Source organism: Lathyrus oleraceus, chromosome 7 (assembly GCF_024323335.1).
Source record: "Lathyrus oleraceus cultivar Zhongwan6 chromosome 7, CAAS_Psat_ZW6_1.0, whole genome shotgun sequence".
In the NCBI taxonomy this organism is placed as follows: domain Eukaryota; kingdom Viridiplantae; phylum Streptophyta; class Magnoliopsida; order Fabales; family Fabaceae; genus Lathyrus; species Lathyrus oleraceus.
Window position 1 is genome coordinate 34,731,178 of NC_066585.1, and position 72,089 is coordinate 34,803,266.

At 36.2% G+C, this 72,089-nt stretch overlaps 2 protein-coding genes and 1 pseudogene across 2 annotated transcripts in view; 2 read left to right on the forward strand and 1 right to left on the reverse strand.

The window, feature by feature from the left end:
* Window positions 1-529: 529 nt before the first annotated feature.
* On the forward strand, window positions 530-21,391 carry LOC127101875 (uncharacterized; annotated as a pseudogene).
* Window positions 21,392-25,239: 3,848 nt separating this feature from the next.
* Window positions 25,240-27,233, reverse strand: LOC127108440 (uncharacterized). The gene has a single exon (XM_051045911.1). The coding sequence runs from the start codon at window positions 26,953-26,955 to the stop codon at window positions 25,465-25,467; it is 1,491 nt and encodes a 496-aa protein (XP_050901868.1). The 5' UTR covers window positions 26,956-27,233; the 3' UTR covers window positions 25,240-25,464.
* A 39,241-nt stretch (window positions 27,234-66,474) lies between these two features.
* LOC127108441 (galacturonokinase) overlaps window positions 66,475-72,089 on the forward strand; it is an 8,939-nt gene continuing 3,324 nt past the window's right edge. The window contains exons 1-8 of the mRNA XM_051045912.1: window positions 66,475-66,787; window positions 67,402-67,515; window positions 67,696-67,767; window positions 67,995-68,038; window positions 68,510-68,663; window positions 70,196-70,261; window positions 70,670-70,749; window positions 71,464-71,563. Coding sequence (XP_050901869.1) covers window positions 66,755-66,787; window positions 67,402-67,515; window positions 67,696-67,767; window positions 67,995-68,038; window positions 68,510-68,663; window positions 70,196-70,261; window positions 70,670-70,749; window positions 71,464-71,563 — 663 coding nt within the window. The 5' untranslated portion in view covers window positions 66,475-66,754. The remainder of the gene's footprint in view (window positions 66,788-67,401; window positions 67,516-67,695; window positions 67,768-67,994; window positions 68,039-68,509; window positions 68,664-70,195; window positions 70,262-70,669; window positions 70,750-71,463; window positions 71,564-72,089) is intronic.

Sequence of the window (72,089 nt, forward strand, 5' to 3'; positions counted from 1 at the left end):
TATATTAATACATAGGCTGATGAAAAACTTTTCATTTCCCTATATTACACATATCCACATGTTACGTAATTGCCAATTATTTTGGAGGGAACAGACGAATTTTCGTACCAAATATATATATATATATATATATATATATATATATATATATATATATATATATATATATATATATATATATATATATATATATAATGGAAATGATCCATTCTTAACATGTACCTTATATATTATATATTAGCATTTCAAGTATTGTTCCAAATTCAAGAAATGAACTTATCATGTTGAATGAGCAAAAGCTGTAAGAAAACTTTATTCAAATAAAGCCATGGCAATGTAAGTTATGTTTTTTATCAGGTGAACATTTGATATTTTTATTCACTATAAAATTATATATCTTTTGTTTTATTTATAATGATGAAGATATATAATATCTGTTATATATGTGTAATTTTTTCAGATGTATGATCAAGTATGATCATTTTGAATTATAGAGCCTGAGTGAGTACTATAATAGAAAATATTCAAAATGGTAGATGAAGAATTACATTTTAAAACTATTTTGAGGAGGAAGAATGCTGCAAAAGCCAGAATTTATAGAAAGAGTGTTATTGATGACAAGAAATCTAAGAGGTTGAAAACTGCTCTAAAAGAAAACGGTACATTTGATAAAAACAAATGTCGTCATGCGTCCAATCCTAAATTTTCCATGTGTTGTGGATCAGGAAAAGTTCAGTTACCTTTGTTAAAACCCGCTCCTAAAGTTCTACAACATCTGTTGTTTGACAACGAATCATGTGAATCAAAAAATTTCCAACAACAAATTCGAATGTACAACGTTATGTTTGCATTTACATCTCCCGGTGCGAAAGTGGACAATCGATTTAACAACGGTAGATGCCCTCCCAATTTTCGTATCCAAGGTCAATCATGTCACCGAATAGGAAGCATGTTACCGATGCCAGGTCAAAATCCACGATTTGCACAACTATATGTTTATGACACTGAGAATGAAATTGAAAACAGAATGCATGGATTCAGGTTAGATATCTATTATTTTCCAAACTTTAAATTTATTTATTTAAGAAACTTGAAATAAACTGTTTCAACTCTTTTCATTATAGGTCAAAAAGTGGAGTTGATGTTAATATTGTGAAAAAACTATCTGAAATGTTATATGAACATAATGTTCATGCACAATCATTTCGCATGGCAAGGGACAAACTTTGTGAAGAAGGTGTTTCTGATTTAAAAATTCGTTTAATATCTGAACGAAGAAATGATGGAAGGATATATAATCAACCAACTGTATCCGAAGTAGCTGCTTTAATTGTTGGAGATGTCGACACTGCAGAAAAAAGAGACATTATAGTGCAAAAACAATGTGGCGAACTTCAAAGGATAGATGAGTATCATACTAGTTATTTAGGATATCAGTACCCATTATTATTTCCATATGGTGAGGATGAATATAGACCTAATGTGAGGCACCGTGATAAAGGGACAAATATTCTCCACTTCACAGACATAACACAGTCAGAACAGAACAATAAAGATATTCCTTGGGAAGAAGCAACAAAGCGAAATCGACTTACAATAAGAGAGTGGTTGGCCTTTAGAATTCAATCAAGATCTAATGAAGCACAAACATTGTTGCGATCAAGGAGACTTTATCAACAATTTTTGGTAGATGGTTTTACAATGATGGAATCAGAAAGACTTAGGTGGCTTCGAAAGAATCAGTCAAAACTGAGGGTTGGCAAGTATCACAATTTGAATGAATATAATTCAAATAGAGAAACGCACGGGTCAAACACAGGTAAGAGGGTTGTGCTACCTTCTTCATACGTTGGTAGTCGTAGATATATGGATCAACTATACTTTGACGGAATGGCAATATGCAGCTATGTCGGATTTCCAGATCTTTTCATTACATTCACATGTAACCCCAACTGGCCTGAAATTCAGCGTTTGCTTGGTTCTGTTCATCTAAAAGCATCAGATCGTCCTGACATCCTTTCAAGAGTCTTTAAAATGAAATTTGATGAGCTTTTGTATGATCTCACAAAGAAAAGTCTATTGGGGAAAGTTCTTGCATGTGAGTAACTTATTCCATATTCAATTAATCGTATTGTTATTTTCAAATTTATCATTCGTGTGCTGACTATTGTATATATTTTATATATTTATTTTTATAGATATGTATACAATTGAGTTTCAAAAGAGAGGATTACCACATGCTCACATCTTAATTTTCCTCCATCCATCTAACAAATATCCAACTCCAAGTGATATTGATCGCATTATTTCAGCTGAAATACCTGACCAAGATACCACTGAAGAGTTGTATAATTTGGTTAAAACTCACATGATTCATGGCCCGTGTGGATTTGCAAATCGATCTTCACCGTGCATGAAAGATGGAAAATGTTCTAAATATTTTCCAAAACAGTTTCAGCCTGAAACAATTGTTGATCAAGATGGGTTTCCGGTATATAGAAGAAGGGACAATGGACATACAGTTCTTAAGAATGGAATTCAAGTCGATAACCGGAATGTTGTTCCATACAATGCAAAGTTGTTGACAAAGTACCAAGCTCACATAAACATGGAATGGTGCAATCAAAGTACATCGATTAAGTACTTATTGAAGTACATCAACAAAGGTTACGACAGAATCATCGCTGCCATTGTACCGAATGATGATGGAACTTCCAACCAGCCGCAGAATATTGATGAGATCAAACAGTATATTGATTGTAGGTACGTTTCTAATATATCACTTGAAATATGATGTCATGCAATTTATCTATTTCAACTAAAAGTGTGCAATTTTTCTTTACATGCATGGTGTAGAAAATTTTATATGTACACTGTTTTGACTATATGTGTTATAATAAAATTTATATATTCTGTCTACAATAATCATTCTATTAATTTTAAATCCATTGCCTTTCATTATATTATTTGTAGGTACGTTTCTCCGAGTGAAGCATCTTGGAGGATATTCTCCTTTCCAATCCATGGTAGAAAACCAGCTGTTGAGAGACTGTACTTTCATTGTGAAGGTCAAAATTCGGTATATTACACTGATTTTGATCGTATCAATACAGTTCTGGAAAAACCAAGTGTAACTGAATCGATGTTTACATCATGATTCGAAGCAAATTGCAAGTATCCTGAAGCACAAAATTTAACTTACAGCAAATTTGTTTCAAAATTTGTTTATGTTAAGAAAAAAAGAGAATGGAAACCCCGTCAAAAAGGTTACACAATTGGTAGGCTTATATGGGTTCCTCCAACAACTGGCGAATTGTACTATCTTAGATTGATGCTCACACATGTCAAAGGCCCCCGCAGTTATAATGATATAAAAACAGTGAATAACGTAAAATATGATACTTTCCGGGATGCCTGTTTTGCTATGGGTTTTATCGGCGATGATAGAGAATTCATTGCAGCTATTAAAGAGGCAAATCATTGGGGTTCAGGTCAATATTTGAGATTACTATTTGTTCACATGTTATTATCAGGCAGCATTAACAGGCCAAGACATGTATGGAGTAAAACATGTCATCTCTTAGCTGATGGAATACTATATGCTCAACAGCGAATTGCAAACAATAGAGGTATTATTTTTCCTATATTGTGAATTTTTATTATATTTATTTGTTTGATTCCTAAAAGTAAATTTGTTTTATAGTTTACACTTATAATTACTATTGTATAAAGGTTTGAGGTTGTCGGATGAAAAGATAATGAATTTAACATTAATTGAGATTGAACGAAATCTTCAAAGGAAGAGCCGAAGTCTAAAGGAATTTGCTGGAATGCCTTATCTAAGTGGATATGTGGTTGAGCAGTTGGGAAATAAGCTCATATACGAAGAGTGGAGTTACAATCCAGCCGAACAATTGCAAGAATACAATAATTTGTTCTTAAATCTTACAGGTAAATATGTTAAATGTTTGTAAGTTTTGTCATAATTTTATAAAGTTAACTTTTAAAGTATGATTTTATCTTACAATTTTTTTTTAATGTATAATTAATTTATTCACTGCATGTTTGCTATGTATTTTTTTTAAATTAGATGAGCAAAGAGGTGTATTCAAGCGAATAATGGAAGCAGTAAACAATCAACAAGGAGGCGTATTTTTTTGTATGGATACGGTGGCACAGGGAAAACCTACATGTGGAGAACTCTAGCTTCCTACATAAGATCAAAGAAACAAATTTGTTTAACTGTTGCTTCATCGGGTGTAGCGGTGTATTCGTCGCTATATGATTTATTGATTAAACCATAAACAAAGCATACAATGAATCGAGTCGCCACCGCACTTTTATTTATCCAAAGGATTGGCTAAAAAGCGAACAAAAGCCTAAGAAGTTTTACACATAGAAAACTAATGAAAAGATCAGAGAATCTGGGTAAGGGGTAAATTACGCAATGGGAAGGTGTTAGGCACCCATCACGTCCTAGGTACTCCAAGGGAGCCCTTTTCACACTTGTTGTATAAAAATGTTTATTTGTTTATGACATATTGTGCAAACATGAATGGGATGATGAGAAAAGAATGTACATTTTATTATTTTTTGGTGCTTGCAGAAGTAGTTGCCTGTATCTTTCCACTTCGAATGCCGCTTTCAACCCGTTCACCTGTCAAGATAAGTTCAGTGAAACCTGACGAGGAACTTCCCAGTAGATGGCTGTAGAATGGGCCAGTCAGTGTACCCATGAACATGTCCACTAACTCTCGATCAGTCATAGGGGGTTTGACTCTGCCAGCCAAATCTCTCCACTTTTGAGCATATTCTTTGAAACTTTCTTTAGAGCCCATAGTCATATTTTGTAGCTGTAGCCGAGTAGGCGCTAACTCAGAATTATACTGGTAGTGCTTGTAGAAAGCTGTTGCTAAATCAGTCCATGTGCGGATGTTAGAGCTCTCAAGCTGATAATACCACTCTAACTGTGTGCCAGACAGACTCTCTTGGAAGAAATGGATCCACAGTTTCTTATCAGTAGTGTGCGGCTGAATCTTTCTCACATAAGCCCTTAGATGCATCTGAGGACAAGAGGCACCATCATACTTAGTGAAAATGGGAACCTTGAATTTGCGGGGAATGACCACATCAGAGACCAGACCCAAGTTTTCGAAATCCAGACCGGGCACTTTCTGCCCCTCCATAGCTAGCATACGTTCTTCCAGCAACTTGTACTTATCATCCTTCGGAGAGTACTGTTCATGTTCATAATCTTCATCGTCGTCCTCGGAATTGACGAGATTAGGATTCTCATCTTCCGAATCATTCTCGGTCTCTTCTTCTGAATCCTTCGGAATTCTAATCTTGACTCCTGTAACCTGTCCCTTAAGCCTTCTCCCCGGGTTGATGTAACCCACAGGCTTCTGGTCCTTCTTCTTCTCCATCAAAAGAGCTTTCAGTTCTTCCTGCCCCTTAGATAAGCTCAGCATCATTTCCTGGAATTGAGCATTCTGGGCCTGGAGATCTTTGACAGTTTGTTCGAGAGCCATTGTTCAATCTGTTTGAATCTGCTGGAATCTGTTTGATAGGAAAATCGTGAGAACACTGATCCTTTAGAATACCTGTTATGCGATGCAATGCAATGTATGAAATGTTTTCAAGGACTTTCGGGATTTAACTTTGCATAAACTAACAAAAAGAGCTTTTTTTTTTCTTTTCTCTTTTGTTTTTGCTTTTGTTTTTGTTTTTTCTGTTTTTTTTTTAGCAGAGTTAAATCCCTAAATCCTTGAAATGGTTAGTACAATGCCATGATGTTATGATGTTATGTTGTTATGATGTCATGTTGTTAGATAAATAACAAGCACAAGCAAGTCACACAACAATCATTCCTAGGTTTTAAGGCTTGCGTGAGTTCCATAGGTAAATACCCTCCCCACTGAAGTTTGGTTGGTTCAACCTGTCTTAGAATAGTAACCGGGTTCTAGAAGGATCTCAAATCATTGACCTTTCCTTAAGTCCACTTCAGTGCAACACCAAGTGGTTGACCGAAGCTTCCCTAAAGTCCAATCTCAAAGAGTGTAGTATCGAGTCTCAACCAACTCCAGTCGGAACCGAAGCCAGTTATCTCACTACTTTCTAATGGCCAGGATGAGTCAATTAGGGTTCTAAAGGTCTGGTTAATGCTTTTATGACACCACGTGAATGCCAAATATTTCCTCAACTAACATGAGGAACATCAGGACATCCAAAGTGCCACATTAACCGTAGCCATCATTTTGACCATTCCAGTATACGCCGGACAGTCGCGATGATCTCTTGCTACTTACCTAAGGTACACTAGATCCGGGTGTAGGATCTTTCACTCAAGCATAACATACCCAAGCAATCCCTTAAAAATAAATCAGACAAATTGAATAAGTGATCTTGTTTTTAAGGTAACCTCTCTTTTTAAGTATCCCCAGCAGAGTCGCCAGTTCTGTCATACGGTGAACTGGACTTTTTGTGTTTTTTATCGCAATGTCGCGGTTAGCAAGAGTCGCCACCGACTTTTCTTTTATCCAATAAGGAAAGGTGGAAAAGAACAGGAAAGACCTTAATTTAGATTTTGGGTTCGGGAGGTACATTATACAAAGGGAAGGTGTTAGCACCCTTTGTATCCATGGTTATCCATGGGCTCTTAATTGCTCGATCACTTATATTATTTTTGTCTAAAAAAGTGTTTGTGAATTGTTTGGAAAATTGTTTTGAAAAGAGAATTTAACTTTGTAATGATTCTTGTATGAATGTATACAAAGTGGTTATCCCGTTTTAGTTTTGAAAATTGTTTAGAAAAATATAACTCGGTAATGATTCTAGTATGAATGTATACCAAATGGTGATTTTCTAAAGGCATTTTGAAAGGTGTGAGGTGCAAAAAAATGTTTTAAGTTGTGAGCAAGCAATTAAGAGTTATACCGACCCAAGGTCTTTACGGGCATTTCCTATCCTTATGAGGGTAAAACTGTCCTTATTATTGAGAAATAAGTAGTTTTATCCTTTGGATGTAAAAGGGTCATCGTAGGGTCATCGATTGGTCATTGAAGGCAACAGTTATGAGGATACCTTAGCATTCGAAGGGACTATCATCATTGAACCATAGGCAACATCGGAGGGTCATCGAGGGACAAAGTTGTATATTCGAAGGCAACATCCGAGGGACTATAATTTATTTTATGATGATTTAACCGAAGGGTCTTTGCTAAGGGTATCCCCACGTTCGCGGGACATGACCGTAATATCGTAATCGTAAGGCAACAAAGAGAGGTCCAAGATCACTTATTCAAAGGCAAAGTTTTACAATTAATTATATAATTAGGATGAAACTCCACATTAAAATTATTAAAAATAATATATTAAAAAATTAATACATTAGAAATTAATACATTAAAAAATTAATTTAGGGTGAAACTCCACAAGGGTATCCCACAAATAAAGTGGAATACCTAGCCAATAACCTTTTCCTGGGATATGTGAACCTTTACGAAACTCAAAAAAAAGAAACATGTCAGAACACCAAATCAGGGTGCGATCGAAGATTACACCGGAGAAATATCACAACAATAAATAGGATAGGATGAATAATGCATGGCTATGATAAAACATAAAAAAAAAAAAAAACAGAATAGGCCACGGATTTTGAATTTGAAAATAGCCCCACGTTAGGAACTTTGAATTTTATGGCATTTTATCACAGGAATAACATGATCAAACATTCAGGGTATTCAGGCATATTTAAATTCCCATACGAAAGCAAATTATATATCAACATTTAATCATGATGCATTATATATGTAGATATGGCCAATTGAAAGTATAAACAATAGAGATACGCAAACCTGTTTGCCAATTCAAGGTTGAAGGGATTGACCACTTGTAGTATCGGAATAAGTTAGGCAGCGGGAATTGGACGGCGATGGCTTCGGTGCAGATGGGCTGCCTTCAGGGTTTCTTTACTCTGAATTCTCCGGGTAGGCAGGGTTCCTATGCCAAAGTTTCTATCCGTCCTTCTCTATTCTCTCTCTTTCTTTTTCCTCAAGGTTTTGTTCCAAGGAAACCTCAGAGTGTTTTGCTTCTCTTCCTTCTTTCTCCAGTGAATCTCCCGGTGTAAACTCCAAGTCTAACTCCCCCTACTGAAACTTCAGTATTTATAGACTAATTTCGTGGGTAATGGGCTTGGAATGAGGGAGACCCAAGTCCAAAATAATTTGTTATATTTTATTTATTTATTTATTTTAATTAATTAATTAATTAATTAATTAATTAATTTTTTTTTTTTTTTTTTTTAAAAAAAATTTTTTTTTTTTTTTTTTAGGAAAAATGATGGGTAATTTTTGGGGTATGACAGCTGCCCCTGTTCAATATTCTTGGACCGAGAGAGTTAGAATGGTGTATACGCCATTCGTGGTCTGGAGGTGGAAGATTATTGAACACTAGAATGCCCCAAAAATTTGCACTTGAGAATCGACAGTTGGTCTTGATGGAGATGGGCTTAAAGATGCCATCCGGGAGGTTTGATGACGAAAGCTTCAGATCGCGCCGTATATTAGGCCAATTTGAAGACATGGGTGCCACACTGGGTCGTACGTTAGACCGTATAATGAGTCATCCATTAGGCTGCCGACTTCGCTGGGGAGTCGGAGTGTGTCATATGCTGTTGGGGATAAAGGATCAGAATGGACCATACGCTAGATCGTATCTGAGTTGCAGAATGAGCCGTACGTTAGGCTGAATCTGATGACGAAAGGGGTAGTCGTACGTTAGACTACACTTCAGAAATATACCGTATGTTAGGTAGCATCTGAGGGGATGGACATCCGAACGGGTCGTACGTTAGACCGTCGCAGAATGAGTCGTCTGTTAGGCCGCATCTGATGATGAAAGCGGTAGTCGTACGCCAGACTACACTTCAGAAATGTACCGTACGTTAGGTAGCATCTGAGGGTTGTAAGGTCCAAACGGGCCGTACGTTAGACCGCGTTGGGGTTGTTGAAGTTCAGAATGGATCGTACGTTAGATCGTATCCGAGTTGTAGAATGAGCCGTCCGTTAGGCTGCATCTGAAAAAGAAAGTAGTCGTACGCTAGACTACACCCCTGAATGTACCGTACGCTAGGCAGCATCTGAGGATTTGAAGGTCCAAATGGGTCGTACGTTAGACCGCATTGGAGTTGCTGAAGAAGTCATATGTTGGGCTGAATCAGAATGAACCGTACGTTAGGCTGTATCTGATAACCTGTATATGTTGTACTTGCAATAAATGTCTGGGATGGGCTTAGAGATGCCATCGTTAGGAGGATATCGAAGTGTTGTCAGAATGAATGTTCCCATGAACTGTATTTGAAATATGTATCTGAATCTTGAATGTGATTGATAAAGGTGTCTGTCTGAATGAACCTTCTACTTTGACTATATCAGGAGGATAATTAACCTGCAAAGAAAAAGTTAGCTTCATGCTATGTCATGATGCATGAGATGTTTCGTGTTATGCTAAAATAAATGTGAATGTTGTATGCATGCGTATGCTGTGAAAGGATGTAATGAATGAGTTATGCGTATGAGAAGTTCTGCTTGGGGACTCTACTGGGGAAAATAAATCCCCATCTACTGATTTGAGACATTTGTGTCGATGACCCTTTCTCGGCTGGGGATGCTTGATTTCTGTCTGATGGTGGAAATATTCAACAGAGCCTGGCTGGGGATGGATGAGATGATCAATCTGTCTGGTGACGCCGACCTCTGTTGGGGAGTAACTGGCTGTGCCTGGGGATACTGCCATTTTCTGAGGAAAAAAAAAAACAGGCTTGCTGGGGAAGAGAATTGGTAGCGGATTCATTGGAAGCATGATTAGACCTTCTCCTCGATCCTGAAGTCGGGTAGTAATTGCTATTGCTATTCTACGCATATATTTTGGTAAACATTTATCATATTCAAATGCACATATTAATTCAAATTAAATCAATGGACATTTACGCAACCAAATAGAAAAGTAAAAACAAAAGCATCTTTTTTTGAAAGAGGGTTGTATTGATTTTGAAATGAGGCCTATAAACAGGCAATTTGTGTACAAGGAGACAGAAATCCTAGTAAGAGGAAATTGTCGAAAACAAAGAGAAGCTATGTGGAAGAAGTCCTATTGATTTTAAGCCTACTACTGTCATTATGTCTTCGAGCATCTCATCCCTTGCTGTCGGATAGAAGTGATTGGCTTGGTCAGTCCCTCGAACTTGGATGAAAGTTGACTGAGAACGGGACATAGTCATACGCTTTAATCCCTAATTTTTGCCTGGACCGCCTTTTCAGGTTTTCAGTCCACCAGGATACCCTTTTTTGCCCAAGCCGCCTTTTCAGGTTTTCGACTTGCCGGGTGTACATTTTTTTTTATATATCCCTAATTTTTGCCCGAACCCTTTTGGTTCGCCGGGATGCCCTTACTTTTGCCTAGATACGTCGATCTAGCGGGTCTCTTTTATGCGTAGTATTTTTTAACTATGTCCGCGTTCACGGGATGTGGGAAGTCTTCACCATCCATTGTAGCGAGTATCATGGCTCCACCTGAGAATACCTTCTTAACTACAAATGGCCCTTCGTATGTGGGAGTCCATTTGCCTCTGGGTCAGTTTGTGGTAGGATGATGCGTTTGATTACCAAGTCGCCAATTTGATACACTTGTCTCTTGACCTTTTGTTGAATGCCCTGGTCATGCGCTTCTGATATATCTGCCCGTGACATACAGCCGCAAGTCTCTTCTCATCCATCAAATTTATCTGATCGAGTCGAGTCTGAATCCATTCGTCCTCGTCTAAGCCCGCCTCTTTCATGATCCTTAGAGAGGGAATCTGAACTTCCACTGGTAAAACGGCTTCCATTCCGTAGACTAAAGAGAAAGGAGTTGCCCCTGTCGAAGTTCGCACGGAAGTACGATAACCATGAAGAGCAAATGGTAACATCTCATGCCAGTCTTTGTATGTTACCGTCATCTTTTGTATAATCTTCTTAATATTCTTATTAGCCGCTTCTACAGCGCCGTTCATCTTTGGCCGGTACGGAGAAAAGTTATGGTGTTTTATTTTGAACTGCGTGCAGAGTTCAGTAATCATCTTGTTGTTCAAATTAGTACCATTGTCAGTGATAACTCTTTCAGGAGACAGCAGGTTTCTCAAATAGGTATTTGATAGAATCCATCTTAGAAGTCAATAAGGTGGTATGATTCAACATATACTGTCTTAGTCGGCGAGCAGCCCAGGCCAAAGCACAGCAAGCTTTCTCGGGCTGTGAGTATCTTGTTTCACAGTCGGTACCTTTTGCTAAGGCAGTATATGGCATGCTCTTTTCGACCAGACTCGTCATGTTGCCCCAACACACCTCATTGAATTTTCTAACACGGTCAAATACGTAATTAAAGGTCTTCCTTCAACTGGTGGCATCGGAACTGGAGGTTCTTGGCGATATTTCCTGATTTTGTCATAAGCTTCTTGGCATTCATCATTCCATACCATCTCTTGATTTTGTCTCAGTAATTTGAAGATGGGTTTGCAGGTAGCAGTCAAGTGTGGAATGAATCGGGCAATGTAATTCGAGTGCCCCAAGAAACCTCTGACTTCTTTCTTGTTTATTTCAGTACCCAGATTTACAATTTCAATTGATTCCTCATGCGGCTGTATAGTCTTTTCTTCTTGCAGTAGTCGGGCAAGTTCTCCAGGGACTTCACAATCTTCCTCGCTTCCATCCTCGGCTTGGTAGATCGGATTTTCAAAGTCATAATGAACAGTAGCAGAGTCATTACCAACAGGATCCAGAGTGGATATGGATCGGCAAATTGTTACGTGAGTGTGTGCAAGAAACATAGCTTGTTTGAAAAATGACAGGAAAGATAAAGAGCGCAATATTTGAATGCAAAAAGTCCATTGATCTATTGAATATGAATATGCTTATGAAAATGACAAACCCCTAACAAATTAGCCATTGTGCCTCGGGCATAGACACAATGCTTTAAGAAGTTTGATTGTAAAAGAAAATTAAAATTTGCAATTCTAGAATAAACAATAACAATTACTCCTGACTAAAGGAAATCGGGATAATGTCTTCAGTCTTCCAATTGTTGAGTCCGTCACCAATTGTTGGGAAAATCCAGCTATCCAAGTCGCAATCACTATCAGCATCTTCCATAGCATTAATCTGATTTTTGACTATCTTTCCAGAGTTAAACCCCAGGCCAGCTTTATCAGACTTGTACGGTACATTGATCAGTTGACCCCAACCAGCACGATCACCATTTTCAATTGCGGCTTGAGCATCTTTCAGAGAGATCATGACAGGGGGAGCACGAACAACCTTGGGCACAAGGGGAGTTGGCTTAAGGACAGGACTGGGTGGAGGAACCACTTCAAATGACTGAGAAGGAGTCTCAAAGAATTCACCATCCATCTCGACGTATTTGAAGGCTTGCACACTACTGACAATATACTCTTCTTCTCCACATACAGTGACAACCATGCCTGCTATTGGATACTTCAGCTTTTGATGAAGCGACGAAGCTACCGCACCTGCCCCATGGATCCAAGGGCGCCCCAACAAGCAGGAGTAGGCGGGACGAATGTCCATCACGTAAAAGGTAGTGCTGAAGACTTGAGGTCCTATCTTGATAGGGAGAACCACTTCACCATAGACAACACTCTTCGCACCATCGTAAGCACGCACCACAACATCACTAGGTTTCAGTTCAATGCCTTTGTAGTCAAATTTATCGAGTACAGCTTTCGGGAGCACATTCAAGAAAGAGCCGTTGTCGATCAACACGTGAGCCAGGGTGATCCCCTCACACTCGATGGAGATATGCAGAGCTTTATTGTGATTCTTTCCTGCTGGCGTCAGGTCAGCATCGGAAAAGCCTAGGCCATTGTCAACAGTCAAATTAGCAACATAATGTTCGAATTGATCGACGGATGTTTCTTGAGGCACATGAGCGGTCTTCAAGAATTTCATCAACGCATTGGCATGGGATTCAGAAGATAACAATAAAGACAACATTGAGATTTTAGACGGAGTATGCCCCAATTGTTCCACTACATCAAAATCGCTCTTACGGATGATTTTCAACATCTCTTCCATTTCCTGTTTGGCAACATCTTCAGAAGTAACTTCGACCGATGTCTCTGACTGAGGAGGATTGACTGGTCTTTTTCCTCGAATTTCGGGAGCGGGAGGTGAGATTTCTGGGGAGTAGATCCTTCCACTTCGAGTAACTTTACTAGTCCCCACAATATCATTAGGATTAGCAGAACTACCAACTTGCTTTATGCCATGGATGTAAACGTCGCCTCCATAGTTCCACGGAATAGCTTTGCTGGAGGAATATGGCACGGGGCCAGGTGCGGTAATAATCAGGGGAGCCACTTTGGGCTCATCGGTAATCTTCACAGGCACTCTAGTAGCGGTAATCTTCACTGGAGCTTTGGACCTAGCAATCACAGATACCTCTTCAATAGAGTTGTCCACCTTAGGAACCCTTTCAAATAGAATTGTACGATCATCCATCAGCCGTTGAATGCCGTTCTTCAACTTCAAACAATCATTGGGTCGGAGTACACAGAGATCGCAATCTTCAGCACAACCTGGAAATAAACCAGCTTGCAATAAATTCTTCTTAACGATCAGGAGAGGAGATGCTAAATCAGCAACGTTAGTAACGTGAGAATTGTCGTCCACAACATTAACATTCTGGTCATGATTAGGCATAGGTGCTGTGATGACATTGGGGGTCGCCGGAGGATCAAATTCAATTTCTCCAGCGTCGATCATATCCTGAATCTTGTTCTTCAATAACCAGCAATCATTCGTATCATGCCCGGGGCTATCGGAGTGATAGGCACACCTGGCGTTGGGATTATAACGAGGAGAAGTAGTGTTGGGATTTGCAGGAGGGCCTCTGAGGGTAATCAAATTGGCCTTTAACATACTCTGCAGTGCTTGGGTTAAAGTCATATTGATCTTGGTAAACTGTCTTCTCGACCTGTCTTGTCTGTGTTGGAAGTTCTGAGATGGCGGTGCGGCAATTGTAACTGCCCCAACAGTATGGTCACGATTCTTCTTGTTATGCTTCCTCTCACTGTACACAGCATTTGATTCATTCTTTCCCTGATAGGACTTTTTGGTGCTTGCAGAAGTAGCTGCCTGTATCTTTCCACTTCGAATGCCGCTTTCAACCCGTTCACCTGTCAAGATAAGTTCAGTGAAACCTGACGAGGAACTTCCCAGTAGATGGCTGTAGAATGGGCCAGTCAGTGTACCCATGAACATGTCCACTAACTCTCGATCAGTCATAGGGGTTTGACTCTGCCAGCCAAATCTCTCCACTTTTGAGCATATTCTTTGAAACTTTCTTTAGAGCCCATAGTCATATTTTGTAGCTGTAGCCGAGTAGGCGCTAACTCAGAATTATACTGGTAGTGCTTGTAGAAAGCTGTTGCTAAATCAGTCCATGTGCGGATGTTAGAGCTCTCAAGCTGATAATACCACTCTAACTGTGTGCCAGACAGACTCTCTTGGAAGAAATGGATCCACAGTTTCTTATCAGTAGTGTGCGGCTGAATCTTTCTCACATAAGCCCTTAGATGCATCTGAGGACAAGAGGCACCATCATACTTAGTGAAAATGGGAACCTTGAATTTGCGGGGAATGACCACATCAGAGACCAGACCCAAGTTTTCGAAATCCAGACCGGGCACTTTCTGCCCCTCCATAGCTAGCATACGTTCTTCCAGCAACTTGTACTTATCATCCTTCGGAGAGTACTGTTCATGTTCATAATCTTCATCGTCGTCCTCAGAATTGACGAGATTAGGATTCTCATCTTCCGAATCATTCTCGGTCTCTTCTTCTGAATCCTTCGGAATTCTAATCTTGACTCCTGTAACCTGTCCCTTAAGCCTTCTCCCCGGGTTGATGTAACCCACAGGCTTCTGGTCCTTCTTCTTCTCCATCAAAAGAGCTTTCAGTTCTTCCTGCCCCTTAGATAAGCTCAGCATCATTTCCTGGAATTGAGCATTCTGGGCCTGGAGATCTTTGACAGTTTGTTCGAGAGCCATTGTTCAATCTGTTTGAATCTGTTGGAATCTGTTTGATAGGAAAATCGTGAGAACACTGATCCTTTAGAATACCTGTTATGCGATGCAATGCAATGTATGAAATGTTTTCAAGGACTTTCGGGATTTAACTTTGCATAAACTAACAAAAAGAGCTTTTTTTTTTCTTTTCTCTTTTGTTTTTGCTTTTGTTTTTGTTTTTTCTGTTTTTTTTAGCAGAGTTAAATCCCTAAATCCTTGAAATGGTTAGTACAATGCCATGATGTTATGATGTTATGTTGTTATGATGTCATGTTGTTAGATAAATAACAAGCACAAGCAAGTCACACAACAATCATTCCTAGGTTTTAAGGCTTGCGTGAGTTCCATAGGTAAATACCCTCCCCACTGAAGTTTGGTTGGTTCAACCTGTCTTAGAATAGTAACCGGGTTCTAGAAGGATCTCAAATCATTGACCTTTCCTTAAGTCCACTTCAGTGCAACACCAAGTGGTTGACCGAAGCTTCCCTAAAGTCCAATCTCAAAGAGTGTAGTATCGAGTCTCAACCAACTCCAGTCGGAACCGAAGCCAGTTATCTCACTACTTTCTAATGGCCAGGATGAGTCAATTAGGGTTCTAAAGGTCTGGTTAATGCTTTTATGACACCACGTGAATGCCAAATATTTCCTCAACTAACATGAGGAACATCAGGACATCCAAAGTGCCACATTAACCGTAGCCATCATTTTGACCATTCCAGTATACGCCGGACAGTCGCGATGATCTCTTGCTACTTACCTAAGGTACACTAGATCCGGGTGTAGGATCTTTCACTCAAGCATAACATACCCAAGCAATCCCTTAAAAATAAATCAGACAAATTGAATAAGTGATCTTGTTTTTAAGGTAACCTCTCTTTTTAAGTATCCCCAGCAGAGTCGCCAGTTCTGTCATACGGTGAACTGGACTTTTTGTGTTTTTTATCGCAATGTCGCGGTTAGCAAGAGTCGCCACCGACTTTTCTTTTATCCAATAAGGAAAGGTGGAAAAGAACAGGAAAGACCTTAATTTAGATTTTGGGTTCGGGAGGTACATTATACAAAGGGAAGGTGTTAGCACCCTTTGTATCCATGGTTATCCATGGGCTCTTAATTGCTCGATCACTTATATTATTTTTGTCTAAAAAAGTGTTTGTGAATTGTTTGGAAAATTGTTTTGAAAAGAGAATTTAACTTTGTAATGATTCTTGTATGAATGTATACAAAGTGGTTATCCCGTTTTAGTTTTGAAAATTGTTTAGAAAAATATAACTCGGTAATGATTCTAGTATGAATGTATACCAAATGGTGATTTTCTAAAGGCATTTTGAAAGGTGTGAGGTGCAAAAAAATGTTTTAAGTTGTGAGCAAGCAATTAAGAGTTATACCGACCCAAGGTCTTTACGGGCATTTCCTATCCTTATGAGGGTAAAACTGTCCTTATTATTGAGAAATAAGTAGTTTTATCCTTTGGATGTAAAAGGGTCATCGTAGGGTCATCGATTGGTCATTGAAGGCAACAGTTATGAGGATACCTTAGCATTCGAAGGGACTATCATCATTGAACCATAGGCAACATCGGAGGGTCATCGAGGGACAAAGTTGTATATTCGAAGGCAACATCCGAGGGACTATAATTTATTTTATGATGATTTAACCGAAGGGTCTTTGCTAAGGGTATCCCCACGTTCGCGGGACATGACCGTAATATCGTAATCGTAAGGCAACAAAGAGAGGTCCAAGATCACTTATTCAAAGGCAAAGTTTTACAATTAATTATATAATTAGGATGAAACTCCACATTAAAATTATTAAAAATAATATATAAAAAATTAATACATTAGAAATTAATACATTAAAAATTAATTTAGGGTGAAACTCCACAAGGGTATCCCACAAATAAAGTGGAATACCTAGCCAATAACCTTTTCCTGGGATATGTGAACCTTTACGAAACTCAAAAAAAAGAAACATGTCAGAACACCAAATCAGGGTGCGATCGAAGATTACACCGGAGAAATATCACAACAATAAATAGGATAGGATGAATAATGCATGGCTATGATAAAACATAAAAAAAAAAACAGAATAGGCCACGGATTTTGAATTTGAAAACAGCCCCACGTTAGGAACTTTGAATTTTATGGCATTTTATCACAGGAATAACATGATCAAACATTCAGGGTATTCAGGCATATTTAAATTCCCATACGAAAGCAAATTATATATCAACATTTAATCATGATGCATTATATATGTAGATATGGCCAATTGAAAGTATAAACAATAGAGATACGCAAACCTGTTTGTCAATTCAAGGTTGAAGGGATTGACCACTTGTAGTATCGGAATAAGTTAGGCAGCGGGAATTGGACGGCGATGGCTTCGGTGCAGATGGGCTGCCTTCAGGGTTTCTTTACTCTGAATTCTCCGGGTAGGCAGGGTTCCTATGCCAAAGTTTCTATCCGTCCTTCTCTATTCTCTCTCTTTCTTTTTCCTCAAGGTTTTGTTCCAAGGAAACCTCAGAGTGTTTTGCTTCTCTTCCTTCTTTCTCCAGTGAATCTCCCGGTGTAAACTCCAAGTCTAACTCCCCCTACTGAAACTTCAGTATTTATAGACTAATTTCGTGGGTAATGGGCTTGGAATGAGGGAGACCCAAGTCCAAAATAATTTGTTATATTTTATTTATTTATTTATTTTAATTATTTAATTAATTAATTAATTAATTAATTAATTAATTAAAAAAAAATCGTTTTTTTTTTTTTTTTTTTTTTTTTTTTTTTTTTTTTTAGGAAAAATGATGGGTAATTTTTGGGGTATGACAAAAGAAAAATAAAAAAAAAACATGGAAAGGCATGTGATACATGATATGCATAAGTGGAAGAAAAAACACAAGGCAATTGGCTGGATGCTGAAGCGGGGAATCGAACCCCTGAGTATTTCAAAATGAGTGCCACTTAAGTGAAACGCTGCGTTTCACTTAAGTGCATGGCGCGCTCTGATTGGCTCATGGCGAAATAAACACCAAATCCATGCAAACTGAAGGCAAGGCAGATCAAATCATGTTCTGGAAATGATATTCAAACATTCATCACGTGTTCTTGCTGTTCATCATCAACATGAACAAAATCTCACAGAAATTAATGAAACCTATATGGATCGAATCCTCTCATCATGTACAGCACTAATCCAACATTCATTTCAATTAATTTCACTCATAGCAAAAGGATCGAGCAAAACAAGTTTCACAATCCAAAATTCAAATCAGCATAACTAAATCAAAACTTAATGAAAATTCACGATTCAACTTGCAGCATGCTCTATGTACTAAGATCTACCAAAGCCATATGATAATTGCAAGAATTGAAGAATTCGAATTCCTACCTCTTGAAGATGCAGATCTTGATTCTGCTTGTTTCAAGGCTTGGAAGATGAAAACAGATCTCCTATGATGATACAGAAGATGAATGAAGTCAAGAAAGTAGCTCAACAATGCTCAATTCTCTTGAAAAATCCAACTGCCATGTGCATCTTCAATGTTCAGCAGTCAAGATCCAGCATGAATTTGGCCACGAATTGCTTCAACAGATCCTCAATAATATCTACAAATGATGATTAGAACAAGAACAAGCAGAAAGAATGAAGAATTTCGATGGAAAAAGTGAAAAAAAGCTTGAGCAAATTTGAGAGAATTTTGGAGATTTTTGGTTTGGATCTGAGATTGTGATTGGTGATTTCGATTTTCTGTTATGATTAAGGTCTTATAGTACCTGTTAATCCAACTGTTAAACATGATTAGCAACAAATGAAATGGATTAGTGAATTGCACATGTTATGCAAAAATGCCAAAATGCCCTTTTTCAAATGGAACCAATGGAACAGTGAAATTCCTCTTGCAGCAAGTCCAAATTTCTGTTTTGAAGTGATTGGCATTGGTTTGGAGTGAAAATTGTGCTTACTTTTTAAAATCACTTTTTTCCCACCAAAATTTAAATTGGTTCACTTGAAAAATGGACTTTTGATGTGATGATTTTTGATGAAATGTAATGATGGATTATGATAAAGCATGTCAAATGGAGTTTGCTCAAAAAAGAATCACAAGAATTGGCCAAATGGTTCAAAAGTTATGCCTCCTTGAAGTTCAACTTTTCTTGAAAATGATTTGATCATAACTTGTCCACCATAAATGAGAAATGGATGTTCTTGGACATTTTGGAAAGGTGAGAGCAAGATCTTCAACTTTCATGTTGGACAAAATTTGATTTGAAGCTTGCTTGATGATGTAAAGTTGAGGAGAAGACCTTTCCATTTTTGGCAGTTTGAAATTACAGGTCACTTACTATTTTTGGAAACTTTTTGCCTGACCTCCAATTCCTCAATGATGTTTGACATGTCAAATGAGACTTGTATGGACATGAATGAGGCCTTTCCAACCATCTCACACCTTCAAATCCCTGATTAAATGCACAGTTGACCACAGTTGACTTTGCTAGGGTTTTGGTTGACTGAGCCATGTTCTGATGAATTTCAAGCCTCTTTCTCTTGAGATCTTGATTCCAAATGATATCACAACTCATATGAACTCTTGATGAATGATCATGGTGCCCAAATTCTTCAGAATGGCCACCATCCATTGCTCAATGAATGATCTGACTGTTTTGACCTAGTTTGCTTCATCTGCAAGTAACAAGGTTAGATGACAATATTTTTGTACTTTTGGTTAGTAAACAAATGAAAAGCAATGATATACAAATGCTAAACATGCTTGGTGATCAAGAACCACTCTCAAAAGATGACCCACCCACTAGGAGGAAAGCAAAGGTGCACAATGATCCTTGAGGCAATGATATGATATGTTATGATGCCATGAGGGATCTTAGGGACAAAATTGGGGTCTTACATCGGGCATAGCTTCACTACTACTTCCAGGAGGTCGAACGGCTCATTCAATGTTCAAGATTCCAATACCTACAATGGAGTCTTCTACATGTAATATCGACAAAGGTAGTGATCGTGCAGAGCTACTAAAAATGGCAAAGTTGATAATTTGGGATGAAGCTCCAATGGCACACAGATTTTGTTTTGAAGCGTTTGATAAAACCCTTAAAGACATAATGGGGCGTTCCAATTGTTCTGACAAATTATTCGAAGGGAAAGTAATTGTATTTGGTGGAGATTTTCGGCAAATATTACCGGTTGTACCAAGGGGCAGCCGTTCAGATATAATACATTCTACAATAAATTCATCATACATCTGGGATCATTGTGTTGTGCTGAAGCTTACAAAGAACATGCGACTCTAACAAGCCGGCAATACTTCAAGTACATCTGAATTAGAATTGTTTTCTAATTGGATATTAAAAGTTGGCGATGGGAAATTGGAAGAACCTAACGATGGTTACACAGATATTCCTATTCCAAATGATTTATTAATTTCTAACTATGATGATCCACTAGAAGCCATTGTTAGTGAAACATATCCGAATTTTCTTAACAATTACAAGAATCCAGAATTTTTGCAATCAAGAGCTATATTGGCAGGAACAATTGAAACGGTTGACATCATAAATCAATACGTTTTGGGATTCATACCAGGTATGCGTTATCCATTGTAAACATATTTATAGATACATTCATATATTTATATGTACTAACATAGATTTATAATAATAAAATTTCAAAAATTTTCCCAAAGGTGAAGAAAAGGAATATTTAAGTTCAGATTCTGTAGACACTTTTGACGGTGAAGGAAATGAAGCTTTTGATGTTTTGACCCCGGAATTTTTGAATACACTTACAACTTCCGATCTACCTAACCACAAGATTAAATTGAAGATTGGGACCCCTATTATGTTGCTTCGAAACATTGATCAACCTGAAGGTCTCTGCAATGGAACAAGGCTTATAGTTACAAGATTGGCAAACCACGTTATCGAGGCAAAGATTATATCTGGAAAGAATATTGGAGGGGTTATCTATATTCCAAGAATGGATATGACTCCAACACAATCTCCGTGGCCATTCAAAATGACTAGAAGGCAATTTCCCATAACTATATGTTATGCTATGACAATTAACAAATCTCAAGGTCAGTCATTGGATTATGTTGGATTGTATTTGCCTAGAAGTGTATTTAGTCATGGTCAACTATATGTTGCAATATCAAGGGTCAAAAGCAAAAAAGGGCTTAAGATATTAATCCATGACAAGGATAACCATCCATTGAATTCTACAACAAACGTCGTGTTCAAAGATGTTTTTGAAAACTTATAGAACGTAAGTTTTTCATTAGTTATATTATATCAACAAATATCGTTGTTTATTATTAGAATTTTATTGAATGAGTTGTATAAAATATACATTATGTTTTAACATTTGTTTATATGGATGTAATTGTTTTTTACAGGGTAATGAATCATCACTTCCTAAAAAGTTGCGGGCAGGTTTTGTATAAACCCAGTTTTTTAAGGACCAAAGAATTGTACGAAGTTAAATCATTTTTGTTGCTGGACTTATTTCTCACAATTTTAACTAAAATTGTGAACCTTTTGTTTCAATATCTTTTGTTGCATTAAACCTTACTGTATCAATTGCAATTAATTTCAACATTTGGTAGTATTCATTACTATATTTTAAAACAAATGAGGTTCTGGTATTTCTTTTACATGGTTTATGTATTTTGGTTAAATAATCATTTATTATGAAGGTTAATATTTGCGCTTTTATACCTCAAATTAGTAACAGATTGGAAAATTTCATCCATTACTAAATAAATATATTTTTATTTCTTATGTCCAAAATCTCAATGATAAATGGAATGTTTATTCATAACATTAACAATGGAATGTTTATTATATATCAATATACCAATAAATTGTAAAAATATTTTTGTATTATATTTTTTGATTATTTCCTTAATATAGTATACAAAAAAATTAAGCAAATTATATTACTATAAATTAATAATGTTTTACTTTATTATGTCCCAAATTGGAAAAAGTTATTTGTGGAAATTTTTTGAACCCATTTATTGATCATTTAACATCCATTACATTAAAAAAAACTCTTATGCAATAACTTTGTGTACGTTGATCCAACCATATATATATATATATATATATATATATATATATATATATATATATATATATATATATATATATATATATAAACAAAAAAATATATTATATTTTAATTTTTTTAAAATAAATTATTGCACTTGCGCGACCCGTGCGAACGCACGGGTCCTTTACTAGTTAAAATGAAATTAAAAAAGATAAATTACATTCTAAAGATATAGATTCTTTTTAAATAAAATGGTGCCGGAATAATAATGCTAAAGTTTTATTTCCATTACGAAAAGTAATGGAGACAGACTCAATTTATTTAATGTTGTAAAAATATTTATATATCATCTGAATCACAAGAGTATAATATCCGTAATAACTATTTGTAATAAGGGTTGTTTGTCTTGAAAATGAATCACAAGAGTATAATATCCGTAATAACTATTTGTAATAAGGGTTGTTTGTCTTGAAAATTCTAGAAACTAAATGAGGAACTTTGTTAAATTTATAAGGATTGCTCTCATTGTTACTAATGGTCGAAAAATGGCTTCGTCCTATTAGATATGTCTGTTTTACTTCCACTTTAGTGAGGGATGGGCCAAGAGTTTAGTCTTTCGTTATCTAATATGCTCGTCTTTTTTTTAGAGTTTTTGTGAAAGCGGATATTAAAATAAATTTTTATATTTTTAAACTTAAAAGGAGAGTTGCTCGTAAACATGTCTCACTTCGTCCTCACTTTTTTCATGGTAAATCAAAGTTTTAGACTCATACTTTCAAATATGTTCGCTTCATTTTTTTAGATTTTTATGGAACAAACATATTCGTTTGTCACTCCTAATTATTGAACGAGTTTTGTTTGAAAGACTTCTAAAAGGTTTATAATATATTGATAGTCTTCTTTTAATATGGGATTTGAGCCATGTTTAAATATATTTCTTGTGTTCAAGATGGTTTTCATTGTACGGATGACTCTCGATCTTGTACACCGGTAGATATTTATGTTTGAAGGAGCAATTTTCCATTGAGTGGTTAGTCTTTGTTGTAGTGGCTGTATAAAATTAAGTTCTTTGATTTTCATTTTTCTTTACCATTCCCTTTATTTTTGCTATTTTTAGTGTTCTAAGTAGAGAGGATGGTGTGGTGAAGGGTCTTGCTCGACAACTAAATAGTAAGTTTTGTTGAGGGATGGTAGGGGTCCAAAAGAACAATTTGGGTTCTTATGTTGCTATAGTTATCGATCAAACCCTTTTGGAAGTAAGATATATATACAAGGTGTATATATTTATTAGAATCCAAATAGGTATGAAAATGTCCGTTTATTCATTTTTTATTACAGTAACACATATATATCTTAGTAGTTATAAATAGGAGAACTAAAAAAAAGAGCAACAAATTCAAGAAGGCGGAGAAATTCAAGATCATCCCATACGATTTTGAGATCAATGAAATAAATAGTGTTTGATCTCCTTGTTTAATACAATACATATCTTTAAGTAAATCGGAGAAGCAAAAGTCGTTATCTTTGGTATAACATTTTTGAAAAGTCAAGGTAAAGCATATTGTACTTTGAGTGATTTAGGGATTTACGGTGTGTGTCATCTGCAATAAGACTATATTGTTGTAACAAGCCACAATTCGAAGTTTTCATCGGTGGGTGGTGGTTGGAACAAAGATCCATTGATGAAATGAAGTTTGTTTTTAAATGATAGAATGCACTTCTTTGATTTGCTTCATTGTGACTATTTGGATTGTTCAACCGTGGTGTGAGAAGTGTCGATCCTGAATTTTCTTCGGGTTGAAGGTAAAGTGGGGCTACGAGGGTTTAAGAGAAATCTTGAGTTTTCTCTAGAGCGGATGATTTCAAATCAATTTCGGAAGAACAAAAATGAATAGACACTCAACAAACACAAAAAAAAAAAAGTTAAATATTTGATTTTGATGCAACATATATAAACACTTGAATAAGCCTAAAAAATCACATTTCGGAATATAAATAATGAGAAGGCATTGTGAGAATTTTATGTCATTCCTCAATTTGACAAAGATTATCTCTATATTATAAAAATGATGATTACATTGCCTATGGCAGCAACATGAACAGAAAAATTAGTTCCCGATCATAATCATAGGTATCTTCAATTTCTTTCAAATAAAATGGAACAAACTTTTATTTTCTAAAAGCTGAAAGAAGATTGTGATAATAAAAGTAACAAATTGCTTCTAAATCAAAACAAGACTCAACAAATAAGCGTCAGTTTGTTTTATTTTTTCTTTTAATAAATGAATTTTTGTAGTATTATATATATCTTTTTAAAGAAATTTACGGAATTTTTAAAAAAAAAATAATTTAAATAGTTATATTTAAAATATTTTATTATAATCTTTTTAAGTATGAAATTTAAAAAAAAATCATTTAAATTTATATTATTTCAAATAACTTTTTCACAAAATAATTTTAAAATAATTTATAGTTTTTATAAAAAAATTGATTTTAATTATGTTTTAATCTTTAAATAATGTATAGATGTGTTACAGAATGTTAAAATTAATTTTTTTATTTATAAAAATAAATTTAAAAAAAACTTTTAATATTTTAAGAATTAATTTTAAAAATATAAAAAATAAATTTAAAGATAAAACAAATAAAACTAAGAATATGTTTGATTTCATGGGTGAAATACTTAGAATTGATTCGGCATGTTTTAGAATTGATTTTGATTTATTTCATTTGCTCTTGATTAATTGGCCGCTGCTTTATAGAATTGATTCTATTTGAAAATAGAATTTATAACTTTTGAGTCTAAATAAATTTTTTACTTTAAAGTATACTATTCAACTTCCTTTTGCAAAAACTTAATTCAGATATTAATCACTTTTCCTTCGACTCACTTTTAGCTAACTCATCTTTAATCTGAGTCAATTTTACAAAATCAATTCATTTAAAATCAACTCTTTTCATCGCAGAAAATCAAATGCTCAAACGCACCCTAAAGGGTTGTTAGTAGTGTCTGCCCGGACCCTATTGCTTGAAGGAGAAAGGCCAAGCCACACATGTTTCACAAAGATTTTCCATAGATTCTATTGTTTGAAGAGTTCATATTACAGAAATAACATAAATCTACCCTCAATTTCTGGTTTTCAAATTATACAAGTGGCATGAACTACAAATGGTTTATTCAAGTATAATGAGCATCTCTTCCGCATAGATCAAACTATGACTCATCTCATCACAATCAAATAATTCTACCTACAAAAATTGACATAGTCCTATCTATCTATCTATTCAGAAGATAAAAGAACAGATTCTGCAAATGAGGTAGATCCATTATTAGGAGCACCCTTTATCTTAAGAATAGAAGTAACCAAATTATAAATCTCAACATTCTCAAACGAAGGTACCTTCCTCCCTCTTGCAAATTGAGGACCATGTCCAATGAAAATACTCCTCATCGAGAAAAACGAATTGTCATAACCATGCGATCCGCCGCACTCTTGATGCTTCGTTTTCTTCTTCTCAACCTTAAAGCCTTCTCCAATCAAACCGATTATCGGTGGAATCCGATCACTCGACGAATAATGAAGCCTACTAGGCAAATCCTCCTTAAGATACATCCTCAAATTCTCTCCATTCACAACTTTCCCCGAACTTAACCCTTCGTTCATCTTAGCAACAACATCGGATGAATTAAAACCAGAAGATGGACGAATCGCGAGTACCGGCGTATGCGAAATGACCCAACTTTCAGGTATATCAATCCAAGAAACTAAATCATCAAGAAAAATCAACTTTTTATCACAAGTACTAACCATTCCATGATCACCTACCATAATAATACTAACATCCTCAAAAACTCCTCTTTGTTCTAAACCAGTAATCAACCTACCTATCATGTTATCAATCCTGGAAACAGCTTTAGTAATCTCAGGATCATCAGATCCAACTTTATGACCTTGATGATCAGGATCCTCAAAATAAAGTGTCATAAAATCAGGAATTTCGTCACTCGGAAAATCGAAAAACTTCAAAATAGAATCAACCCGTTTTTCAAAAGAAACAGAACCATTATAATGCAAACAATATTTCGAAGGACAGTTCCATGTACCTTTGATTACCTCAGAACCAGGCCAGAAATATGTAGAAGCTTTCAACCCATTGTTCACCACAGTTTCCCATATGGGTTCACCAAGCCACCATTTGGGATCATGGCTACCCATGTAGAATTGGTCACCGGAAATTGGATCTATAAAATGGTTGTTGATGATGCCATGATAAGCAGGGTAGAGACCAGTAGCGATAGAGTAATGATTTGGGAAAGTTAAGGATGGAAAAACAGGGATTAACCCTGTTTCAGCTTCTGTTCCGTTTGAAATCAAACGAGTTATGCTAGGTGTAGGGGTTTTGAATTGATAACCGAATCGAAAACCGTCTGAGGAGATTAGAAGTACGACGGGGCGTTTGAGTTTGGTGAGAGGACGAGAAAGAGAAGCGTTGTTGTGAGTGGTTGAACTTGTTTGTAGCGGAGAAGAAGAAGATGGTGATGAAGAGAGGAAGAGAAATGCGAAAGCTGATGCTGCTGAGAGTGAGATGGAGGTGATGATGATGAGAGAGATGAAGAGGGTTTTGTTGTGGGAGGAAGATGAAGATGAAGGGTTTTGTTCGGTGTTGAAAGAGAGAAGAGCTAGTGATGGTGAAGATTGTGAGTCGTGTTCTTCTTGATCTTGTGTTGGAATTGGTGATGGTTTAGTTTCAGAGAAAGGATGAGAACCCATGTTAAGGAAAGAACAGTTGTTTTTTTTTTGTGTTGCGGGTGTTTAATTAATGTTGTTGTTGTTGTTGTTACGAGGTTGTGGTTATGGATGAATCATGGGTTCTGTTGGAGAAAAGGAAAGGTTGAGTGAGATGAAAGGATTCGAGAATGGTTGGTGACAGAATGAATCTTGAATGCTTAAGGGATGGTAGGTGCTCTCGAAGTCGAAGACGACGGGAAAACTAACAAAGGAAGAACTACCTTTGACTTTGACAATAAGTAAAAGTGTTTTGATCGTGCCCCCTCAAAATCAAACTTAGCACCCCACATTTTTCCATAATATTTATATTATTCATATCAAAATTTTATCAAAAAGTTTGGATAAAAAATTTGATAGTACAAGTGAAATTTTCTGTACAAAACAAAGTAGTTTATTAAAAAAAATAAAATCCGGCATACCATTTTTAAAAAAAAAAATTGGTGTCTGACAAAACTTAATGGTTTTTTAAAAACACGTTGTTTTTATTTAATTGTTTGCAAAACGTTAAAAAATCGGATAGTTAAAAAATATCAGTTTTTTAAAATCCTCGTATACACACTAGATTTTTTTGTGGAGCTAGAAAAAATCTTGTAGTGTTAATTTAATGGTTGAGATTTTGCTTACAGTTTTGTATGACTGTGATTGCACCAACTGTTTTGTGTGATCCATAATGAATCCAAATTTGTATAAATAGAAATCATTTGTAGTAAAAAAACATCTTACAATATCTTACTATTTGCTTACGGTAAAAGTGTGCTTTTACGGGGTGAAACCTCCTATTGAGTTTGGGGACACCACATGTCTCACTCTTCTAATATACAGATTGAATTGTATGTTGTCCGACACTAAGAACAGTAAGGTGGAGATCGTGTTTTTTGCACTAAGGATTGATACTGATGGAAGGATGAAATATGATCGTATTGAGTTGAAGAGTGATGAAGATTTGAAGATTATGTGGAGAACATATCATTGTAGGCTAACTAAGGGACCGATCGAGTTTGATGCGACAATTTCTAGATTCATCGATGACATAATCAAGATGTTGAGACGTCCAAAATCATCTCATAGTGTTTAGGTTTTTATATTTATTATTGTTTTGTTAAATTATGTAATTGTATGTCTAGATTTGTGGTAATCGTCATGTGTTATGCTATTTGTCAAATGTTAAGTTATCTTGCAATAATGAAAGTGACAAAATATTATCTAATAAATTGTTCGGTGTAAAAGTACAAGTAATAATACACATAATATACAAATAGTAAAAAAAATGATAATAATGTCTAAATATGTCTCACATGGGCTAAGTGTGTTATTTGCGATGTCAATGTATAAATCTCACAATTTGGATTTACCAAACCCATAAGATTATCCATAATGACTGTTATCATGTGCAGGCGTTGAGCGTCATCCGCATCATGTGAAGGCAATGAAGGCGGAGGCACGTCATCAGAAGGTCCCCCCAGCATGAGAAGTTCCAGCATCATCTCCATGTTGCACTTTACTGGTGTTTTGGCATAAAAAAATCACGAGTTTGAAAGTCTATGAGATTAACTCGAAAAATCTCCAAAGCAATTTGTGCAAATAATTTATATGAACGCACGTGCGTGTGAATTGAATGCAGAATAGAAAAAGACTTTAAATGAAGTCAAGTTGTGATAAATGATAAGGTAAAATGCGATAAAGATCATCATTTGTTTCCCTTTCTTCTTCATCTTCAACAACTTTCTGACTTCTTATTGTGACAACATTAACATTCTCATGATTTCTTGGATTTGGTATTGTTGCACTCAGAAGGGAGCCTTGAGCTTGCATGGAGAGTTGTTGGGCTATCTGACCTACTTGAACTTCTAGGTTGTTCCTTGTCTCTTCTTGAAATTAGGAATTCTGAGAAACCATCTTTTCAATAGATATTTCCCAATCCGCCTTTTTTGGAGCTTGTTGTTGATATTGCTGTGGAAATTGATTTTGGATGTTTTGTCGAGTTGGTATTATTGTTGATTATGATATTGCATTGGACCTTGCTTTTGAGCATTCCCTTGTTGATCTTTTCAGAAGAAGTTTGGCTGAGTTTTCCACCATATATCGTAGGTGTTAGAATAAGGGTTATTCTGCTGGAGATAATTAATTTCATCTACATGTTGAAGCTGTGCAACATAATACATGGAAAAATGAGGACCTCCGCAAAATCCACAACTAACTACAGTAGCTTGTTGGACTTGAGCTATCTGCTAAGTGCCTACATTTAATGCCTTAAGTCTGTTTTTAACTTCAGTCGCAACCTGATCTTCTAACTTAACAACATATGTATCCAGTTTCAAATCAATCACCCCTTCTGGTTTACTTGTGCATCTATCATATAATTCAAGATGTCTATTTGCAGCTATGACTTTAATGATCTTCTTTATATCAGTGGCTGTTGTAAAAGTGGACGAGCCACCGACAGTTGTATCAATCAACTACTTCTCTTCAACCTGAGCCCATTTACAAACATCTGCATATGTTCAATTTGATCTAGATTATGTGTAGGACATAAAACCAGAAGTCTCTTTAATCTTTTATACGCATCACCTAATGATTCACCTTCCCTCTACTTGAAGTTTAGAATTTCATATATTTTTCTGAGGAAAACTGAAGCAGAAAAATATTCATTCAGAAAGGTCATTTCCATCTCTTCCCAAGTGGTGATGCTATCAACTGGAAGTGAATAAAACCATTATATTGCATCCTCTGCTAGTGTAAAAGGATACATTCTTAGTTGCTTACTTTCTTCAGTATACCCTTCTATCTTCAGAGTAGTACTCATTGTCAGAAACCTTTGCAGATGTTTATTGACATCTTCATTGATTTTTCTATGAAAGGTCTCTTTTCAAGTTGGCAGATGGTAGTAGGGTGCAACTGAAAATTGAGAATATTCACTGGTTGGTTTACTATTGTCAATCGAACCCCTGATGCATTTGTTCTTCCATAATCACCCAATAACCTTTCAGGTTGTGGATCAACCATTATTATCTCTTCTTTTTCTGAGTACGTATATGAATGGTTAAGGTTATTTTCTTCATGTTCTACCAGTTTTTACAAATGAGCTTTCCTGAGCTAAGTGTGTAAGGTTCTCTCAATTTCTGTGTCAAAAGAAAATTTAGTTGAGGGTTCTCCTCGCATACAAATGTTAGAAGCAGATTAGTAGTAACAGAATAATAATAAAAATAAAATAAAAACTGAAATAAATTTTTAGTTGCAAAACAACAAAGTTTTAAGTAAAATAAAACTATGAACTCTATAATCTTTGGCAGTTCCCGACAACAACACCAAAAACTTGATCGGTAAATTAGCAAGTATACTAATCTTCCAATATGGTATAATAAGGGAAATTTCCCCAAGTATCGATCTCAAGGATTGCTTGACGATACAAAATTCTTGTTCTATCTTAGTTAAACAAAAGTCTTAGGGGTTTTGGATCGTTTATTTGAACAATTAAAAATAAAATGCAATATAAGGTAAAGACAAATATTGAATAGATTAAAAGATATGATGAGTGAATATGCTAGGGAAGGTGTATGATTGGATTCATCAACAATAGTAAATTGACCTTGCAACAACTTGATTCAATAATGCTGACTAACGGTCCTTAAGGATGTTTAATCTTAAGCCTTTAGTGAAAAAACCTTTAATCATTCAAATTAGTCCATATGTTCATAGTGAATTATGAAAGAAATTAAGCATTATTTTAATCAAGAATATTCCGGTTTCCATAGGGTATTCATAGGCCTAGGTGATATCTACTATGAATTACTCACAATTAAGCACTAAAAATGGCGGTCCAGCCTAAATATTAACCACAGATCAAACTCAATTTGCCCAAAAGAGAAAGCATAAAGCACAAATTGCAATTAAATAAAATATAATCAAATCAAATATAATCAAATCAAAGTCATTACAAGGTTACAATTTAGAATTGTATCATAAATTCGAATCAGGGACACCCCTAGCATTAGGGGGGGTCGCTACTCATAACAGTAAAGAAAAATATGGTAAAATTCGTAAACATTACAGATCTAGAGATGAAATAAGTCTTTAATCACTTAAAGCTCGTGAAAATATTGATCCACCTTGAAGTTATGAGTTTTCCAGCCTTCTACACTTATTTTTGCCGTCAAAGTTCATACTCAAATTAGTATAAACCTCAAAAAATAACTTTTTGACTTTAAATACTCGAAACTGGGTTTTTTTACAATTCTAGGCACACATACATGTATGGGAGCGTATGGGGTAGCTAAAATGTGCATTTGAGGTCTTTCATACGCGTATAGGGCGTATGGGGGGCAGGCCATACGCGTATGGGCAGAGAAACACATTTTCATATCTAATACGCGTATGAGCAAGTTGATACGCGTATGGGAACATAATTCTGAATTAGCCTTTTGTGTCTTTATGAAAGTTGCAACCCCTGATGTTAGCTTTCATTTTCCACTGGTCCCACATCATTCCGAGTTAAGACTCTATAGATATGATCAAAATATCACTCGCATATCATGATGTGAAACGTGCTGAAAAATAATCTTTCTGAAAATTTATTGTTACTTTTTCGGCCATTTCTTTGACTTCCTTCAACCTATAAAACATGTTAACCTTCCCAAAAGGATAAAAAAATATCATAATTAAAACATTAACAAATACGAAATCAAAGAAACGGACATATAAACCACTCAAACTATGTGGAAAATGTGAATAACTCACATACTTTCACCTGTTAAAATGATAATAACTATAGCATAAATGGTGACTAATCATAAACCCATATGACACTGATGTATTTCTTGTTCTTTGGAAGTTAAGTCAACTATCAAGTATTATTTCTTTCTATCGCCTCAAGTTCTTCTTTCATGGCCTTCAATCACATTGTCTCCTTTAGAGCTTCTTCAGTACTTACTGGTTCATAGTCTACCAACATGACACACTGAATGACTTCTCATTTAGAGTTTATCTAAGTATCTTGCAACATGTTAAACTCTACAAATCTTCTTGATATTTATCTAATTCTTTATGGTCTCTGAACTTGTTCTGAATCTTCTACAGATGTTGGAACAATATCAGATGTTGGACTACCTTCAGAGTCTGATTAACCTTCAGAGGCATGATTACCACTAGAGTTTAGATCATCATCAAAGTTAGGATCAGAATCAGATTCTGCTTCAGAGTTGGATTCGCCTTCAGACTCTTCTTCAGCCTCAGAATCACCTTCAGACTCTAACTCATATTCTAACTCAAAATCTCCTTTAGAGTCTTAAATATCTTCAGAAGTTAACTCATGTGTTAACATTGCACCACCGTTGGATTGAGACTTGTTCCAATCTCACTTTTTCGATTTTTTCACAATAACATCTCTGTTGAATTCAACTTTGTTAGTGATATGACAATAGATCTTATAAGCATGTGTATTAGGGTACCATACAAGCAACGTGACTATGCTTTTGTCATCCAACTTCCTTCTTTTAGCATCTGGGACATGTTTATAACAAAAACAACCAAACACCTTCATATGGCTCACACTTTGCTTATCTCAAGTCCACTTCTCAAAAGGAACAATTTCCTTCAACTTCTTATTTGAACACCTGTTGAGCAGATATGTTGTAGTGGAAACAACTTCTTCCCATAAGGTCTGGGGTAACTTATTCTCCTTCAGCATGCTCCTTGTCATATCAAGAAAAGTTTTGTTTTTTTCTTTCAGAAAGACCATTGTGTTGAGCAGTGTATGAAACAGTAACCTCATGTTCAATTCCATTCTCCCCACAGAACCTTTTGAACTCTGTAGAGTTGTACTCACCTCCACCATCAATTATGAGAATTTTTAACTTCTGACCACTATTTTTCATCGTTCACCTTAAACTTCTGAAACTCAGCAAACATCTAATGCTTAAACTTGATGAGTGTTATCCATGTCATTCTTGTGAACTCATTCACAAATGACACAAAATACTTATTTCCTTCAAGTGAAGGCACTTTAAGTCATCCACATACATCAGAATGCACTACTCCCAAAGCATGTTTTGCTCTTTGAGCTACTTCTGATGTAAATGGCAGTCAAGGTTGCTTACCTTTCATTCATATCTCGCATGACTTCTTAGGCTTCACAATCTTAGGAATGCCATGTACCAGCATCTTAGAACTCAGATGCCCTAAGTTTATGAAGTTCATATGCCTCAATCTCTTGTGCCACAACTCATTGTCACCTTCAGCACCTTCTGCACTAAGGCGCTTAGTTTCAGTTGTTTCAACATTCACCTTTAATATTCTGTTGCTTCCTTATTCAGACTGCATAATCAGTTTCTGATTAGAATCATACAACTTCAAGATATTGTCTTTCATAGTAACTGAGAAACCTTTCTCAATTAGCTAACCTACACTCATCAGATTGCTCTTCATACCAAGAGCATACCAAACATCCTTGATCATAACAGTTTTTCCATTATTCATTATGACTTTGACATTTCCCATTCCTTCAACATTCAAATACTTATCATCAGCACATCATATCTTTGTCCTCTTTCTAGAGTCAAAATTAACCAGTCATTGTTTGTTTCTAGTTAGATGATTTGAGCAGCCAGTGTCCATATACCACCAATCTACCAAATATCCACCATCAGATTCAGAAGCCATCAGTAGCACAAGTTTATCATCAGACTCTCATCTGGCTATGTTTGCTTCTTCTAATTTCCTTTTCTTGTTTGACTAACAGTCAGCAGCAAAGTCACCAAACTTCTTACAACAGTAACATTGAACCTTTTTCTGGTCAAACTTCTCCTTTCCTTTCTAATGCTTCTTCTCATCAGAATTGGAGACTTCTAACTTCTAATAACCACCACCATGTCTCTTCTTGGACTCAGACCAATACTTCTTCGGATTCTTCTTACTAGAAGACGCCTTTAGAGCCTGCTCTACCTCTCTTTTAGAGATTCTCTCAGTCAACCGCAACTCTTGTACCTCTAGACTGCTTTGCAACTTTTCAATTCTCATGGTGCTCAGATCCTCAGAATGCTCAATTGCTATAACAATGTAATTAAACTGATGAGTAGGTGATTTCAGTACCTTTTAAATGATTACTTGTTCAGAAAAAGTCTCTCCACAAGATTTCATCTTATTTTATGATCAAAATCACTCAGAGATGCAATATGGTATCTTCTCATCGTTCTTCATGTTGGTATTCTCATACTGCTTATGTAGAGACTGAAGTTTCACCTTCTTCACTGATGCATCCCCTTCATAGTAACGTACCAATATGTCTCACGCAATCTTCATTGTCATCGAATCAACGATCTTCTCAAACACATTTACATTCACACACTGATGGATGTAGAGCAGAGATTTCTGATCTTTTATCCTCAACTCTCTATATGTGTTCCTTTGTACCTCAGTTGCATCCGATGCAACCGCTGCATAATCGTCATTGACGAGATCAAGAACATCTTGAGCGCCAAACAACACATGCATTTGAATCATCCACCGATTCTAGTTTTTTCCATCAAATACTGGAATCTCCGTATTCAAGCTACTATTTCCACCATTCATCGTCGTCATTGTGCATGAATTCACTTAGATCTCACTAAACACTCGTATTTCCCAATCCCGTAGAATCAGAAAATATGATTCTGTTACGATTTCAATCATAAATTCAACGTGAATTCAAGAAATGAAATAAATCACACACGCCTCACATTCACTTGTGTTTCTCTTGGTGTTTCCAGTGGATAACCGGAGCTCTAGATACCAATTGTTGGTGCATAAGAGGAAGAAGAGGAAGAAGATGAAGATGATGAAGATGATGAAGAGAGAAGAGAGAAAATTTTCTAACAAACTCTAACAGAAAGTTGAAAATCTGTTATGATCAAGATTACACTTTTCAAGCTAAAACCACACTTGGTTTATGTACTGCTTAAAATAAAATACAAATTCAAATGCAAGCTAAATTAAACTCAAATACAACTCAAAATGAATTACAATCTAACAAAAATGAGGGAGAGAAAAAATTGTTTCAAAATGAATGTTATTCTTATTTTTTAATGTAGAAATGATTGTTATTTTTCTAATTGTGTCATACATTATTTTAACACATTAATAAAATTAATTTAATAAAAATACAATATCTAATGACAATGTTATTGTATTTCTTAATGGAAAAAAAATTCTTAAACCGGAGGAAGTAAAATTTAGCATGAAATGAGTTTTATTGTTGACTAAACAAATCTTACATCCCCGCAACTTTGATCAAGCTCTCTCTTTAATATAAAATAGAGTTGTAATTATTAACAGAAATGACATCTTTACACTTGATTGTACACTTACACCGTTTCCAATACAATTTTAGTTTTTTATTATTAATTTCTCTCTCATGAATATATATATATATATACCTTAATAAGTTTATTTGAAATATTATAGTATTAAATAATTAAAAAAAATTTTATTGTTTTTATTATTATTTTTTAAATTAAAGGGGTATCAATATAAAAATGTCGGATTAACCAATTTTATAATTTTATTAACTAATATTTTATATTCCATTAGCCAACTTTATTTTATTACTAAAAATTATTTATAATATCTAAAAGTTTATTAATCGACTTCATGACTTCATTAATCAACTTTTTACTTTTCATTAACCGATTTTGTTTTACTATTAAAAACTATTTTTAATATTTAGGTGTTTATTAACCAACTTTATCGCTTTATTAACCAATTTTTTATATTTGGTAAACAACTTTATTTTCCTATAAAAAGACAATGTTCATGCATTGTCTACGAACACTATTTACATGACATTGTTCACGCATGAGTATTATTCACCTGACACTGTTCATATATTGTTCATGTACTTTTCACTGTTCAGGGTATTGTTCACAATATTTGTGAACAATACTTACGATGTAGTGTATGATTATATATATATATATATATATATATATATATATATATATATATATATATATATATATATATATATATATATACCTTAATAAGTTTATTTAAAATATTATAGTATTAAATAATTTTAAAAAATAAGAATAAAATTTATTGTTATTATTATTATTTTTTAAATTAAAGGGGTATCGATATAAAAATGTGTGATTAACCAATTTTATAATTTTATTAACTAATATTTTATATTCCATTAATCAACTTTATTTTATTACTAAAAATTATTTATAATATCTAAAAGTTTATTAATCAACTTCATGACTTCATTAATCAACTTTTTACTTTTCATTAACCAATTTTGTTTTACTATTAAAAATTATTTTTAATATTTAGGTGTTTATTAACCAATTTCATCGCTTTATTAACCAATTTTTTATATTTCAGTAAGCAACTTTATTTTCCTATAAAAAGACAATGTTCATGCATTGTCTACGAACATTATTTACAGGACATTGTTCACGCATGAGTATTATTCACCTGACACTGTTCATATATTGTTCATGTACTTTTCACTGTTCAGGGTATTGTTCACAATATTTGTTCACCTGACACTGTTCATATATTGTTCATGTACTTTTCACTGTTCAGGGTATTGTTCACAATATTTGTGAATAATACTTACGGTGTAGTGTATGATATTAGTGTAAACATAGTGTTCCTCAATTATTAAACATAATTAAAAAAACATATAAATCTATTGTGTGGGTGTCAGTGTGAGAATAGCATTTCTAATAAATAAAACCAAGCAGAGTAACATAATAAGTGTATTGACCAGTGAAGAAAAATTACAGAAAACTTGCAATGAAAAAGCAGTAGCGGAGAATCAACAGTAAACAAGGTGAGTATCATCATTTACTTTCCAACCTCACACATGTTTTTGACATTGCATGTTCAATTAAAGCCATCTGGGTGGCTTTCAGTATTTATTCTTTGCTTTGAAGTTTCAATTAAGTCATCTGAGTGATTTGTTTAAGAAGAAGTTATGCATGCATGATCGGTCATATTATTTTGATATTTGATAGTGTTTTGAAAATGCAGAAAAATAGTTCTTGTATAACTGTTATTTATAATAGAGATGATGAAGTTTGTTGGTTCTTCAACTCATAAGAAGTATAAGCCAAAAGATGATATAATTAGCAACCTACCAGAATCACTTTTAACTCACATTCTCTCATTTCTTCCCATAAAAGACGTAGTTCGCACAAGTGTGTTATCTAAAATTCAAGGTTTGCAATAGTGTAACCAGTTACAGATCCGAGTTTTGCAATTTTTTTGTTATGTAGTTTTGTTTGTTTGAAAATCCCAATCAGTTTGCCACACTTGTATAGATGTCTCGTGTAAGACCCCAATTTTGGCCCTAAGATCCCTCATGGCCCATATCATATCATATCATGGCCTCAAGGATCACTGCATACCCTAGCTGCCCTCCTAATGGGTGGGATACCTTGTGAGTGTGGTTCTTGATCACCAAGCATGTATTGCATTTGTATATCATTGCTCTTCATATGTTCACTAACCAAAAGTACAAAAATATTGTCATCTAACCATGTTTCTTGCAGATGAAGTTAACTAGGTCAAAACAGTCAAATCAGACCTTGAGCAATAGATGGTGGCCATTCTTGAAGAAGACGCCATGATCATTCATAAAGAGTTCATATAACCTGTGATATCATTTGGAATCAAGATCTCAAGTAAAAGAGGTTTGGAATTCATCAGAACATGGCCCAGTCAAGAAAAGTCAACAAAAGTCAAATGTGGTCAACTGTGCATTTAATCAGGATTTGGAAGGTGTGAGATGGTTAGAAAGACCTCATTCATGTCCATACAAGTCCTATTTGACATTTCAAAGGTCAAGGTTGAAGGAATTGAAGTCAGACAGACAGTTTCCCAAAATGGCAAGTGGACCTGTAATTTCAGCTGCCCAAAATGGAAAGTTTTTCCCCTCAAGATAATTTCATGATACAAGCTTCAAATCAAAATTTGTCCAACAGGAAAGTTGAAGATCTTGTTCTCACAATTCCAAAAAGTCCAAGAACTTGAAAATCCCATTTATGGTTTGCAAGATATGGCTCAGTGAATTTCAAAAAAGACCCGTAATCAGGAGGGCATAACTACCACATGGATTGTCCAAATTGCAAGTTCTTTATATGAACAAACTCCATTTGATATGTACTTTCATGGTGCATAATTGGATTTTTCCAAAAGTGCTCAATGCAAAAGGTCAAATTTCAACTGGACTGTTAAATGAACCAGGGGCAAAATCGTCCAACTTGTGAAATAATTGGAATTTTTGAGTGGGGATTTTTGCAACACCTCATGAATGGCATTTGAAAATTGTTGGAATAATCATAATATGCCTAGGCCCCATGGTTTGATATCTAGCTTTTGAAATGGACTTGAAATTGCATGACATTACCATGACATGGTGAATTTGCAAAGTACATGGTCAATGGAGAAGGGACTTGTTTCTACACATCATATATGATATTTTGGACTTGCTTGAATCAAAAAATTGGACTGATATGGACTGGTTTAGAGGGAGGGCATAAGGGCCAAATTCACACATAAGCCAATTTTCACTAATTACCATTTTTTCACTAATCATGTTTATAGTTGGATTAGGAGCTTGGTATATATAGATAATCTCTAACAGAAACTGCAACACTAATCACAATTCACAAATCCAGAAGAAAATTTCACCAATTCTCTCATTTTTCCATTTTTCACCAAGAACTTTTTTGTATCAATTCACCAATTTCTACTAATCTTTGTGCGATTTCATGGTTAATTTATCATCTACAGGTCTTGTATAACTACTGTTTACAGAGATTGAGAAGAAATTCGAGCAGGAACTCCAACTGTCCAAGCCTTGATCTCACATGGCAGCTGCAAGATTTTGCTTCCTCAAGCATCGTTGAGCCAAGCAAATCGCTCCACACATCTCCTATATCCATATCCTCCATCTGTTTTCGCAATTCAAGGCAAAATAAGTACAGATTTCACGGCGGCTCATCAAGAAGGTTGGAAATCAAACTCGTTAATTCTTGTAATTTCTATATGGATCTTGTAGATCTTGGCATGTAGGTCGCGTTAAGCATCGAATCGTGCGAATCCGTTAGGTATTAAGAGAGATATGTTGAGTTGATTATTTATATGTGAATCTTGTTTCGATCGGTTCATCGTGCATGGTTAGATTTAGGAGAATTGCTTGCTAGATTCACGATCCTGAGTTCATGCCGATTCCAACGATGTATAGATTGTAGATTTTCGTTAACGTTTGCTCATAACCGAATTCGCCGGCGATGAACGTACCGGCTGTGCGAAGAAGAAGATAGCTTCCGGAAATTTTTCCAGTTCAATCCATTTCCTGGCCTTTCCGATTTCAAAACGTGTTTTCCCGCCGGTTTCGTCCGCTTGCGCGCTGACACGGCATTAAACGACACGCTGCCGTTTTGGCACTGGCTACAGATTGCACGCTACTGTCTTGGCTTGGCATGGATTACATTGCTGTTAATTGATCTACTGTACTATTATTTAATTAATCCTAATTCCAATTAAGTAAATACTCAATAAATATTTAAAACTTTAAAAAATCATAAAATCACTATTAATCATCCAAATAAATTGAGACTTTTTTTTGATAATCTTCTTTTTTTCTCTACTTTTTTATAGAATAAAAAAATAAAATGTTGCTTGGTAGAAAAAATTAATTGTTATAGAGGTTTTTACAATGTGTATAAAATTTCACATGTCTCACCATTTTAATTATATAATCACCATGCATAATCCAAATTAAATGAAATTTTAGATATTAATTCTTAACACTTCCCTGGAATTTTTGACATAGGTTTCATAATTTTTGGACTTCTGGTTTTTTAGATATGATTTATTGAAATTGAATGTGGAAATATGTGACACCTTGTGATATGCTGAATTCCCCAAATTTTTTACCATGCTTCCCCTTGGCCTATGGCCTTAATTTTTTGCATGTAGCATATTTGACATGTTAACATTCAATATGAATTTTTGTGGATTTTTACAATCCATTTCCTAATTGATTAGGATTTTATCTTCTGCCTATCATTTTTGGGACCTTGTTGGTGACACCTTTGTATATATGTTTCCATATCCACATACTTAACCCCATGATCATGAAACTTGGTAGGGTAGTTCCTAACACATTAAGCTATCATTTGGCTTTGGTCCTACTAATTTCCCATTTACCATCACTGTTTACCATTTAATTGAAGTTGGTGCATAATTGTGGACCTCATTTGATTGTGTTTTTGCATGCTTTGACATGTTGAATTAATTCCCATAGTTCCACTAATCCAAATGGCTTAAAAATTGACATGTAGCTTGTTGAATGTCCTCTGTTTAGGATATAATTTTTGTGGAATTTACTGTGTTGTTTTGATATTTTTTTGGATGTAATCATTCTGGTTGTCCATATGTGGTTTACCTTTGCTTCCTTTGCCTTACATGTTGCATAAATTGAAATAGGTGTATAGTTTGGATATGGGACCAATTGGGATCCCTTTGTAATTGAAATAGCTTGACTTTGATTATGAATTGGTTGCTGTTTTAGGATTTTCCCTATTTTTGACCCTAGGCTAGTCCTAGTGGTCTTGTCACTTACATTTGAACTTGTTTTTGGCTTTTCAGGTTAAGAAGTTAATGATTAAAGGAATTGTTTCACATTTGGGATTATTTTACTTGACTTGTAAACTAATGTGGCTGTTTTGTAGGATGTTGGTTCACATTGAGCTTTGTGCTATGCGCATTATTGTTTGATTATGATTGTACATTGTTGATTCTTGTATTGTTGTTTGATTTTGAATGGGATGCTGATTCTGTGTGATTGTTTCCAGGTACCCTTTAGTTGCTCAGTTCTCTTAAGAACTTGCTTTGCTTTGCTTATAAGCAATTGGCATTGAGGTATAGAACCTTCTTCTTCATGTAGTCTGGAGACCTGGCCCGTTATTTGGCCGGGCAAATTGTCTGAAGTCCTCCTTAAGAGGCAATGCTTGTGTATGTTTATATTGGTCCCAAGCAGGAAAAGTCCTTTCAATAAGGCAATTGGTGGAAGGTAGGGATAAGCAATCTATCCCCCACTATTCTGTGAGTCTTCTCCTTGCTCCCATTACATGGTTGTAGCATTGAGATCCAAGCCCAAGATCTATCGAGTCTTCAATTGGGGAAAGAGTTCCATCTTTCTGAACTCCCCCACATTCTTATATTCACATGCTCTCTCGGACATGAGATAGAAGCAATGAGGCACACCCCTCATATCCTTTCATCTGCTTCACCTGAGCCCCTCAATGGCCAGGTTAAGAGCGATATTTACCTATTACAGTGGACTTTCATAGTCAAACCCTTTGACTGAGCCTCCTTGTTTGGTTATAGAGTGTGCTATCTGATTATCTGTGATTTATTTTGCATTTGTACATGATTGCTTGCTTGCCTTAGTGCATTTACTATCATTCATTGCTCCTTGTAGCATGTCCATTATTTCATACCTATGTGATTTGTTTGATTACCCATTGAGGAACCGGTTATAAGTCCCTGTGAGTTGGCATCTGTTCCCATGACATGGAGGGGGTAGAGTGTAAGACCTCATTGGTCACTCATACCCATTGCCTAGTGCATTTATTTGTTGTATGTGAGGATCCATTGTAAGTCCCTGTGATGTGGCATTGGTTTTCCTAGGATCATACCGTAGAGGTTAACATAAGTCCAGATAAATTGGCAGTTGACTTCTCTGTTTTTTTTTTTGTTTTATTCTGATGGAGATTAGTGTAAGTCCATAGAGTGGCTTCTGATATCCTTACTTGTTTTAGGAGACAGGTATAAGACCATTGAGTGGCATCCAGTATCCGTTTTACTTACTTTCATCTGTTACCATGTTTATTGCTCATTTGTAGCCTATTCCTAAGGACCCACTTGAATCATCTTCTATATGATTTCAAGAGGCGGACCCTCCTAAGAAGTTTTACATACACACCATTCCATTCACCCCATTGTGTCCTACCTTCACACACATGTTTTAAAAATCTTGAAATAAGCGTTGTGCAAACATTCTCACCTTCTTTCCAAATTAGAAACTTGGACCTTAAGTCCATGATTTTCCAAATTCCATTTTGTAAATACTTCTTTGAATCAATCTTAATCATACTTTGACTCCTTTTGTGAATAATCCTAATCCATTAATTTCACTCACTCAAATGTTTTGGCTTTGTCCATTCCTGTTAATCTTTTCATGCATTAGCCATAGGTTTCAATTCTCATTGTGGTTGATGTAAACCTCACCCTATCCTTAGTGAGTCGACAATAAGACTTCCGTACTGAAAACAGGGTTAACCCCTCTAGTACGTCGAAGTTATCCTCGCATGGTGGATGTTGGTCTTGGTCGAGTTTTCTCCCATTGATAATGAAGAACCTTAAGTGCTATTGTTTAAAGATGAATCCACTGATTTTTGGAAATTTTTTAGCCGAACTACGGCGTTTTGATCCTTACCTTTGATGGAAGGTACGTAGGCAGCGGGTTCATCCGTTCAAACACAAAAATAACTAACTTGTATATTCTTTTCTCATCATCCCACTCATGTTTGCACAATACTTATGTCATGACAAATAATAATTTTCAAACAACAAAGTGTAAAAAGGGCTCCCTAGGAGTACCTAGGACGTGATGGGTGCCTAACACCTTCCCATTGCGTAATTTACCCCTTACCCCGATCTCTGATCTTTTTCATTAGTTTTCTACGTGTAAAACTTCTTAGGTTTTTGTTCGCTTTTTAACCAGTCCTTAGGATAAATAAAAGTGCGGTGGCGACTCTAATTCATTGTATACATTGCTTATGATTTAATCAATAGATCATATAGTAACGAATACACCGCTACAGAAAAGTGGCGACTCTGCTGGGGAATAAACAAATCCTTGGTGGTATTGCCTACTTTTCACCTTTGTTGTGTGATATATTATTATCTGTTATTTGACATATTTTTGTACAATTTGGGATAACTGTATTGATTGTAATGTTTGAATTGCTTGATATACAAATGTTGTTTGCTTTGGTGATCTGTGAGATGAGTTCTATACCCGAACTCGAGTGCACTCTAGGATAGGAGAATGGCATAGTCTTGTTGACTGGTGTGGAGTAGTCCTTAGCCAGTTGACTTGCGAGTCCATTCACTTGGTGGAGGTCATGTTGGATTGATAATGTCACACAAGTCATTTGTGGTTAGGCATTATTCTTTCAATCATGTGCCTTAGAAGCCAAGGACCTTAGTTTACCAAACCCATCTTGGCCTATTTTTAGGACGTAGTGCGGAGGTCGTTCAGATGTAAGTTCTGATGCGATTGTCACGCGATACTACACTCATAAGAGTTTCTCTTGAGAATATTCTTGGAATACGAGTATTCGTTCCTCCGACAATATTCGAAAGATGGAACGATGATTATGGGAACCTCTGATAGAACATGTCTGGCAGGTTTAAACCCTAGTACATTCCCTCTGGGTGGTTCTTAACCAAGACTCCATGCTCGTGACTCTCAGCAAACCCGTGATTCGTGGTTGAGTCGTTCAAACATCGTTAATATCAATGGATCCCGGATCAGGTGTAAAACCTAAAATCCACCAAAGCGGCTGATTGATATTAAGGATGTTTGAGCCGGTTCATGTACCGTTAATATCAATGGAACTTGGGTGTCGATAAGGTGAAAACCTAAATCCACCAAAATGGATGATTGATATTAGGGATACAATGAGCTTTCCCACGACCTTTGTTTGGTGTGCTTTGCTTGATCCTTGAGTGTGATTGTTGCATTCATGCATTCATGCATTCATCCGCATTCCATATCATCAGAAAAAAGAAAATTTTCAAGGAACTCAAAGGAGTTTATTTGCAAAAAATTTCAAACATGAAAAAACCGGGAAAATTTTTTCACCTGGTATATCTGATGAGATATTCTCATATACAATCAAAATGTTAATATTTCAAAGTTTGCAAATAGAACCCTCGAGTTCCTTTGAAATAAAAAACAAGCATATGCACAAACACTTCATGCATCATTTGCATAAGCGGGCGTTTTGTTCCAGTCTCCCGTCCTGTGGTCTGACCCTGCGATCTTCATTTATTTTGAAGACGCACTTCGCCGGTACTATACCAGAGCCCACTCTGCCAGATTGATGGATCATCCTAAGCAAGAGAATTGTGAACTCAGAGAGGAATTTGCCAGACTAAGTACTGTTGATGGATTTATTCCTGGTTAACCGATCCCGGGCTGGCATTGGCTACTGTTCTGGGGCACATAATGAGCAAGGTCTGTTCACAAGTGGAGGATTCATCCATGATGATCAGTCTGTAGAAGAGGAAGCTGCTGCTATCATTGAAGAAGATGCAGAGGATATGAGCAATTTTGTTATTCCTGGTGGTGTCTGCCACAATTGGGTCGCTGTGGATGTTCCTACAGTCATCCATAAGTCAGAGTAATATGCTCACTTTGTTTAAAACCCTTCTCCCATGCCAAAAGGAGAAGTGATGACATTATTGGCTCATATATACAATGATGTTTTCATTCAATTAATGCATTGTTAAACATTTGTTTTTCCATTTGTTTTCACTTTTTGCTTTTGCATGAAGTCAGTGATCACAAAAAAACCTGAAGAACAAGAAAACGGCTTTTTCATCTGCATAAATGATTTGCTTGTTTAAATTCAAAAGCTTTTCATTATCCAGAATCATTATGCAGGGATTTCTAAACCCATTGAACATAATGATCCAACGCTATCTCCCAAATTTGAATTCCTTGTATTCGAGGCAGAGGAAGATGATGTTGAAGGGGATTCCTGATGAGATTTCCCGAGCACTTGAGTAATGCAAAGCAGATCATTCAGTTGCGTCTCAAGAACCCAGCAACAGTCAGACTGGGGCATTACAAATGTAATGTAAAAAAAAAAAAAAAAAAAAAAAAAAAAAAAAAAAAGAGAAGAGGGTGAAAAATCAAAGTAAAGGCAAAAATCAGGAAAAATTTTTTCAAATAGAAAAAAAGAATAAAAGAAGCCTGATACCCTCAAGTCCCTAGTTGACTGATGCTGAATGGATTCAGAGTCGTTACGACCAACTGAATTTGATTGAAGAGAAGCGATTAACTGCCATGTGCCATGGTCAGTTATATCAGCAGAGAATGAAGAGAGCATTCGATAAGAAGGTCAAGCCTCGTGTGTTTAGAGAAGGTGACCTCGTGCTCAAGAAAGTTTTGTCCTTCGCGCCCGATTCCAGGGGCGAGTGGACTCCAAACTACGAGGGTCCATATGTTGTTAAGAGAGCCTTTTCAGGCGGAGCTTTGATGCTTACAACAATGGATGGGGAGGATTTCACTCGTCCTGTGAATTCAGATGCAGTTAAGAGATACTTTGCCAAAAAAAAAGTATATGCAAATGAAAAACAGAATAGCTCGCTAAGTTGAAAACCCGAAAGGGCGGCTTAGGCAAAAATGAGCGTCTCGGTGGAGAACCCGCAAGGGTAATCCAGGCAAAAGTTAGAGGCTTGATAAAAAAAAAGCATATTTGCATCCCGATAGATTGAGTACCTCACCCTGGGGCAATCTAGGCAAAAATTAGGGATCAGGCAAGTAACTGCATCCTGACAAGACTTTCTGTTCACCAACTGTCTTTTCGTCAGAGGATTCTCGATTCGTCGTCAACTGAAGCTTCGGATACATCGAGATTCAAATTGGTAGAGAAAGGATCACTATGTTCAATGTAGCCCTCTTCCAATATATATCACTGATTTCAAATTTGTACAGATCTATGGAGTCTTGCCATTTGCAGACTACCATTCCATCAAATAAATTTGAGCTTTTATCCAATTATTTGCATTCTTATTTGTTTCAATTCAACAAATGTTTTGCATGTTTTAATTGATAAAAATATCATTGTTTTAAAAACAAAATTTTTCAAAATTTATTGTTTTAAACAAAGTGAACATTCACGAATGATAAAAGGATACTCAAAGAATCTCTCAGTGCTCTCCCAAGGGTGGCATGGTTTCCAACAGGTAAGACATTTGTTCATATTCCTGGTTTGGTTTGTATCCTTCTTTTCCAGATTTGGTTGTTGGGGTTGATCCCCAAGCAGAGATTTGGTTGTTGGGGTTGTTCCCTAAGCAGAGCTTCTGTGGATTTTGACTCTCCGAAGCGGAGTGGTGTATTGAAGACTCAGTCTGTTCTCCAGCAGTAGTCTCTCCCCGGCTTGATTGCTCAGTTGTTCAGAAAATTTGTGGTTAGTAGGTTGATATCCCCGTATCCCGTATTTCTCCCCAAGTGAGTTACCAGCATAATTGCAAGTCGAGTTGTTGGTGGGGTTGTTCCCCAAGCAGAGCGTTGTTGAAGATTCAGTGTTCTCCAGCAGCAGTTTTCCCCAGCATGGATGATTTCCTTGTGGAAGATTCGGCAGTTGATGGCGCCTCGTCACTTTCTCCAGTGGGTCGCTATCCCCAGACTTTATTTGTCTCTTCGGCATAGTCACAGTAGAGTTGTTATTGACATCCCTATCGAAGTCGCGAGCAGAGTTATTGTCACTCTCCCCAGCGCAGTTGCCAGCGGATTTGTCTGTTTCCTCAGCACGGTTGCCTTCCTTTTGGAAGACTCAGTAAGTCAGTGGTTTGATACCCGGTACTTTACCTTTTCCCCGGCAAAGTCGTCAGTGGAGTTGTTTACTTTCTCTCTATCAGAATGGTTGTTATTCTCATCAGAGCAGGATTTATTTTCCTACTCCACGGTTAATTGGGTTGATATCCCAGTATTTTCATCCATCTTTCTCCAGCATTTGTCTGCAGAGCGGTTGTTGTGGCAGTATTGCCTGTTGAACCTCCTTCAATCCCCGGTATGGTCGGTCGATAGCTCCGTCATCCAGAGATTGTATTGATTTCCTAATCACTTTTCGATCCTCAGTAGAGCGGATTTTGCTGCAGAATCTGCTGACGTGATCCATCAGATGGGTGTTCGCCCCGAGTAGAGTGGTTTGTTGAAAGAATCTACTTGTTTGGTGCTTTCCTTCCTCGATGGGTTGTTCCCCAAGAGGGTAGTTGACAATATCCCCAGTAGAGTTGCTTGTGCAGCCAAACTCTATCCGGTGACCTTTGCTCCCTCAGTGGGTTGTTCCCCAATGGAGTTATGTTGGATCCGTTTCCATAGCAGTGTTTGCTAGGATCCCCTGCAGGATTTTGAGATTCTCTTGTTCCCCAACAGATTTGTCTTTGTGGCTCTTTGCCTGTTGTGACTTTCAGTACCCTAGTTGGGACGATCGCTGATCCATTGCTCAGAGATTTGGTATTCTCCAGATATCCCTGATTCTTTTGCCTCTGCTTTCTAGCAGTACCCGCAGATCTTTGCTGTTATAGCATATAGATCTCCAGCAGAATTGGCTTTCCAGTTGGTTTCCCCCTGGAAGTATAATACCGGACGTTTGATTCCTGGACCTGTTGTGTTAGAAATGTCTGTTTTGTCAGCATTCATCAAACATAAATCACGCATATTCATGCATATTCATAAAACATTCAGATATTCACGTTGCATTTTTGCCATAGATCCTTTGTTTGTTATTCCCTGCTATGGTGATATAGATCTTTATAGATCTCCCTAAGCAGATGTCGGGTGTTAAATCTCTCCATATAGAGTCAGCCCATAAGCAGAAAGTGTCTGTCTTTCCTTCTGCGGTTCCCCACTGAGATATACCCTCGTGGATGACGGTTTCTTCCGTTTCCTCCCAAAACATATATTGGGATGGAGGTTCCTACTTGAGTTATATCCTCATTAGGACGTGTCTTGATTCAGTCTGTCTTTTCGGATCTTTCCTGAATTGACATTTGTCGTCTGTTCATTGTGCTTCCCTGTGGTGATTTTTATCCCCAGCGGAATTTCGGGCCTCTACCCCCATACCGGTAGTTATAAGTCCTATCTTTCCTGGCTTTCTTGGCAGAATTTGTGGTTATACACCTTTTATTCTCCAGCCAGAGTTTTGGTTTTCTACCCTCATACCGGTAGTCGTAAATCCTATTTTCCTGCTCTCCAGCAGTTTGTGGTTTGTTATAAACCCTATTTTTGGTTTCCCGTGCGGATTTGTGATTTATTCTATCCCCACGCGGAGTTGTTGGTCTTCTACCCCGTATTCGGTAGATGTAAACCCTAATTTTGTGGCCAACCCCACCATCTTTTGGCCTTCTGCCTACAAACCAGCAGTCGTAAGTCCTATCTTTGCGGTTTTTCTACAAACCGGTAGTCATAAACCCTGTTCTCTCCTTGCAGAGTTAACTTTGTTGTTCATCCCAACCGATGACAATTCCCTCTTTGTGGATATCTTCATCTAGTTCTTGATGTTGATTTTCCTTTGCTTGGATAAGTTGCTCAGATCAGCACTTATATCCCCAGCAAGTCTTTTGTGGATAATTGCCGTATGCTAGCAATTTTATCCCCAGCGGGTCCTTTCACCTTTTGTCAGTGATTGTGTCCCCCGGGTCATTGATTTTCATCAATGTATCCCAGCGAGTCTTCTTTCATTTACCCTCTTGTTGGTAATGTCTGTTGCTCCCTTTGACTAGTCATCATTATATACCTAATTTGGTATCCCGATGCCTTTCTTTTCGGATTTTATCCTACAAACAACCTACAACCCGGTTCAGGATAATCTTCCATGTGAGTATTCTATCCACGTTCTGACGGTAATGGATATTATATCTCGTTCACTCTCGAGTCAATCTTTGATTGTTTTCTCCGCAAAGTCAGATTCGCATTCCTTGTGGAATCGAATATCCATCCTATAAACAAGTCTGCTGTTCTAGCTTTCTTCAGGGTGATGAGTGTTTTGGAACACAAACCAATTCACGTTTTCGGATTTTTATCCTATAAACAACCTACAACCCGGTTAAGGATAATCTCCCATTCGAGTATATTATTCACGGTCTGCCGGTAATGAATAATATATCTCATGCGCTCTTTGGTTGGGTCCTTTGTTGATCATCCCCAGTCGAGTAAGATTCGCATTCCTTGTGGAATCGAATATCCATCCTATAAACAAGTCTGCTGTTCTAGCTTTCTTCAGGGTGATGAGTGTCTTGGAACACAAACCAATTCAAGATTCCGGATTTTATCCTATAAACAACCTACCACCCGGTTCAGGATAATTTTCCATGCGAGGATATTGTCTACGTTTTGACGGCTATAGATAATATATCTCATGCACTCTTTTGTCGAACACTTTGTTTGTTTCCCCAACTGAGTAAGATTTGTATTCTTTACAAAATCAAATTCTCATCCTATAAACAAGTTTGCTTTCGCTCTCTTCAGGATGATGAGTGTTTTGGAACACACACCAAATCACGCCCTGGTCGGTCGCCTGTTACATACCTACAACCCGGTATCCCTGGTGTCCCTTCCTTTCCACTCCCTATTATGACCTTGGTCCCTTGTGGAGTCGGATTTCCTGAGTTTATGTACCTTCCCCAGGTCTTTCTCAGATGTTTGGTTGATTGATATCTCTCACCCTTATGTCGGTCGTAGATATTCATTCTTCCTGAGTTTGTTGCCCTTATACCGGTAACATCTTCATTTCTTTGGTGCTTCTTCAGTGGAGTTTCCTGTTGCTTCTCCCCAGGAGTCAGCTCGTGTCTCTCCAATGGACGTTTTTTCCTTTGGAATTTTTCTTTTCCCCAGTGTGAGTCATTCACTCCCCAGTGAGGTCTCTAGTCTGATTTCTGTTATTACCCTAATCAAAGTCGTGTCCTGCTCACGCATTCTTTTTCTACTATCCCCTAGTAGAGTCCAATAAGAGTCTTATTAGAGTCTCTGTTCCTGGTGAGTGTATTACTCCGATGGATCGTCTTTTCTTCTGTGTGAACCATATATTCCCCACAGAATTTGTCTTTTGCATGCATACATCTGCATCATGAGGTCTCTTAGGGACCAAAATTTGTCTCATTACTATTATTTAAGCCCATTCTACCGCGTCGAGATGAAGATTTCTAAACTTCACTTCTCCGGCTAGAATGACCTTAAATAGGGGCATCTGTAAGACCCCAATTTTGGCCCTAAGATCCCTCATGGCCCATATCATATCATATCATGGCCTCAAGGATCACTGCATACCCTAGCTGCCCTCCTAATGGGTGGGATACCTTGTGAGTGTGGTTCTTGATCACCAAGCATGTATTGCATTTGTATATCATTTCTCTTCATATGTTCACTAACCAAAAGTACAAAAATATTGTCATCTAACCATGTTTCTTGCAGATGAAGTTAACTAGGTCAAAACAGTCAAATCAGACCTTGAGCAATAGATGGTGGCCATTCTTGAAGAATTTGGACGCCATGATCATTCATAAAGAGTTCATATAACCTGTGATATCATTTGGAATCAAGATCTCAAGTAAAAGAGGTTTGGAATTCATCAGAACATGGCCCAGTCAAGAAAAGTCAACAAAAGTCAACTGTGGTCAACTGTGCATTTAATCAGGATTTGGAAGGTGTGAGATGGTTAGAAAGACCTCATTCATGTCCATACAAGTCCTATTTGACATTTCAAAGGTCAAGGTTGAAGGAATTGAAGTCAGACAGACAGTTTCCCAAAATGGCAAGTGGACCTGTAATTTCAGCTGCCCAAAATGGAAAGTTTTTCCCCTCAAGATAATTTCATGATACAAGCTTCAAATCAAAATTTGTCCAACAGGAAAGTTGAAGATCTTGTTCTCACAATTCCAAAAAGTCCAAGAACTTGAAAATCCCATTTATGGTTTGCAAGATATGGCTCAGTGAATTTCAAAAAAGACCCGTAATCAGGAGGGCATAACTACCACATGGATTGTCCAAATTGCAAGTTCTTTATATGAACAAACTCCATTTGATATGTACTTTCATGGTGCATAATTGGATTTTTCCAAAAGTGCTCAATGCAAAAGGTCAAATTTCAACTGGACTGTTAAATGAACCAGGGGCAAAATCGTCCAACTTGTGAAATAATTGGAATTTTTGAGTGGGAATTTTTGCAACACCTCATGAATGGCATTTGAAAATTGTTGGAATAATCATAATATGCCTAGGCCCCATGGTTTGATATCTAGCTTTTGAAATGGACTTGAAATTGCATGACATTACCATGACATGGTGAATTTGCAAAGTACATGGTCAATGGAGAAGGGACTTGTTTCTACACATCATATATGATATTTTGGACTTGCTTGAATCAAAAAATTGGACTGATATGGACTGGTTTAGAGGGAGGGCATAAGGGCCAAATTCACACATAAGCCAATTTTCACTAATTACCATTTTTTCACTAATCATGTTTATAGTTGGATTAGGAGCTTGGTATATATAGATAATCTCTAACAGAAACTGCAACACTAATCACAATTCACAAATCCAGAAGAAAATTTCACCAATTCTCTCATTTTTCCATTTTTCACCAAGAACTTTTTTGTATCAATTCACCAATTTCTACTAATCTTTGTGCGATTTCATGGTTAATTTATCATCTACAGGTCTTGTATAACTACTGTTTACAGAGATTGAGAAGAAATTCGAGCAGGAACTCCAACTGTCCAAGCCTTGATCTCACATGGCAGCTGCAAGATTTTGCTTCCTCAAGCATCGTTGAGCCAAGCAAATCGCTCCACACATCTCCTATATCCATATCCTCCATCTGTTTTCGCAATTCAAGGCAAAATAAGTACAGATTTCACGGCGGCTCATCAAGAAGGTTGGAAATCAAACTCGTTAATTCTTGTAATTTCTATATGGATCTTGTAGATCTTGGCATGTAGGTCGCGTTAAGCTTCGAATCGTGCGAATCCGTTAGGTATTAAGAGAGATATGTTGAGTTGATTATTTATATGTGAATCTTGTTTCGATCGGTTCATCGTGCATGGTTAGATTTAGGAGAATTGCTTGCTAGATTCACGATCCTGAGTTCATGCCGATTCCAACGATGTATAGATTGTAGATTTTCGTTAACGTTTGCTCATAACCGAATTCGCCGGCGATGAACGTACCGGCTGTGCGAAGAAGAAGATAGCTTCCGGAAATTTTTCCAGTTCAATCCATTTCCTGGCCTTTCCGATTTCAAAACGTGTTTTCCCGCCGGTTTCGTCCGCTTGCGCGCTGACACGGCATTAAACGACACGCTGCCGTTTTGGCACTGGCTACAGATTGCACGCTACTGTCTTGGCTTGGCATGGATTACATTGCTGTTAATTGATCTACTGTACTATTATTTAATTAATCCTAATTCCAATTAAGTAAATACTCAATAAATATTTAAAACTTTAAAAAATCATAAAATCACTATTAATCATCCAAATAAATTGAGACTTTTTTTTGATAATCTTCTTTTTTTCTCTACTTTTTTATAGAATAAAAAATAAAATGTTGCTTGGTAGAAAAAATTAATTGTTATAGAGGTTTTTACAATGTGTATAAAATTTCACATGTCTCACCATTTTAATTATATAATCACCATGCATAATCCAAATTAAATGAAATTTTAGATATTAATTCTTAACACTTCCCTGGAATTTTTGACATAGGTTTCATAATTTTTGGACTTCTGGTTTTTTAGATATGATTTATTGAAATTGAATGTGGAAATATGTGACACCTTGTGATATGCTGAATTCCCCAAATTTTTTACCATGCTTCCCCTTGGCCTATGGCCTTAATTTTTTGCATGTAGCACATTTGACATGTTAACATTCAATATGAATTTTTGTGGATTTTTACAATCCATTTCCTAATTGATTAGGATTTTATCTTCTGCCTATCATTTTTGGGACCTTGTTGGTGACACCTTTGTATATATGTTGCCATATCCACATACTTAACCCCATGATCATGAAACTTGGTAGGGTAGTTCCTAACACATTAAGCTATCATTTGGCTTTGGTCCTACTAATTTCCCATTTACCATCACTGTTTACCATTTAATTGAAGTTGGTGCATAATTGTGGACCTCATTTGATTGTGTTTTTGCATGCTTTGACATGTTGAATTAATTCCCATAGTTCCACTAATCCAAATGGCTTAAAAATTGACATGTAGCTTGTTGAATGTCCTCTGTTTAGGATATAATTTTTGTGGAATTTACTGTGTTGTTTTGATATTTTTTTGGATGTAATCATTCTGGTTGTCCATATGTGGTTTACCTTTGCTTCCTTTGCCTTACATGTTGCATAAATTGAAATAGGTGTATAGTTTGGATATGGGACCAATTGGGATCCCTTTGTAATTGAAATAGCTTGACTTTGATTATGAATTGGTTGCTGTTTTAGGATTTTTCCCTCTTTTTGACCCTAGGCTAGTCCTAGTGGTCTTGTCACTTACATTTGAACTTGTTTTTGGCTTTTCAGGTTAAGAAGTTAATGATTAAAGGAATTGTTTCACATTTGGGATTATTTTACTTGACTTGTAAACTAATGTGGCTGTTTTGTAGGATGTTGGTTCACATTGAGCTTTGTGCTATGCGCATTATTGTTTGATTATGATTGTACATTGTTGATTCTTGTATTGTTGTTTGATTTTGAATGGGATGCTGATTCTGTGTGATTGTTTCCAGGTACCCTTTAGTTGCTCAGTTCTCTTAAGAACTTGCTTTGCTTTGCTTATAAGCAATTGGCATTGAGGTATAGAACCTTCTTCTTCATGTAGTCTGGAGACCCGGCCCGTTATTTGGCCGGGCAAATTGTCTGAAGTCCTCCTTAAGAGGCAATGCTTGTGTATGTTTATATTGGTCCCAAGCAGGAAAAGTCCTTTCAATAAGGCAATTGGTGGAAGGTAGGGATAAGCAATCTATCCCCCACTATTCTGTGAGTCTTCTCCTTGCTCCCATTACATGGTTGTAGCATTGAGATCCAAGCCCAAGATCTATCGAGTCTTCAATTGGGGAAAGAGTTCCATCTTTCTGAACTCCCCCACATTCTTATATTCACATGCTCTCTCGGACATGAGATAGAAGCAATGAGGCACACCCCTCATATCCTTTCATCTGCTTCACCTGAGCCCCTCAATGGCCAGGTTAAGAGCGATATTTACCTATTACAGTGGACTTTCATAGTCAAACCCTTTGACTGAGCCTCCTTGTTTGGTTATAGAGTGTGCTATCTGATTATCTGTGATTTATTTTGCATTTGTACATGATTGCTTGCTTGCCTTAGTGCATTTACTATCATTCATTGCTCCTTGTAGCATGTCCATTATTTCATACCTATGTGATTTGTTTGATTACCCATTGAGGAACCGGTTATAAGTCCCTGTGAGTTGGCATCTGTTCCCATGACATGGAGGGGGTAGAGTGTAAGACCTCATTGGTCACTCATACCCATTGCCTAGTGCATTTATTTGTTGTATGTGAGGATCCATTGTAAGTCCCTGTGATGTGGCATTGGTTTTCCTAGGATCATACCGTAGAGGTTAACATAAGTCCAGATAAATTGGCAGTTGACTTCTCTGTTTTGTTTTTTTGTTTTATTCTGATGGAGATTAGTGTAAGTCCATAGAGTGGCTTCTGATATCCTTACTTGTTTTAGGAGACAGGTATAAGACCATTGAGTGGCATCCAGTATCCGTTTTTACTTACTTTCATCTGTTACCATGTTTATTGCTCATTTGTAGCCTATTCCTAAGGACCCACTTGAATCATCTTCTATATGATTTCAAGAGGCGGACCCTCCTAAGAAGTTTTACATACACACCATTCCATTCACCCCATTGTGTCCTACCTTCACACACATGTTTTAAAAATCTTGAAATAAGCGTTGTGCAAACATTCTCACCTTCTTTCCAAATTAGAAACTTGGACCTTAAGTCCATGATTTTCCAAATTCCATTTTGTAAATACTTCTTTGAATCAATCTTAATCATACTTTGACTCCTTTTGTGAATAATCCTAATCCATTAATTTCACTCACTCAAATGTTTTGGCTTTGTCCATTCCTGTTAATCTTTTCATGCATTAGCCATAGGTTTCAATTCTCATTGTGGTTGATGTAAACCTCACCCTATCCTTAGTGAGTCGACAATAAGACTTCCGTACTGAAAACAGGGTTAACCCCTCTAGTACGTCGAAGCTATCCTCGCATGGTGGATGTTGGTCTTGGTCGAGTTTTCTCCCATTGATAATGAAGAACCTTAAGTGCTATTGTTTAAAGATGAATCCACTGATTTTTGGAAATTTTTTAGCCGAACTACGGCGTTTTGATCCTTACCTTTGATGGAAGGTACGTAGGCAGCGGGTTCATCCGTTCAAACACAAAAATAACTAACTTGTATATTCTTTTCTCATCATCCCACTCATGTTTGCACAATACTTATGTCATGACAAATAATAATTTTCAAACAACAAAGTGTAAAAAGGGCTCCCTAGGAGTACCTAGGACGTGATGGGTGCCTAACACCTTCCCATTGCGTAATTTACCCCTTACCCCGATCTCTGATCTTTTTCATTAGTTTTCTACGTGTAAAACTTCTTAGGTTTTTGTTCGCTTTTTAACCAGTCCTTAGGATAAATAAAAGTGCGGTGGCGACTCTAATTCATTGTATACATTGCTTATGATTTAATCAATAGATCATATAGTAACGAATACACCGCTACATCTTGGATGCACTCTCATCCAAAGTAATGCAATATTGATTCCCTCTCTCTCTCTCTCTCTCTCTCTCTCTTTCTCTCTCTCTCTCTCTCTCTCAATTTTCATCTTTCACTCCACACATTCCAAATTTCTCCATCATTGTTCACCAATATTTTGGTCAAAATTTCCAACATTTGGCATCAAGAGCATGTTGGTTCTAATCCACAAACACCTAGTGTGCAACATGAATTCTGTCTCCAATGAAAGAGTCCCTATAAACCTACCAATCCTTGAGGCGAATGTGGTGAGGTTACAAACTCATAAATGTCAACTTGAATTGATTAAAATGGACGAAAAGGAGACAATCAACGATTTCACAACTAGAATCACTTGGTTGACGAATCATGTGAAGTCATGTGGAGAAATAGTCACAAATCAATATGTTATCGCGAAAATCTTGTGTTCTTTAACAACTAAATTTGATAATATAGTTGTAGCGATTGGAGAATCAAAGGATCTTGCGACGATGAGCAAAAAGGAGCTGCAAAGCTCTCTTGAGGCTCATGAGCAAAGGATGGAGGAGAGAAATTCTGATAAGGCAAAGGCGGATATTGCTTTGCAAGATCGCTTCAACGAAATGGACAAGAGATTTAAAGGAAAATAGCCCATGAAGAGTAAAGAGAATTTTCAAAATTTTGGTGGAAAAGAGTCCCCAAATTCCAAGAATTTGACTTGTCAAATGTGTGAGAGCAGATGCAACAAAATGGTGGTCAAGGCAACTTTAGAGGTGAAATGAAGAGGTTTGGCAAAAGTAAAGAGTAGTGCTTTAAGTGTCAAAGGTTCAGTTATTTTGCAATAGAATGCGATGTGAACAAGAAGGAACCTTACGGAGATGAAGTCAAGGTTGTAAGATAAAAGTTTGTGAAGAAAATACACTCTTGATCATGATCAAAGACGGAAATTGCAATAGCAGCAAGCTGCAGGACAACATCAGTAACAATTCTGGGAATGCTGCAAAAACAGGATGTAACTGGTTACATGACATGGTTAACCAGTTACATGTAGAGGAAAATGCCATAATGAGTACGAAAGGAGTTCAGTGCAACGAGGAATGTTACTTGGACTCACGTTGTTCTACTAATATGATGAGAATGAATGATTGGTTTGTTAACATCAACTGTTCCATGAATAACAAAGTAAAGTTCGCGAATGACACCACTTTAGTGGTCGACGTGATCGATGATGTTTTGATCATGAGAAGGGATGGTGGAAATTCTTTGACCAAAGATGTATTATGCATTCTCAGAATCAAATGTATCCTTCTAAGTATTAGCCAATTACTTGAGAAGGTTTACAAGATTCACATGGAAAACAAGGGGTTGCACGTTATGGATGCCAATAGAACCTTCAAGATTGAGCTAAGGTTTTGGAGAATAAATGTCTTGCTACAACAACAACTAGAGAATAGTGGACATGACATTATCCTCTTGGGCATGTAAATTTTCAATATCTCAAAGACTTGAAAAAGAACAGAATGGTAATGGGGCTACCATCGGTCAACATACCGGCTGAAATTTATGAAGAATATGTGCAAGTGAAGCAACATAAAGGTAAATTCAGCAAGAGTTCATGTTATATAACCAAGAATCACCTTGAGGTGGGTGTATTCAGATGTGTGTGGACCGGTGCAAGTAGATTCTATTGGTGGCAATATGTACTTTGTCACATTTATCGATAATCATAGTAGAAATATATGGACATGCCTAATCAAGAGAAATGATGGGGTATTTAAAGTGTTTAAGAAGTGCAAGTCCATGGTTGAGACGCAAAGTGGTCACAAACTCAAAGTGCTCAAAATGGATTGTGGAGCCGAATATGCCTTAAAAGACTTTAGATGTTTTGTGATCAAGAAGGGATTATATACGAGGTAGTACTACCTTATACACAACAATAAAATGGTGTTGCCTAAGGGAATAATCGATCGATCATGAACATGGTGATAAGCATGTTAAAGGGTAAGAACTTACCTAAAGAGTTATGGGGTGAAGCGGTATCCACAACTGCTTATTTATTGAATATGTGTCCTACAGAGAAGCTAGAGAATGTAACATCGGAGGAAGCATGGTTGGGATTCAAACCGAATCTGAACCATTTGAGAGTTTTTGGTTATGTAGTGTATCGACATGTTTCGTGACAACTTAGAAAGAAGTTGGATGATAAGGGAGAAGTTATGATACTTGTAGGGTATCACTCTACTGGTGGTTACAATTTGTTTGATGCAACTAGGAGTAAGGTTGTGATCAGCCGGGACGTCATTGTTAATGAAATCAATGAGCTACAGTAGCCTGTAACCGATTATGTAAACACTGTAACCGGTTACAACTTTGAAAATTCAGATTCTGCAAAAAACGGAAGGAGCATAAACTCCTGTTGTCGAAGCCAAAATTGAAGAGAATGTTAGAAGATCAACAAGGCAAATGGGTTTTACTCAAAAACTCTAAGATTGTAAGTTGTTAGTCAATGATGATGGTGATTTCGTCCATTTTACACTTATGGCCGAATTCAAATCTGTTAAAATGGAAGATGCTTTAAATGATCCAAATTGGATTTGTGTTATGAAGGAGGAGCTGGAATTCATTGAGAAGAACAATACTTGGGATTTGGTTGATTTATTGGATGGAAAGAAGCCAATTAGTGTGAAATGGGTGTTCAAAATGAAGGCAAATACCAAGGGTGAAATAATCAAGCATAAGGCTCGATTGGTTGTTAAGGGATTTTTGCAAAGAGAAGGCATATAATCTGATATGGTGTTTCCACTGGTTGCTAGGATTGAAACTATTAGGCTTATTGTTGGTGTTGCAAATAAGCATAATTGCCTCATCTACCAAATAGACGTTAAATATGCATTTTTGAATGGACAATTTGAAGAGGAGGCAAATGTAGGATAGTCCCCTGGTTTTGTTGTGAGAAACCAAGAGATTAAGTTCTACAAGTTGAAGAAAGTGTTATATGGTTTGAAGTAAGCTCAAAGAACTTGGGACAAAAGAATGGATGGTTTTCTAAAGGAGGTTGTCTTTAAGAAGTGTGTATCTGTGCACGGAGTGTATGTGAATATGGATACAAGCGAATGAGTGATTATCCTTTGTCTATACGTAGACGACTTGTTGATAGCGGGCAACAATGGAAAATGCATTTCTAAGTTCAAGATGACCGACCTTGGTCTCATGACATACTTCCTTGGAATTGAGTTCCACAAGTCCAAAAGGAGAGTGCTCATGCACCAAAGAAGATATGCTCTTGAGATATTGAAGAAGTTTGAAATGGGGCATTGTAATGCTGCCATTACTCCAACTGAACCAAGGTTACAATTGTCGAAGAATGGGGATGAGCAAGATGTTGATCCAACTCAATATAGGAGGTTGATTGGATCCTTACGTTAAATAAGCAATACGCGGCCGAACTTGGCGTTTAGTGTCGATATTATAAGTAAATTCATGGAGAGACCAAAGGTGTCTTACTTGGTAGTAGTTAAGAGGATCCTAGGATATGTCAAAGGTTCTGTTGGCTGCGGAATTATCTTTCCTGCAACGGATAAGGGCAAAAAATGCAATTTGCTCGATTTTATCGATTCCAATTGGTCTGAAGATAAAGATGATCGAAAGTCTATAGTTGGATACATATTTATGTTTGGTGGAACACAAATCTCATGGTGTTTGAATAAGGAATTGGCAGTTGAACTCTCGTATTGTGTGTTGGAGAATTGCCATCCAAGGCGCAACGGAATTTAAAAATTTCTCCATTTAGTGATCCTTACGAATGGGCATGATCAGTGATAGAATCGTTACCTCTTGTGGAGATTCAAACCTTTGGTGCAAATCTCTGATAATGATCAAAACCTTTGATACAGATCCACGGGGCGATCACGAACGTTGAACGATGACAACGTCTCTACTCAGTCCAGACGAACGAATTCCTTCAATCGCAGTGCTACCTGTTATGAATGAAGGCTTTGAGTGAGAGAAAGAGGGAAACAAAATTCCAAGTCTCTACTTGAATTTCTGTCTGAGTGGAGTGGAGTGACAATGCTTCTACCCAAGGGGTTCTATTTATAGAACCACTTGTGTGGGCTTTAAGCTAAAAAGCCCACTTAAGTGTATTTTGGCCCATATCTTATAATATGCCCAAAATCACTTAAGTATTTGGTACCTTACCATATTTCGTCTCCCACTTAAGTGCACCGTACCTTACAGTGTTCCTTAGTTACTCTATCTCTCATCAATCCGTCCTTTGTGTGTGACCCTATAGGTTTTCGCGGCGTTGGCAATTATATTAAATCACGCATTTAACATAATAAACAGTGAGCGGTATCTAGCAACACATCACTGCTACCCAAGTCACGAAAATGTCATGTGATCTGACAAAACCTCCTGTGATAATAATTATGTGTATAATTACCCCTTTGCCCTTATGTCTATATTGAACACAAGGTATATACCGTGTCATCCTTGTCCAATTCAATATTGGGCCCATAGACATTTATCCTATTACGCAGGATTGGCAAATTCCATCTAGGACACTCATGTCCCTCAGCATGCTTCGTGGAGTACCCATCAGCTGTCTTTATGGTTATCCAGTTACGGACAACGTTGGATCAACAATAAAGCACTCGACTCTACATCTAGGATCCATAGTGGTTTCAGGTCGAAGAGTGGTATACACTATTATCACCATGAGAATAACTTATGACACTTTGCATAACTTTCTATATAGTATTCTCATAGCGGGTCAATCCGGTATAAATATTACTCCTAATATTCATACCTATGTTTAAGACTTGATAACTCTTTATCCATGATCCATGAGATGTGATCATCAGTCTACAAACATAATATTCTTAATGCTTTAATGTTATCCCACTTCACACTAAAGCTCGACTACGGATACTTTAAGAATAGTGTCCTTATGTTTAATGTGTTCTCATGATTAAGTCACACTTAATACATTAAATGGACTATCTATTCCAGGGACTTCATTAATCAACCATAATAAAGAAAATGCCTTTAAATAATTCAATACAAGTACCAAAAATATTTGCCTCTAGGGCTTACACCAACATTGTGATGCCGAGTACATTGTCGCTTTGTTATGTGCGTCTCAAGCCGTGTGACTTATGAATATATTGGAGAAGCTGGGCAGTAATGAGGGTGAGGCTATTACACTCCTAGTTGACAAAATTTTCGCGATTAATCTTGCTAAGAAATCAATTGCACATGAGAGGAAAAAGCATATTGAGATTAGTTTCACTACTTAAGGGAGCTTGTTAGTGAAGGAATGTTACAATTGGGATATTGTAGAAGTGAAGCTTTGAAGATGGGCCTAGGTGGTGCATTGATGCAAAATAGTTAAGTTATGGCTTATGCTTCTAGACAATTGAAGTTTCATGAAAGGAATTATCCTACGCATGACCTAGAGTTGGCTGTTGTGGTGTTCATGCTAAAAATTTGGAGGAAGTATCTATTTGGGTCCAGATTTGAAGTGTTCAATGATCACAAGATTTTGAAGTACCTATTCAATCAGAAAGAGTTGAATATGAGACATAAGAGATGACTCAAATTTTTGAAAGATTATGACTTTGGCTTAAGTTACCATACGTGTAAAGCGAATGTTGTGGTTATGCCTTGAGTAGGAAATCGTTACATATGTCGATGCTCATGGTTTGAGAAATGGAATTGATTGGGAAATTCAGAGACACGAGTTTGGTATGTGAAGAGACTCCTAATAGTGTGAAGTTGGGTATATTGAAGCTGACTAGTGGTATCCTTAAAGAGACCAGCGAAGGCCAGAAAGTTGATTTAGGATTGGTTGACTGACTAGTGTTGATCAATCAAGGTAAAAATGTTAATTTCATAATTTATGAGAATGGTGTGATGAAATTCAGAGACAGAGTTTGCATCCCTGACGTTCCAGAACTTAAGAAGAGTATTCTTAAGTAAGGTCATAGGAGTGGTTTGAGTATTCATCCTGGTGCCACTAAGATGTATCATGACTTGAAGAAAATATTTTGGTGTCTAAGAATGGAATAGGTAGGAGGTAGTTGAGTTTGTTTATGCTTGTTTGCCTTGTCAGAAGTCGAAGATTGAACATCAGAAGTTGTTGAGTTCGAAGAAATCGTTGAGCATCCCTGAGTGAAAATGAGATACGATTTCCATGAATTTTGTGACTAGTTTTCCGAAGACGACTAAGGGATATGATTCCATTTTGGTTATTATTGACAAACTGGCTAAATCAGATTATTTCATATCGATTAAGAGCAGTTATCATTTGCAGAAGTTGGTTGACTTGTATATTGAGAAGATTGTTAGTCTGTATGGTATTATGTCAAACATTGTTTCAGATAGAGATTCAAGGTTTACATCAAGATTTTGCTAGAGTTTACAAGAAGTGTTGGGTACTAAGCTGAAGTTGAGTTCTGCTTATCATCTGCTAACAAACGAAGACAGAGAGGACTATCCAATCATTTGAGAGTTTGTTGAGGGCTTGCGTGATAGAACAAGGAGGTGCTTGGGACAACTACTTACTAATGGTTGAGTTCACTTACAATAAAAATTTCAATTTGAGTATTGAGATGAAACCGTTTGAGACGTTGTATGGTATGATGTGTAAGACTCTTTTGTGTCAGTATGAATCTTGTGAGAGTGTTGTGCTTGGACTTGAGATTGTGCAACAAATGTATGAGAAGATCAAGATGATCTAAGAGAAGATGAAAGCTTCACAAAGTCTTCAGAAGAGTTACCACGATAAGAGGAGGAAGTCACTTGAGTTCCAAGAGGGATATCATGTGTTTTTTAGAGTTACCCCAGTAACTGGTATTGGTCGAGCTTTGAAGTCTCGAAAGCTTAAACCTTTTGTTGGTCCATATCAGATCTTGAAGAGGATATGAGAGGTAGTCTATCAGATTTTCTTTCCACCTCCTCTTGCTAATCTTCATGACATGTTTCATATGTCTTAGTTGATGAAATACATTCTAGATCTTTCTCATGTGATCCAAGTGGATAATGTACATGTGAGAGAGAACCTGATAGTTGAGGCATCACCCATGCAGATAGAGGATCGGGAAGTGAAGTAGTTACATGGTAAGGAGATTTCCTTGGTGAATATAGTGTGGGGAGGACCAACAGGTGGGAGCATGCCTTGGGAGCTGGAGAGTCATATGAGAGAATCGTATCCAACTCTGTTTCCTTCAAATAATTTTCGAGGGCAAAAATTATATAAGTGGGGGAGAGTTTTAACACCCCAAATTCGATTAATTGATTTAATTGAATTTTTTATGTATTTATTTAGTTATTATATGTTTTAATTAAAATAAATTATGTGCGTATATATATTGTTGGATTGTAATGGTATTGGTAAGGTGTGGTGAGAATAAGGGTGCTTGGTATAATAATTAACAATAACTTGAATATTAGTATTTTTTTACTAATTATATTTAGTAATTAGTAAATGGAATAATTAGAAGTTGGTGGATTTATGTTAGAAATTATTTAGTAATAAAAATTAGAGAGAAAATATGAGTTAGTAGAGAAATGAGGAGTAATGAGAAGATTTGGAGAACAAGTTAGAGGTAGTAAGAAAAATACCTAACTTGAATAATTAGGTTTTTATTTATAATAGAGAAGTGTGAAAATTGTGAGAAGTTTACGGTACTTGAAAAATATGAGTTGGAGAAAAAGTGAGAAGAACAAGGCTAGAGCTTGAAGAAGGAAGAGCAACCTTGGTCAATTCTGAATTTTTGCAAGAAACCTAAGCTAATGGGGATAAATGGATTTAATATGAGTGTATAACATGATGAGAGGTCCTTACTCTCTCTAGGGGCTGTTTGATTTGTTCATAGATTGTTTCTAATGATGTATGGTTATGAAAATTGGTAAACTTAGATGTTATTATTCAATTTTCGTATGTTGAATTACATGTGTTTTATTCTGTTTTTGTTCCTATGTGTTTATGTCATTGTTGGAGTTGTTGAAAGCATGATCATAAATATGAATTTATGAAATTTAATGGATTAAATGATGTAATGTTGTGATTTAACATGTCCTAATGATGTTATAACACGTGGTATAATTTTCTGGGCGTTTGAGGATGTTTGGGACTGAATTGGGTGAGTTCTAGGGATTCTACAAAGGCAAATCGTGTTATGTATTTTTGCAGGTATGAGCTATCTCACTTAGCGAAAGCTCGTTTAGTGGGCTACTATGTTTGTTGAAGCGAGTGTGACTGGGTGAAGCTTATGGGTTTCTGTGAGCCTCGCTTAGCGAGTGATACGTCGCTCAGCGAGAATGACATTGCAGAGTTGCTGTTTTGTATCAATTTGTTGGTCCATTTTCTGATTCCAGCGACTGTTTTGTGATGTTTGGTACGATAGTTGGTCTGTTTGAGTGATATGTGAATATATGTTGTGGAATGTATGGATAATTGTGTGGATCATTGTGTTTACTTAATGATGAATTAATGTTAAAATAATCTCAACATGATTGAATATTGTGGGAATTCACATTAGATGTGGTGCTACTATTTGGTGTTAATTTCGGTGATATTGCATATTGTTGAAAGTCATGCGTCATGGTGTACAAACTTTGGTCAAATTTTGGTGTGCTTTGGTCCGATGTGTGGATTCAGGAGCGAGTAGCTGGTTCCAGATGGTAATTAGTGAAACATTACTTATGGTGATAATAGCAATTTGGTGTGTTATGATCTTATGGTGGGGATTCAGGAGCGAGATGAACATGTGTTGTCCATAATGGTACCACATGCGTAAGTGTCACGTTGTATCGCATGTCACATTTCATATATATGTGCATGTTGTTATGATTGAGTGTGAGATTATGGTGATGTTGATTGTGTATTGAATGTGTGTTATGTTGTACGTTTCTTTACCTTTATATTATTTACACTATTCATATTGAATGCTATTTTTCACCCCTTTGCTTCATGTTGTTCATCATGGACATCTTGTAGATAACCAGAAGCGAGCATTATTTTTGTGCGTGGAAGGTGGTTTATTGGGGGCTACTCTTTGTTTTTCTTTAGTTATCGCTTTATCGTTCATTAGTAGTTTAGTGCTTTGATTATGTAACATCGGGGACAGGAGTTGTCTTATTCTAATTAAGCTAATTTTGGCGTTGAGAAATTTAATACTTTATTGATGAAGTTAATTTGAAAGATTTTAATATATTGATTCCGCTGCGTAATTTGCAAGTGTTTTGATGTGTTTTTTGAAGGGTTGTCGTTGGTGACACCTTAAATTGTCGAGTAATGTTTTGTATATAAAAGTTTCGGGATTTAGGGTGTTATATCAAGCACAAACAATTTCCTCCTTCACCTGGTCTAGAATTGTATTTTCAACTTACTCTCGATCTGATGTTATCCCGTTTCAACTTTCCAATAAGTTGGTGGTACGTGCCACTTCTTTTACATTTCATTATTACAAATTTTTGTCTTATATCATAACCATTATCAGACCTACCAATTACAACACCAAGCCCATGTTTGGCGGCCTTTGTGCGGATCTATTATAGCATATGTTCACGCTTAACAAACTCTTGTTTAGTTGTAAAGTATTCACGAACATCTACCTCCATAACAACCAATTTAACATCCACCTCAATTCAAGATGTTTAACATCATCCACCACTTCATCCGATTTAACATCCACATACACAATAGCTTTAGGGAAAGTATCTGGGTGCACTATATCTACAACCAATCATAACAGAAAGCAGATTGAATATTCAAATTCAACTTTAGAACAATCCAAAAGTGCATATCTGAAACACATGCAACCTTATCTGAAGATGCATCTCCAGACTCAACGTTCATTTTTACAAACAAAAATCATATTAATGCAAGTAATGTAGAAGGAAAAACATGTCATTTACCTTAAATTGTAGTTTCGTTTACTCTTTTTGATGTGATAAAACACAAAAATATTCTTTTGGAGTGCAAAAATTGATTGAGAATAGAAGGAGGATTTTTAAGGGTTTTAATAGAATGATGATGCTTGATCATGAAGAAGAAGAACATGAAAGATGATGTTTTATTAAATTTCTCATTTGACATTTTCAAAGACGCATCTCCAGAATTGCTACTGGTTTGATTAAACTAGCTCAATCAATTTAAAATACTATCAATGATGATTTCTGAGATGCATCTCCGAATTAATTTAGGCATAAATGAGGCGTAACTCACGTACAATATATTTTGTGTATATTGAATGCGTCCAGAGATACATCTATGAAAAGAGAAAAATTGACCGGTCGACCAAACTATTTGCACTTTTATAGAAACTTTCCTAGTTCAAATATTTCAATGTAAAAAAATTATTTTACATTGTTAAAATTTTACATAATATTTTACTTTTATTTTAATCATCTTCCATGTATCACATGTGAATGATTGTAATACTTGTTTAGAGTGTAAATTCTTTTACACTTAATCTTATATATTATGAACACCTTACTTAAAGAAATTCATTTTACAACTTTAGGAAATCTCATAATCATAAGAATAATTTTTATAAATTGAAATTAAATACAATTTTAACTTTTATAAATTTATCTTTCTTTCTTCCGTAGATACAACTTATCAGTGCTCCGGTAAGTGATTCGGCGTAGGTTAGTGGTGGTGGTGGATAAAAATAACATTGAAATATCACAAATTCCAACATGCACTTCTGGATATGGTAGTACTGAGGTGGTTTAAGGGGACTTAATTAATATATTTTACTACCTTTTATTCAATTAATTAATATGCTCTTTATGGGTTTGCATTGCATGAATTAATTAATCACATAATATATGATATGATATCCATTTTTTAATTCAATATTCATTTTTGGACAATCATATAATATTTTCATGTAACGTATTATACGATACATGACTTTATGCTCTTATCTGTCACACTTGATGAACATTCATTCAAAAGCTAAAGTGAAATCACTTACTACCTTACAATTAAAACCGATTTTGGCGCTACACCAACCATTCACCAACTTCAATTGATCCTTACATTCCACGTTTTCATCATCATCATCATCATCATCACTTTCTTCATGTATTGCTTCTTCTTTCTGTGGTGAATTTTCCGATCTCATTTCCTCGTTACGTCGCTCGCCGAGCAATTTTGTTTACCGGAGATGACAGAGTTATGCTGGCCTTCTGATACAGAGGTGCGTTATGTTTTCCGATTTGTTTCGATTTCATTCACCGCATTGCTATTTTCTACGCTCGGAAGCTGTTTGTTTAAAGGACTCTGGCATTTTTAACCGCTAGATCTATATTGCAGTTACCTATTTTGTTGGAAACTGATCAATAGTTGCACGCGTGTTTATATTTTGTAGTTCCGTTTAGGGATTGACTTGTTCTAGAATGCATGAATTTTCATATTGGTGACTAACACCTTGTGAATCTGTGATTGGTAGAAATGGTTAATTTATAGGGTTTGGGAATGTCCTATTAAGTTAAGATTTATTGATCTTTGAGCTAGGAGTATCTCGTGATTGATGCTAGTAATTGATTTGTGGCATAACGCGATGCGATCTTGTGATTTATTGATCTTTGGGAATGTACTACAAGGTGATCGACTTCACTGGTTTTTTCATTGTTGAGATTGTTTTAGACCTTTGAAAGTTGAGGATAGAAGATTTCCAAAAAAAAATGGAGAACGTGAACTAAAAGATGGAGTGGAAGAAACATTTCCTTTTGATCAAATGAAACTGTTCTCATTCGATCAGTACATTTTGATACTCAATGGCTAATCTGTATGTAAATTTGTAATCTGCAGCTAAATGAAATGAGAGAGAAAGTTTCTGAAATGGCAAATGTGAATAAAGAGGACGTTCGAGTTGTAGTATCTCCCTATCGTATTTGTCCTTTGGGGGCACACATTGATCATCAGGTAATTTTATACATCTGTCTGTTTTGTTATTGCTAATGAAACTTGATGATTTTGTTTGGGCATGTTTTGTAGGTAAACTTTTGACTGGGCAGATAAATTTCTTCTGTTCAATCATTAGTCAACATTCTCTTAATTTTCACTTGAAATTTGAAGAGTAATTTTGCACTTCGGTGTCTGCAGGGTGGGACTGTTTTAGCTATGACAATCGATAAGGGAATACTTCTGGGGTTTACTCCTTCTGGAAGTGATGAGGTAAAGTTTGGTCATATTCTCAATTATCAATCTTGAAAAACATGATAAAACATCTCGAAATTGGTTTTGTTTCTTTCATATAGCTGCTAAGCATTCAATTAAACAGTACCTGTTCTATTTAGACTGGTCTTTCCCTCACTCTTTTACACACACACACAAACACACACTTATTTCACGCTGCCTTTTTTTGTTTGATGAATGACATGTGGGACTTTATTTTTCTGTAGTTTGTACTTCGTTCGGGACAGTTTCAAGGAGAAGTTACGTTCAGGTATCTGGCTAGTTACCATAAGGCTTGCTGTTTCCTAATATTTATTTTTTATTTATTTCAAAAGTTCTCTTCCATTGCTCATAAAATCATGAAGGATTCGATTCAACAATACATTTGTTAACCAACTTTTATTGGGTGATATTTAAGGGTTACCACAAAACCACGTGAATCCTACTTCTTATTTAGCACAACACACTCCTTTTAATCCGTTGGATCCTCATCAATTTCACCCAATGATAAATAGTAGGTCTAAAAAGCATGTAAGAAAATATGTTGTTAACATTTCTCAATATTATCTTAGGTTAATGAAAGTGCCAAACTGCCAATCAAGCTACTAGCTTGTTGACATTTCAACGACAATTATGTTAACGGGCTGCTTCATTTTTCATTGTATAATTTTGTCATTTTGGACTTCCTTAATAACACTATATAATTTGCCCAATGTTGAGTGAAGTGGTTGGTATTTGATAGAGTTGACGAGATTCAGCAGCCATGGCAAACTACTAAGACAAAACATGATAATTCAGCAGAGAATTCTTCCGAGCAACGGGAACAATGCAATTGGGGGCGTTATGCTAGAGGAGCCGTATATGCATTACAAAGTAGGGGGCACAATATTTCAAAGGTAAGAGATAACACCATGATGATTCACCTTTCTATTTATCACCTATGCTAAGCTAGTGTTAAATAAAAATAGCAGCTTTCTATGATAGTTTAACACATACTTTTTTATTACAGTATTTTAAATTGAATATCATGGATATACAGTGTAGTTTACCTGGGCCATAAAAGTTGTTTATAAAAAGCATACTTGATGCCTGAAAGCTCCATGTTCTGTATATTCATGGGAAAATATCCATCCATTCTACATTATGAATTTATGATATTGCTTTGGGATGAAGCAATAGGTTGTTGTCAACTTCCATATTAGATTTTCTGAAACACAAATCAATCAAAAATCAAACAATTTTTTTACTGTGACAATAATTTTAAACGTGCCTTCCGTCTCAGTGTTTAAAATCAACCGAGCTATTAAACTTTACATATTCCAGTATGATATGATCCTTACTAATTATGTATTTTGCTAAATCTCGATGTTAACTTCCAGTGACTTGTGTTGCATTTAAATGTTCCTTCCCTCCTACTGTTTAAAATCAACTCAACTATTAAAGTTTACATATTCCAGTATGATATGTTCTTTACTAATTATTTATTTTGCTATATCTTGATGTTAACTTCCAGTGACTTGTGTTGTATTTATGGGGGTAAATAATGGGCTTATATTTATCCGCGTGAAACTAAGAGGCTCAGGGTTTAATTATAAAGTACATAGTCTGCGGTTTTGTTGGGCCTTACCTTTTTATTTTGTTAATGATGGCACATGAATATACCACTTAAATATACCATGATACTAAAACGTTGCAGTAACAGAACTATACATAAGTAGTAAAAATAGCTTGAAATAACCAGAGAATTACCAAGATTTGCAGTATTCAGAAACACTTGAGTCAAGAGACTGATTTATTTTTCCATGCAATCATGTATAAGCAAATTCACCAAAAAACACACTCTGAAATCAGCATAAGTGTATCAGAAGGACAAAAGGAGAAAACTTGTAAGTGCTGAGCATTGATAAGGTGGCGTAAAGAAAGTTTTATGGCTGTATTCTGTTTCTAGGTTGCTTTATGTTCATGACTTCATGGCAGCTATACTGTTTGTGATGGGCTTCTTTTTCTCAACATGCCTCCAGATTTTAAGTGTCGAACAAGTTGTTCTGCAACTCAATAGATCCTATGTTTGTAGGTCTTGTTATCAGACACTTTTCAGCACATATTTTTTTTCATTTTATTTTAATTATGTTAAAAGTTTTTTCTCTTCAACTAAGGTTACGAATGATGGCATTTGATATGTACTATAAAAAGAACATGGAATATATCTGTGAGCTTGATCCTTCCTAGCTCTGGTTGGTCTCGAGTACTACTAGACAAGTGCAGGTGTAATTGTAACTCTAAATACCTTTTCTCAAATCTTGTGGCTAGAAAATAAGAAACATGTTTTAATTTATTTCTGGTTTCCTTGCAATGGAGACTGTTGCATTCAAGTGATTTCCATTGTTTTAAAATGTACACCCATCCTTACTTGTCACATTGTTTACAGGGTATCATTGGATACATACGGGGTTCTGAAGGTTTGGACAGCTCAGGCTTAAGCTCTTCTGCCGCAGTAAGTAGCGACTCTGTCTCCCTATTTTTTTGTGAAACAAAAAAATGTGAATACTGTTAGTAATTATTATCATTATGCTGGGAGTGGGGATCGCACCCTCGACCTCCTTATCATTCTACTCAACTCTCCTACCCCAGCCACCAAAAGCTTATATCCCCTTACGAATATTCTCTTTCCTTGGGTCCTTTACATTATGAAAAGTGTGGACCAAAGGCCCTTCTAGTGAGAATTGAAATAGAGTTCATCGCAACTTGGTTCGAGTTAGTTTAGCTTATTAAGAAAGATTCATTTTGATTTAATTTGTTTAGTTAACTGGCTGCTCATTTTGGGTTTCTTTCATACTACACCGTGAAATATCCATCATTGCTCATGTTTTCTGATTTTCTGATGACTTTCATTTTTTGACAGGTTGGAGTAGCTTACCTCTTGGCTTTGGAACATGCAAATAATTTAGAAATATCTCCTACTGAAAATATTGAATATGATAGGTAAGTATATCAAATCTTTGGAGACATCACAATGTATTATTCTTAAACCATGGGTACATCAGTACATGCATGAATCAATATATTCAAAGGCATCAAAAGACACCAAAGTTAGGCATTAGGAGGGGACATCACATTTTGGCATTTATAGGTGCCTTTCTGGATAGCAATAAATATTAAATGACCAGTCATCTAACTTGCTAAATAGTCAGAATGATAAAAGGATATGTTTTTTATTTGTTGGGCTTTGGTGGCAAGCAACTAATGGCTTTGTAAATTTATTATCTTAACCTTTTACTTTTACTATGAATTTCATGCCAGTAATGTAAATTCATATGGAAAACTAATGCAAAAAATCAAGTAATTTGGATGCCTTTTTAAAGTAGGTGTTTCTGTCCTTTCTTTGGCAAGGCTTAGGCGGCCTTCAGCTCAAGGCATAGAAACCCTCGAATGCCTTTTGCCTTTAACTACCTTGATATTTGTTTTGTTAGAAGGGCAATATTGTTTACAGACCTTTGCTTCTTACAGTTATGTTAGCCCTTTTTATGCCAGCTAGTTAGACATATTATGTTGAATCGTAAAATATGCTTCTAAAATGTTACCATCAAAGGTCAAAATTAATGCTGCCTCCATCTTGTCAGTCATTATCATTACTGATAAGCTACAGTTAGCTTTTTAATACTTTTGTAATATCAACCCTCTAATTTCTCATTATAGGTTGATTGAGAATGAATATTTGGGTCTGAAAAATGGCATAATGGACCAATCAGCCATATTACTTTCATTCCACGGTTGTTTGATGTGCATGAATTGCAAGGTAATATCTGTATTAGTGTGTTTTTGTTGCAATTTATATTCGTACTTTTATTTTTTTTAAAGAGTATACCCATCAGTTGCATAATCAGATTTGATGTCTGGCATTATACCCCTTTGTTGGTTTGTTTCCCAACCTTCCAATTGTGTCTGCCATTTTCTATTATGCATGTATATTTTTGTCTTTTTCACATTGGTAGAAGGCTGTACTGAAGGAACATGTGTTTGAGACGGGAAGGTCATTTTAAACCTGATTTTCACTCGATATCATTCATCCCCCCATGTGAAATGTTAATATATAAGCCTTAATTTTCTGGGAGAGCAATGAATTTGCCAAATGTTAGGGATAGCAAGTTATTATACATATTCCTCTATCCTTCTCAAACGGGAATAAAACCATGGGAATTATAGAAGTTATTTTATTTATGGGAACCCTTACACTTAGGAATAATTTTTTCTCTAGTCTTGTAAACATGGGTATAGCCATTTCCTAATCGTATATTCCCGGAAAATCTGTTTCTTAGACTTGA

Bases quoted from the DNA above. Each gene is read 5' to 3' on its own strand.
- LOC127108440 (XM_051045911.1), bottom strand. From the start codon at position 26,955: ATGGGTTCTCATCCTTTCTCTGAAACTAAACCATCACCAATTCCAACA.